We start from the raw sequence: 72,089 nt of genomic DNA on the forward strand, positions 1-72,089 counted from the left end.
CGTTTATAGCGTCCGATCTTAGTGTGCGCTGCGCGCACGTGCACGCTAGCTCAACCCAACTTTGGACACATCTCACCTTCTCGTTTGTCCATGTTTTCTCGAATCTCGACGGATCTGGTTGTCAGAGTGCACGTCGCGCGTGACACACGTTATGCCCACACGAAAACAATCATTAGACTTGATTACCCCTAGCTTAGAGTCATCAGACTGGATTGCCTCGGCCTAATCAGTTATCAGACTAGAATACCCGGGTCTGTTGGCTTACGCACATATCAGTAAAGCCTCAACCCAAACCACACTATTTCGACATATGCAAAAGATAAATCATATAACAACAACAAATAATCATGCAGATCTAACATATCACTACAACATATCAACATCTTATATATTAGGGTATATAACCTAGTGGGTCGACATCGATGCCTTTTGCCCATAAGTACAAATATTAGGGGTGTAAACGAGACGAGACAGCTCACGAGAAACTCGGGTCCAACTCGGAAAATATTCGAAATCGACTCGGCTTTAGTCGAGTCGAGCTCGAGCTCGAGCTACTCGAGTACATTATCGAGCCGAGCTCGAGTATTAAATTACCCGACTCAAAAAGCTCGTGAGCTTAATTGAGTATTTATAAAATTACATTTTTACCCTTTATACATCTAGTAAATTATTAAACAATTTTAATATTTTTAACTATTAGTCTTATACTCTATTAGGCGGTAAAGGAAATAAGACACTAAAGATTTCAAAACGTTTTTACACTTTCTAGCCCTAATTCCTAACAAATTACACGCCTCCCTCCATACTCCATTGACGAATCTTATACCTCAAATCCTCAATTCATTGTCGTTCCAGACTTCCGGTATGACAATACCTGCTATCTTCGAGACTTCGACCACCACTAGTCCTCTACCGTTGAGGCGTCGACAACCGCTAGTCCACTACCGACCAGTCGACCACCTACATTCTACAGTCGACGTCGGTATCAGTACCTGCCGCCGCCAATGAAAAAATCTCCGGCTAGTCGACGTTCACAAGCCTGAGAAAGGTATCACTATCATCAATATTCAAAATTTCCAAATAAATTTTAGTGAATGTTATCTTTGATTTTCTGTAGTGTAATTTATATTGTAAAAAGTTATAAGAAATAATTTCGATTTGTATTTTGCACTTCAGTAGTTGATTGGTATGAGTTCACATGGTTGGGACTTGGGAGTTTCGTTACTCAATATTCATGTTGTGCTTAACGAAGTGTTTTTTTCTTAACTTATCTTCATTTTTCACTCATGTCTCTCACTCACGTCTGTCACTCTATGATGTATGGACTAAGAAATCAGTCAATCACAACAAAATTCTTTTCTATTATAGATTATTGTTAGCATTTAGGTATGAGATTAGATTATGCTAAAAAAATTTGTAATATAGATTTCTTACATAATTATTTTCCCTGCCTACTATTATGATATTGTCTGTTTCCTTTTGGTTTTCATTAAAAGTTGTTGATCTATTTTGTTGAATTATATTTCTTCCATTGATAGTTTCATAATGTCATATAGATTTTTTGCAGATGGAATCATGTAGACCTGAAGTTTCATCAGCTCCAACATTAGAGCAAAATTCTGCTGCAAACCAACAACATGAGAACACTGGTTCTGTAAATGACAGAAATAGCCCTCCTAATAATACTGAAGAAGAAAATGCAGATGAAGAAAGTTCCCATTTTGAAAGGAAGAAAAGGCAAAAGACTTCTCCAGTATGGGGTGATTTTAAAGAAGTTATGATGTCTGATGGGACTAAAAAAGCACAATGTATACATTGTAAAAGTAAACTCTCCATATTAGCAAGCGCTAGTACTAGTCATTTGGGACGACACTTGAAGAAATGTATCCCAAAAAAACTTTATGACCAACAACAACAAAAGATCACTTTGCAAGTAGTTGATTCGGGAAGTAATTCACAACATGTCACCCCCGCCTTTACTGATGGAAAGTTTGATATGATGAAAATGAGAGAGTCAATTGCACATTGGATACTTATGCACGAACATCCTTTCACAATTGTTGAGGAAGAGGGGTTTAACATGATGCAAAAGCGCGGAATGCTTGAGTGGGAAACCGTCTCACGTGTTTCCATTAAGGCAGATTGTAAAAAAGTTTTTGAGATAGAAAAGAAGAAGCTGAAGGATTTATTGAAATCTATTTCAAGGATTAGTGTGACCACAGATATATGAAAGTCTACCAATCAGAAGATCGAATATATGGTTCTTACAGGCCATTTTGTCGATTCTAATTGGCATTTACAGAAGCGTGTTCTTAGCTTTATTCACTTACCTCCTCCTCATCGTGGGCTTGAGATTGCCAACAATCTTTATAAGTGTTTGAAGGATTGGTGCATTGAGAATAAGGTGTTTACTATTTCGGTTGACAATGCCTCAAATAATGACTCGGCTGTTAGGATCTTAAGTGAAACTTTTTCAAGGGTTAAGAAGTTGCCTTGTGGAGGAAAGATGTTTCATGTACGTTGTTGTGCACACATCTTGAATCTTATGGTTCAAGATGGACTTTCTAGAATTGGCCATATCATTGAGGATATAGACGACTCTGTCACATTTATCAATCAAAATGAGTCAAGACTCAACTTGTTTTCTGAGATTGTGCAACAATTACAATTGCCACATAGAAAACTTATTCTTGAATGCAAGACAAGGTGGAACTCAACATATGAAATGTTGTCCGCTGCAATCAAATTTAAAGAGGTATTTCCAATGTACAAAGAAAGAGAGCCACGCTACATTAGTTGTCCCACAAATGAAGATTGGATAAAGGTGGAAAAGGTATGTGAGATTTTAGAAGTTTTTTACTCTGCAACTAATATTATCTCTGGTAGTGAGTATCCAACTTCAAACCTATTTCTTAATGAAGTTTATAGAATCAAAGTTTTGTTGGACAAGAAGCTTCAAGATCCTAACGAATATTATTTTGTTCATGACATGGTTCGGTGCATGAAACAAAAATTTGATAAGTATTGGGGAGAGTGCAACTTGATGATGTTGATTGGTGCTATTTTAGACCCTAGGTGCAAAATGAGGGTTATTGAGTTTTGTTTTCCTAGGATATATCCCGAACAGGAAGCTTGTGAAAATATAGACAAAGTTAAAAAAGCTTTATATGAATTGTATGGAGAATATGTGGATGAATATTGTTCTAGTGGCGGTGAAGGAAATTGTGAAACTGTTGTTGGTTTAAGTGGAAACAATGTGAACATTCAACCCTCATCTTCCGGATGGTCCGAGTTTGCTCAGTTTGTAAGAACAGTTGAAAATATACAACCACAAAAATCAGATTTAGATAATTATCTTGAAGAGGGTTGTTACATTTGTGATGCTGGCCCAACACCGTTTGATGCTTTACAATGGTGGCGATCAAATTCGTTAAAATATCGTATATTATCACGCATGGCTCGAGATATACTTGCTATTCCCATCACCATTGTTGCATCGGAAGCTACTTTTAGTGCGGGTAGTAGAGTTATTGACACATATAGAGCATCATTGGCTCCCGAAACGGTTGAAGTCTTACTTTGTGGAGGAGATTGGTGTCGAAGCCTCCATGGTTTGAAAAGAAAGAACAAGGTATGATTCATTTGTTTCTCATTACTTTTTATTTATATTTTATAATTTAATATATTTATTGTTCTCGTGTTTATGCGTTTCATAAAGAGAAACAACAAATGGAGATCAATCTTCCTATTCCATGACAGATACATGAGAAGTAAGCATATTTAAAATGTTTAAAACTGTAAATTTTAGCTAATTTTTGTTGTTTTCAGGTTAAGTTGTTTTTTTGCTGTTGTTGCTGTTTTTTTGTTGCTGTTGTTGCTGTTTTTTGCCATTGTTGCTGCTTTTTTGGTGCTGCTGTTGCTGTTTTTTTTGCCACTGTTGCTGTTTTTTGGTGCTGATTTTTGATGTTGCTGTTTAGGTTAGTTTGCTGTTTTTTTTGGTTATTTGTGTTGTATTTTTTGGTTATTGTTGTTATTTTGACAGGTACAAGAGATTGTGTTGGTGCTGAATTGGTAAAATGCAAATACATAGATGCTTGATGATATATTGACATTAGATGTTTCTTTTTGGTATTTTGGATATTTTTAAAATGCAAAGACATAGATGTTTCTTTTTGGTATTTTGGATATATGTAAAATGCAAAGACATAGATGGTTTATTGTGCATTTTTGCTATTTTGGACAATGTAAAAGCATATGGAATGTTTTTAATTTTTGATGATTTTCACCTTTTTTTATTTTTTAATTTTAGTCAAGTCGAACCGAGCTCGCGAGCCGAGCTCGATAGTATCGAGTATTTCACGAGTCGAGTTTGAGCTTCAGATTTAAGCTCGAGGCGAGTTCGAGTCAAGTATTTTAAGCGAGTCGAGATTCGAGCTTGGCAATACTCGGTTCGACTCGACTCGTTTACACCCCTAAGTACAATGAGGAAAACTCACCCCACAATCTGAAAAATAGTTGAACAGATCACCGCTCCAAATACTGCCTCTATAGATCACCTATACAAATAACAGGGACCCAATCTCTACTATTTTTGAATTTCCCAAAATTCCCTTAAGTCAAACTTGGTCAAGTCTATGGTTAAAGGTCAAAGTAAAAAAATCAAAGAGTCAACACACGCGGAGTACGCCCTGCATACTCTATTACCACACATGGCGTTGCGAATCCCTTTCTAGATTACGAGGCCCTAGTTATTACACACTGCGTATCACTAGGTACGCCTTGCATACTCAACCAACACCCACTTTCCTCATTAAGTGCTTATTCCTTTAAGTCCTTACATCCAAATCTCAAATCTAACCCTAAATAACCTCTTAAATCATAAACTTTCCAACTTTATAACTTTGCATGACTAGAAAGTGTCCAAATCTAAAAACCTTAACATATCATAAGATTCTAAGCCTCAATACTCATGAATGGATGAAAGGAAAGGATCAATATCACATTTTTTATGACTCCATGCACTTCAAAAACATTTGAAAAGGCTACTCATTAGGTATGGAGTAGCTCATACTCAACTATGCCAAGAATATGGGATCAAAATGCACACAACTTAACTAACAAGATCTAGTGAAACACTCATCAAGTTCAGAATTATATACCTTTTGGAGGTTGCTTGAGAGGTGAAATTCCCAAATCTACAATGCTTGAAGCTTTCCAAGTGCACTCCAATGATCTTCTTCCTTCAAGGTTGGACATAAAACACTCAAATAACTCAAAAACTCTCAAATGAAAATTAGGGTCTGCAAGGGGTCGTTTGGGGGGATGGAGGCTGAAGGTGTTAGGGTTTATGGGAGTTAAGGTTGCTTAAATATGGTTCAAATCCTCAATATTAGGGTTTGCATATCTGCCGAGTACGCCTTGCGTCTCCATTGAGTACGCCATGCATACTCTTAAACATCCGCGTCCTTTTTAAAGCTTACGCCCAACGTACGCCCCGAGTATGCAGGGCGTAAGGACCATTTTTTTTGCAATAATTGGTAATTTGAAACAAGAAAGGAAATTACCTGATTGGTTGGGTGTTACAAAAGAAGTCGAATTATGTGAAAATAGTCTTGTGGGTATCGATTGGATTGTTAACATTTTGATAGGTAAAAGATTTTTTTGGTATTGAGGAGTCGATCTCCATCTACGTGATCAGGGTTTGACTTAGATAACTAGGGCAAACGGGATAGATAGCTTTTTGGGGAGTTCAATCTCATGTATTGGTTTTAATATTGAAGGGCAATTTGGTGAATTTGTTTTATATATATTAATATGATTATAAAATATAAAAATCCATCAAAAAACTTAAAAAATATATTTAAAAAATAATAGGTAAATACGATATTTTAAAAGAAAAAAAAAATATATAATATTTAGATTTTAGGTTTGACAAATACATATTTTAAATTTTAATTAGAAATATATACGAAAGTATAAAAAAAAAAATTCTATAATAACGATGTTTGCTGACTGTTTATTGCATTCAACGTGTAAACTTCACACGGTCTTTTTGCCATTCACCAATGAGAAACATAAATAAAAGTTAGGTTTTCCATTTCTGTCATATAGATGGTCGCATAATTTTCTCAAACTCATTGAGGCTTGTCAAAGTCAAAACACATCCGAGATTCATCTACATTTTCTCCTGCTTCTTCGTTGATTTCTTCCGTTATCCTCCTGCTCTTTAAGGTTCGATTCTTTTGCAACCCTTTTATCAACGTATCATATCTCTATCTTGATTATCCATACTGTACGTCATTCTAGATTTAATTTTCCTGGGACTTATTGCAACAACTCTTAACCCGTTTCAAATTTGGGTTTTATTTTCCAGTTTTTTTGGATCATTGGTTGGAAGCCAATTCATTTACATACGGTTTCCGATATGCCTTTTTATAATTTCACCTGAATCTGTATTGATGGATCTTTCCTGTTTAAAGTATGATGGTTGACCTTATTCCAAATTGCTACTTACATTCCCTATGAAAGCGATCATCGATTTCAGAAAATTATTTCACCATTCTTGACTTAAAAATAAAATAAAAACTAACCCTGTGCATTTAGGTCAGCGCCCTCGAATTTTATTTTGTAACTTATGAACAAATAATGCTCTGATATGAAAACTACATTATGGGGAGTTTGGTTTGCCAGATTCCTTGGGATTTGGCTGGAATTGGTTGCAAATGCTTAAGGAATTGAATTCCATTAGTTAAGGAATTCAACTTTCCCTCCATAAAGTCATGAAATTTATTCCATTCCTCCCTCATTTGTGTAAATGACTGAAATAACTTTCCTAACACCAAAAATTGATAACTAGTTGTCTCCTCTTTAAAGCATGTGGAGCATATAACACAAACAATAATCTACAAAAAAGTCAATGAAGGGTGGTTATGTCATTTCTCATTATTTACATTCTAAACCTGTTGACATATTCATAAACAAATATAAAAAATACAAGGGATATTTTTTGTTTTAATGTGGTAATAATAGACATGAACAAACCTACATGGAAGCATGCATTTGCATTCCATGAAGAACATTATTGTAGTGTAAGAAAACAAAATAAAATAAAAAGTTGTTATGGTAGTGGTTAAAAACTTGGGAAAAATAACAATATAAAAGTAGTTAATTTTTATTACTTTCCGATCATTTTGTGAAGTTACAAGTTGGATGCTAAAATGTTGAATTTGGCATTGTTGCATGCTTTGATGGGTCAACCAGAAGGTAAAAAGCTTGTGATTCTCTAAATGGGCCTAATTGGGCCTGGGCTAGCCAATGTTCCCATATCTTTGGATAAAAAGTACTTCCGGTTTCCATTATGAGAAAGAATATAAGTTTCTCCTCACTAACCCAAAAAAGGAGTCAAAGTCCAAGCGCTAAAATGGTATATTATGTAGTTATTAGGGATCAATGCAAGAAATAGCAATGTACTTTCATTCATTTGTTTATTACAACATTCTACTTTCATTTCTTTCTATTTCTGTGATGTACTTTGAAAAATGTATCCAGTTATAGCAATGTTATGTTGTTATCTAAATACAAAGCAATTTTCAATGCTATAACTGGATAGATATTTTCAAGTGTGTATATATATATATATATATATATATATATATATATATATATATATATATATATATAATGTAGCTAAGTTATGGAATTAAATTGTTTGCAAAGATGGGAGACGAGAGCCGAAGCTACACGGTGGATGATGCACTTGCAAGCGTAGGATTTGGGAAGTTCCAAATGCTTGTGCTTGCGTATGCAGGGATGGGTTGGATTTCAGAAGCCATGGAAATGATGCTTCTTTCGTTTGTGGGACCCGCACTTCAGTCTGCATGGAATCTTTCCTCTCATGAACAAAGCATGATTACTAGTGTTGTCTTTGCTGGCATGTTGGTTGGAGCATATTCATGGGGTGTTGTTGCAGATAAACATGGAAGGAGGTATAGTTTTCCATTTTTTTTAAATGTTTCAAAAAAAAAATGATTTGTAGTTGTAGTTTTATTGTTTTATTGTTTTTTTTTTTTTAAATATTATAGGAAAGGATTTCTTATTACTGCAATGGTTACTTCTGTGGCTGGTATGCTTAGTGCTTTAGCTCCTAACTACGCATGTCTCATCATTCTTCGCTGTCTTGTTGGAATTGGTCTTGGAGGTGGGCCCGTCCTCTCTTCTTGGTTTCTAGAGTTCATCCCTGCTCCAAGCAGAGGCACTTGGATGGTTGTCTTTTCAGCTTTTTGGACTATTGGAACTGTTTTCGAGGCTTCTGTTGCATGGGTATATATATGCTTCCTTTCCTTTCATTATAACTATACCTTTTGACAATGAGGATGACAAAGGGCATTTTTGTCTTTTGCACAGACAAGAGATCCAGAGCCAGTCTTTTTTGGGTGGGACAAAATTTAAATTTTTGTTCACTTGACATCAATCCTAGTCATAGTCCAATGAATGTCAAATGCAGTACAAAATTGTCCTGTTCTGCTTTGTCTTGTCATACAAAATGGGCCATTTTTGGGCCCGTTTTGTTTTTTTATGCAGAACAGGACAGAAACAGTTGTACTGTGTTTGACTTGCAGTTGCATTGGGACTAGGACTGATGTCAAGGGGACAAAAATTAATTTTTTTTTCCCACCCAAAAAAGGTGGGACGGGGACTCGCTCTTGATCTCTCGTTTGTGTAAAAGGCAAAAATGCCCCTCCCATCTCTTGATATATTTTCTATATTTACTTTCGTAATATATTTTTAAATTTTCTTTTTTGTAGTTTGTGATGCCAACATTGGGATGGAGATGATTACTTGCATTCTCATCTCTGCCTTCATCTCTCCTCCTTGTATTCTACCGTGTAGTCCCGGAATCACCGCGATATTTATGCTTAAAAGGAAGAACAAGTGAAGCCCTTCGAATCTTGGAAAAAGTTGCCAAGATAAACGGGAAATCACTTCCCTCCGGAATCCTTGTTTCCGACAATGAAATCGAGTTGAATGTCAAGTCAATGGAATCAGAAGGTGCACGCTTGCTCCCTCAGAGTAATAATAATAAGCACACGGATGATGAAAAACCGGAAGTTATCAATCATAGTAAAAGTAATGTGTCAACATTGGCAATGTTGTTTTCACCGGAATTGATAAAGCCGACTTTGCTTTTATGGGTGGTTTTCTTTGGGAATGCTTTTTCTTATTATGGGCTTGTGCTTCTTACAACCGAGTTGCATAATGGTGCGAATAATTGTGGACCAAATGGATCACGATCTCAAGGCTCGGAGGAGGTTAGCTACAAAGATGTCTTCATCACTAGTTTTGCAGGTATGCTTTGTATATGCATGTGTGGGTCCCGTTTTTGGATAAATAATGTTTGGTAGCATTTTAGAAAGGGATGACATAAAAGCCCTTAAGTTTGGCAGAAATATGCGGATTTACCCTTTTATGGATTTTAGGTTCACTAATACCGGATACTTGCAACTTTTTTTTTTCTTTCCGATTTTACCCTTTTTGCTAATTTACGTGGTAAAACCGAACATTCTTGCCAAACGTAAGTGCTTTAATGAACCTAAAATCCACAAAAGGGAAATTTCGTACATTTCTACCAAACTTAATGACTTTTATGTCATTATCCCTTTGAGAAAATAGAACGAAAAAATAAATGAGGGCAAATATGTAAAAAGTTAGGACTTAATGAGAATGCCTCTTTTTCTCGACTTAATGGAGAAAGACTATGAAAGAAGACTTTCCTCTTAATTGCCTTGATTTTCTCAAATATTTTCTAAACAACGCCTTTGTTTTTCTTTAATATATAAAAAAAAGACATATTTTCATAGTTTAATACATTACATTGTTCATCTGTGGAAGATAATCTGGCTGAGTAGATTTACCTTTAATTTGGTTCAAGAGTTCCCGGGACTTATTATATCAGCTTTTACAATCGATAAATTGGGTCGAAAGCGCTCCATGTCAACAATGTTCTTCCTTTGTTGCATTTTCTTGCTCCCATTGACTTTCCAACAACCTCAAGCTCTCACAACGTTTCTTCTCTTTATGGCTCGAATATGCATCACAACAACCTTCACTGTGGTTTACATTTTTGCCCCTGAGGCAAGTCCTTCAACTTTGCTTTTATTTATCATACAATTCTGCTTTTATTTCTTAATATTATTATATTATTATATATAGATATATCCGACATCAGTGAGAACAACGGGTGTTGGGGTGGGCAGCTCGGTGGGGCAAATTGGCGGCATGATATGTCCGCTGGTGGCGGTGGGTTTGATACATGGCTGCCATCAAACCGCCGCCATCCTCCTCTTTGAATTTGTTATTTTTTCTTCGGGTGTTTGTGTCATGCTTTTCCCCTTTGAGACAAGCGGAAGAGAACTCACTGATTCTACAGTTCCTGAAACTGCAACCACTTTAGAAGTGGGTTGACTCCTCATGATTGTTTGTAGTTTTTACTTTTTAGGAAAACACACACACACATACATACTAGCAACTTGTAATCGATTATATGATAATTGTAATATGTTTTGAAATGGAGTAGATTTGTAATTTATATTCATATCTTGGCACTATGTATAAACAATTCAATTTGTTACATTTTTATTCAAAAATGTTAATAAGTCCTCTATTTTTACTACAAAGTTCGGATATTTCATTAAAGTAAGAATTTTTCCATTTAATCGCATATAAAAGATGTGCCAAAGATTTTCATGCGCAATATACATCCTATCTAAATCACTAAAATCATCCATGTGGAATTCAGCTAAAATCTGTGTATTTTTTGATGGGTTAAAGTCACATTACAAATTGTGCATAGATTTGAACTTTCACATTTTCATATCTACAACCATATTAAAACACTCTAATGTCACACCTAAAATCGTAATTGGGATCTGTTCAAAACTTGCAAAAGAAAAAAACAACAATGATGCAGCAACATGTTCATCTTTTATTTAAACTTTATTGTTTATTACAATATATGTTGGGGATACTACCTTTGGACATCATCCCATAGCCCAATAAATAAGTCTGAAGGGTGAACGAATTAATAACACGACTCAGGCCCAATAGTCGTGTCCACTTCATGACAAATTCTTATTATTGTGGGCTTAGACTCGAACAATGGAATTTAGTCAAATTACCCCGCCAAAATAGTTTTATTCTATTTTTTTATTATAACGGAGGGAATTAAATTTGCAAATTTTAAGTAAACAATAATTAATCTAAAAGAATAAGTACCGAAGAGTGTTGTAAAAACCGGTTTGAACTGACCGGTCGAACCGATTAGACCGAGAACTAGGGATGAGCATAGGCGGGTACCCGCCTCATTTGGCGAGAACCGGAACCGGTGGTTCCTAAAAAGTTAGAACCGGAACCGGAACCGCTCTAGACAGTTCTTAAATGTTTGGAACCAGTCCCGGAACCGGCGGTTCCTAGAAAGTTAGAACCGGAACCGGAACCACTCTAGACAGTTCTTAAATGTTTGGAACCAGTCCCGGAACCGGCGGTTCCTAGAAAGTTAGAACCGGAACCGGAACCGCTCTAGATAGTTCTTAAATGTTTGGAACCAGTCCCGGAACCGGCGGTTCCGGTTCTGGGAGCGGGTAACCCGGTTACATTAATTTTGTTAACTTTTGTCGATAAAACCGCAATTTAGTTCTATTCAAATCAAGTCAATTCGGACCAAAGACGGACAAAACCGGACCAATATATATTCTAAACTGGTTTGAGTAACACACACACACACACACACACTATATATATATATATATATATATATATATATATATATATATATTAACCGGTTCCGGCGGGTACCCAGCGGGTAGCAGTTCCAAAAAAACGAGAATCGGAACCGGAACCGCTTAAGGCAGTTCCGGTTCCAAAAACGGGTACCCGGTTCCGATGCTCATCCCTACCGGGAACCAGGGAAGGGAACGATTCAACTATCACTGGTTTTATACCAATTTTTGAACAGGATTGAACCGACCGGTTTTTTCAAAATACATGGAAATAAATCATTTTCAATAATAAACTTTGGTGGGTTTTTTTTCACATTTATTTAGATTTTTCTCAATAAAAACATATGGTAAATGATATGATGTTTTTTTATGCACTTGTATTAATCTAAAACTATATTTTGTTTCGGTATTATATTTTATTTTCTTTTTGACGTATGCGAATTGATGTAAAACTTATAGTTATGTGTTGTTTTAATATATTTAGATTGATCTACAACTTATTTTTATGCATATTTTTAATGTTTGAACTTGTAGACGTCAAATTCATGTTTTAATGTATGTATATATGTATGTGTAGAAAAATAAGAAAAAATGATAAAAATTATAGAAACCGGTTGACCCGGCGGTCGAATCGGTCGCCATACCGGTTCAACTAAAAAACCGGTTTTTAAAACATTGGTACCGAACATGTTTTTTTAGTATTATAATTTAGGGAAAATGATGCAACGATCCTATTATGTATTTTACATTTGCCCATTTAATTTTTAAACTTATTTGCGTGTTTTTGGAAAGAATAAGCTTAGAGACTGTTTGTTTACCACTTAATACCTCTTAAAAAGAAGCATGTCTTAATCTAACCAATTAAGGGGGTGTTTGATACCCGTCTAACTGGGTCTGAGTCAGACATATGGGCTGACTCGGTCAGACATTTACTGTTTGATGATATGCTTTGTCAGTTAGCCGTCTGGCCCAAATGTCTTACCCGGTCAGCTTTGTAACATATGACTGGGAATAAGGACGCTTCTACCCCTCTGTTATCTTTCTTCCCTCGTTATCCGATACCCATTCTTTCAAACGTAACCTAAAAAAAAAAGCGCAGACACAAAAATCGCCGCCTCCTCCATCGACAGCTAACCGCCATCTCACTCGTCGCTGCCGTCTCGCCACCATCTCGCCGGCTAAAGAGAACTCGCCATCTCCGAGCAATTTCTCTCGCTTTCCCTGTCATTCAAGATCACTGTAATTCATCAAAAACGGGTAAGCTAATCTTCTCCTGTTATGTTAATACTATTTGAAATCAGAATCGCTTATGCTATCATGTTATGCAATCTGATGTATAATGTATAAAATCAGAATCCGATTTGCTCTAATAAATCTGAAATTTTAATTACCTGTATCAAATTGAAGCTTTCCCTTTCTTCTTAATAATTTTTGAAATCGGTTATGCTTGAGAGCTAGACTTTTATTTCTTGTTTGCCATTGTTGTTCACAAAGTTGTAGCTTTCTCTGTATCAAATTCCATAGAAACAACAGGAAGAATAATAATTGGTTTTGAAATAAAAAATTGATTTGATTTGAGTTGTTGCCCTTTTCTTGTGTGTCATATTTGTTTTGATTTGTTTTGAGTTGTTTCCCTGTATCAAATTGCATAGAAGCAAGTCACAACAGGAAGCTTTCCCTTTCTTCCTAATATTTTTTGAGGTTAATGTTTTAGGATTTGATTTGTTTTGAGTTGTTGCCCTTTTTGTGAAATCAGAAATCAAAAATTAGTTTTGAAATAAAAAATTGTTCTTTTCCTAATTTAAGCCCTGTTTTGCACAACAACAGAAACTATAATTATTGGAGAATAATAATTTTCTTATGCAAAGCCCTTCAAATCTTCTTTCTCCATACATGATTTCACCTAACACCCAAAATCTCTTCAATAGGCTATTTGACTAGTTAAGATTCACACTTTCAAACTCAAATTCAAAACAAATATGCTGTATCATTTTATGTGATGACATTAATTTGGATTATGTGAGTTTAAGCAATTAAAACACTAATGATGAGTTACAAATTATGAGATACATAAAGTAAATATTTTATGTAAGAGATCATCTTTGTGAATTGTGACAAAGTAGTTTTTTTTTTTTTTTATATGGATACACGACTACCTTCCTATCCCATTATAATGGAATTTCCTAGGTATGTTGTTGTTTTTTATCAAGTAAATAGTTTTTCTTCCAAAACAGTAATTCTTAAAAATGTATATTTATATTTGTATAGACTAGTATGGATTAGTCGATGATAATTGATAATCCTGGGAAAGAGTATAAATGTGGAAATTTAGAGGGTCATTTTCCATTTAATATTTATATGGTTAGTTGGGACAGTTGGAAGTTTGGATGTACTTGTTTTTATAATTATTCAACAATTTAATCCATCACTATATATAACAGCAGGGTAAAATGGTCATTTTTCATCACTCAGCACATTCAGTCAGATGTACAATCAAACAACAAGATTTCTTACTCAGTCAGGATTTTTTATCCAGACAGACCTTTCCCAGTCAGAACTTTCTCAGTCAGCAACTATCAAACGGGGCCTAAGTGTGTTTGTTTATCTCTTATTTTTGCATCTCGATCAGACTCTAGGCCACATCTGAAACCACATCTGAAAGAAAAAAAAAGACACGTTTCCCTTTATGCCCAACCCTACCCAAGAATTCCGCCTCTATTCATTCTTCCTCCCTCTTCTTTCCTCTACACTCTTTGACGTCTCCATGCCAACCCTCTCGGTCGAACTCGTCGTACACCGCCGACACGAGACCTCCGACGCCACCGTCCTAGACCCCCGGTCTGACAGCAAGGCATCAGGTTTAGCTTTCGTTCTTCTCCAATCCCTGAGGTTGCGTTTAGTTACGGAAAAACAATTTTCATTTTCCGTTTTTTGTTTTCCCTTTTCGATTTTCATTTTCCGTTTTCATTTTTCATTGAAAATTTTTGAAAACGCGTTTAGTTAAACTTATTCATTTTTCATTTTCAGTTTTAGAAAATTAAAAAACGTGTTTAGATGTGTATTTTTCTATCGGTTTTCATTTTTAGAAAACGGTAGCGGTGGTAGGGTGTGGGTGGGGGCGGTGACGGTAGCGGGTCGGTGGCGGTGGTGGTGATGACAGGCGATGGTGGTGGCGGCGGCAATTGTGTCAGTGGTAGTGGTGGTGATGGCGGTGGCAGCGGTGGCGGTGGTGCTAGTGACGGGTTAGTGGTGGTGATGGTGATGGTAGGTCGGTAATTGTGGTGGTGGTGTTGGGTGGGTGGGGGTGGAGTGTGTGAATGAGTGTGTTTGTGGGGGTAGGTGTGTGTTTGTGTGTGTGTGGGTATGTGTGTCTGTGAGGGTGGGGGTAGGTGTGAGTTTGTGTGTGTGTGGGTGTGTGTTTGTGGGGGTGTGGGTATGTATGTGTGTGTGTGTTTGTGGGTGGGGGTGTGTGTGTGGGTATGTATGTGTATGTGTGTGTGTGTTTGTGGGTTGGTGTGTGTGGGTGGGTGGGTGGGTGTGTGTGGGTGGGTATGTATGTGTGTGTGTGTTTGTGGGTTGGTGTGTGTGTGTGTGTGTGTGGTGGTGGGTATGTATGTGTGTGTGGGTGGGGGGTGTTAAGGTGTGGGTAGGTAGAGGTGGATGGGGTGGGAGTGGGTGTGTGTTTATATTTTAGAAAAATTTTGGAATTAGAAAAATGTGGAAAACAATGATTATCAGTTTTCCAAATATTTTCAACCTCTTTGTAATTTTAGAAAACAGAAAATTTTCATTTTCCGTGAAAATTTTAGAAAAATAGACGAACTAAACGCGTTTTCAAAATTCTCATTTTTCTTAGAAATTTTTTCCGGAAACGGCCCATTTTTCCACAACTAAACGCAACTTAAGGGTTTCTGATTATGATCTTGGCGCACATACCGAGGTGGGATCTTGGTGATGGATTTCTTAGCAAGTTCTTGAACACTTGGTACTATCAGTGATCTCCCGAAATTGATCGATTCATCGTTGTGGTTTTCCATTGGTCAAAAGAGAAGAGTGCACATGCTTACTACTTCTTTAATAAATAATGGGGGGAAACTAGACGATTATAAGGGGGTTTTTGAAACGTTTTTTAATTTTTCCAAAAAATTAAAAAAATAGTTAAAAAGATGATTGGGCAATGCTCTAAATCTTTTAAAATAACTTTTTTTTTTTGTGTGCAAGAAGAAATGTTAGGGTGCGTTTAGTTGCGGAAAAATGAGCCGTTTTCCGGAAAAATTTTCCAAGAAAAATGAGAATTTTGAAAACACGTTTAGTTCGTCTATTTTTCTAAATTTTTCATGGAAAATGAAAATTTTCCGTTTTCTAAAATTACAAATAGGTTGGAAATTTTTGGAAAACTGATAATCATTGTTTTCTATATTTTTCTAATTAAAAATTTTTCTAAAATATAAACACACACCCACTCCCACCCCATTCACCTCTACCTACCCCCACCTTAACACCCTTCACCCACCCACACATACATACCCACCCCCACACACACCCACCCACCCGCACACACACACCAACCCACAAACACACACATACATACCCACCCACACACTCACCCACCCGCACACACCAACCCACAAACACACACACACACATACATACCCACCGACACACACACACCCACCCGCGCGCGCACACACACACACACTAACCCACAAACACACACACATACATACCCACCCACCCACACACCCACCCGCGCACACACACACACCAACCCACAAACACACACACACACGTACATACCCACCCACATACTCACCCACCCGCACACACCAACCCACAAACACACACACACACATACATACCCACCCACGCGCACACACACACACACACACCAACCCACAAACACACACACACATGCATACCCACCCATCCACACACACACACACACATATACATACCCACACACACACACCCGCACACACACATACATACCCACCCACACACACACACCCACCCGCACACACACACACCAACCCACAAACACACACACATATATATATACCCACCCACCTACACACATACCCGCACACACACACATACATACCCACCCACACACACACACCCGCACACACACACCAACCCACCTACACACACACACACCCTCCCGTACACACACACATACATACCCACCAACGCAGCCACACACACACACAAACACATTCACACACCCCCACAAACACACACCCACACACACACAAACCCACACCTACCCCCACCCCCACCCCCACCCTCACAGACACACACCCATACACACACAAACCCACACATACCCCCACAAACACACACATACACACATAAAAACACACACTCGCACCCCCAACCACCCAACACCACCACCACAATCACCGACCTACCACCACCACTACTAACCCGTCACTAGCACCACCACCACCGCTGCCGCCACCATCACCACCACTACTGACACAATTGCCGCCGCCACCACCATCGCCTGTCATCACCACCACCGTCGTCGACCCGCTACCGTCACCGCCCCCACCCACACCCTACCAACGCTACCGTTTTCTAAAAATAAAAACCGATGGAAAAATACACATCTAAACATGTTTTCTAATTTTCTAAAATTGAAAATGAAAAACGAATAAGTTTAACTAAACGCGTTTTCTAAATTTTTCAATGAAAAATAAAAACGAAAAATGAAAATCGAAAAGGGAAAACAAAAAACGGAAAATGAAAATTGTTTTTCCGTAACTAAACGCAACCTTAGTGTTTCAAAAGTTATAAAATCCTGACTTTTAGGGCTTTTTAATATGAAAAGATGACTTTTAATACAAACACATTTTAAAAATGACTATATTTTGAAAAAAGTCCCTAACCAAAAAATCATTTTACAAAAAGAATTTTTAACATCAAAAATAATCCCAAACACCCCTAAGATGGACTTTATTCCTATTTCCATTGGTCACAAACTACTACTTCTTGAATTCTTGTCGCCTTGTTCAATGCGTATCAACTATTTATTTCAAAAACTAATATTAAATTCTTGCTCAATTTATGTAACAAAACACTCTAGTTTCCGTAGTATTTAACTACACTAAATGACATGGCATTTTGTTAAGGATGTACATAGGATTTTTTTTAAAGCCATATAGGATAAGATAATGATAGCATCTATATACTATGTTGTAATTTTGTAAGGAGTGGTAGCAAGTAGCAACTAAATATTACTGTTATTTTATTTTGGAATAAAATAAAAAGAAAAAGAACCCATTTCTCTTCTCTTTCATGCCTTCAAGTAGACTTTTCGTATGCCTATGGTAAATGAAAATCCATGTACCAAGCTTCAAATTTACACTACATTTTCCCATGACTCATAATATATTCGAAGTCAACTCTTTTAAAGAAACTATTTTGTTAATACTAAAAATCTAATACATGCAACCCTAACATTCGTTAATGTGCACAAACTAATTCTTTACATTGAGTTAACCACACTATAACCCGGAGGCTTATGAACACCTACTCCAACCATAACATTCCTCAAAAAGGCAGCATGACCCCAATTCTCAACATCAGCATAAAGACTCGATAAAACTATATATTGACCACATTGTTGAGGGTCTACCTCAAGAAGCCTTTTAGCCACCTCATTTCCTAAATCAATATCCCCATGAAGTTTACAAGCTCCCAAAAGAGCACCTAAAACAGAGGCATCAGCCTCAAATGGCATCCTACTTATGAAATCTTTTGCTTCTGCTAAAAACCCTGATCTACCCAATAAATCAACCACACATCCATAATGTTCCATTTTTGGAACAACACCAAATTGAGGCAACATTGAGTAGAATAATTCTAAACCTAAATTTATAAGGTTGCAATTTGAAGAAGCAGCAAGAATCCCAACAAAAGTAACTTCATTTGGATGATACCCTTCAATCTTCATCTTATCAAACATTTCTAAAATCTTTTTGTCTTTTCCATGTGAAGATAGAGCACAAATCATTGCATTCCATGTGCATGTTTCCTTTTTCAACATACTTTCAAACACTTTTGTGGCGTAATCTAAATGACCCGTTTTCCCATATAAATATATCAGTGATGTCCCGATAAAGGGAGTTATTTGATTCTCGTTCTTGATAATATACCCATGTATCTGCTTCCCAAATGTAACAGAATGAGCACAAGCAGAAAGTACACTAACGAATGTAGCTTCATTAGCTTTCACAGAACAATCTCTTAAACACCTTTGAAAAAACCGAATTGCAGTGTCGTAACACCCTCTCTTGCTGTACCCGTTGATGATGGTAGTCCATGAATAAACATCCCTCACAGGCATTGATTCGAAGAAGGAAACAGCAGAACCCATATCCCCATTCTTGCAAAACCCATCAAGCATAGCGTTACAGGAAACAAGGCATGGTTCAGGCATTTCATCGAACACCTTTTGTGCATAGGAAAGACAGTTGCTTTTAGCATACAAATGAATGAATGATGTTTGTACAAAGGGATCTGATAATACTCCGCGCTTGAGGGCTTGAGTGTAAAGGGGTTTAGCGATGAGGGAAGGGGTTGTATAAGCAGCAACGGTGGCTTTGGTTAGTGAAGGGAAAGTATGGGGGTTTGGTGGGATGTTATGGGAAAGCATGTGGGTGAAAAGGAGTAAGGTAGTGTGAGGGAGATGGATATTGAGGTAAGCTCTGATGAGAGTGTTGTAGAGTAAGGTGGGTATCCATTTGAAGGTAGATGAGTTGGGGTTAGGGTTAGGGTTAGGGAGGAGATTACCGCTGATGATGAGGAGGGAATGGATTTGCTTGATTTGGATGGAGTTTTTGATGAAACGTTGAAGGAGTTGCAGTAGAGATTCCGGCGAGAGAAACATCCCGGAGCCAATTCATTGGATGGTCAGCTGAAGTAACGAGACAGTATAAGATACGTATTTAATTATTAATTAAAAATTTTAAAATGCAAGCATAGATTCTGAATTTTAATAAGGAAAATAGAAACGACAAAATTTCACCTATTTTTATATTTTTTTTAAAAAGAATATCCAAAAAAAAAAATTACATATATAGCTATCAAAATTGTAGATGGGCTTTTTGTCATTTTGCAGTGACGAAATCGTAGATAGCAATGATTTCTTCCGACATGTTAACTTTACATTCTATTAATTCAATAAGCATCATGTTAACTTTACATGCTATTAATTCAAAATTATGTACTCAAAGCTGCATGGTTTCATTCTACAGTTCATCCCTCAACTAATACTAACCATAGAAAATATGTGAGTCGATCTTAAACGTAATATGCATCATAGCTTAAAAAAGTTTGGTTTTTAAATGCTACGGCTACCCCCGTAGTCTTACAACACTTTCCATACCATCTGACTGTTAGTGAATGCTATGGCTACCCCCGTAGTCTTACAACACTTTTTATACCATCTGACTGTTAGTGAATGCTACAGCTACCCCCGTAGTCTGGCAACACCTTCCATATTGGGTCGAACACACACTCGACCTAACACACAATCGAACTTGAGTCCTAGCTGGACCTCTAACCTGGTTCCCTAAACCCGTTATCTGGTGCCAAGGAAAACGTGAACCAAATGTTGGAACGTTTTATGAACTCCCAACTCACCCAATCCTCAATCAAGAAGTTTTAGCCTGAGATGTTTACTCTGATAAAAAGAACATGTTTTGAGATGAAACTCTGATTTGATATAACGATTTTGGTTTATGAATGAAATGGTTGATAATTATGGTTTTTATTAATGATTTTAAACGGAATTTTTGGATCGTATTTTTGGGATGTTACATTTTTCCTCTCTCGATAGAGCATTTATGCTAGTAAATATTTGAGCTCAAACTCTATATCATATGAAAGGGAGCTATTGATTAAGCGCCCATAATGTTATGTCTTAGAGCTCGTACTGTAAATAGTCTAGAGTAGGGATGAGCTTTTTAACTGAAAAACCGAAACAGAGTCAGAACCAATTGGACCCAAATAATGGTATTTGGTCCGGTTTTCGGTTTTCAATTTACGGCTTATTTGGTTTTCAGTTCCGGTCCGGTTCCGATTTCGAACACCTTCTTAGATGACACATTTCTTAGTAGAACCAAATCAAAACCGAAACCAAGTATTCAGTTCGGTCTGATTCTAGACCGGTTTACATGCCTAATATAAAATATACATGGTAAAGTGATTATCGTTAACACCGATGATGGAAAAACATCAAGTTGTTCAACTACAAAACTGCAATTAGAGACTTGTGTATAGGCCCAACCTACTCCTCAAATTTTCTTAAATAGTGTTAATTTTTTTTTCATATAAATACAACCATTGAAAAATACTTGGGCTACACTTAAGTTTCTATGTCCAAAGAAACAGTCTAAATTTGAAAGATTGACAACCCAAACAAAAAGAGCTAAATGTAAAAAGATAAAAAAATACAACAAAGGAGTCTAAATTTGAAAGATTTGACAACCCAAACAAAAAGAGTTAAGTGTAAAAAGATAAAAAAAAAAAGAACAACAAAAAGCCCAAGAGGTTAAACACCCTCTTAATCAATTTGAGTCTTGGGATGATACAGATAAGCTGATGAGGGAATGAAAAAGAAACAGGCACATGCCACTGTCCAGCGGCACATAGCGCCTCACCCTCACGACCCTGCTCCACCCACTCCCATCGACTTTTCCGGCAGCCTTCACTGCCACGCCGGCAGTTCCACAGCTTCAGCGACTTCCCTCTGAACATGCAAGAATGCAACAAGTAAGCATTAAGCATTTAAGCAAAGTTCTTAGAGTTATTTCAATTATGTGTCATTTTCTTGAAAACTTGAAATTAGCAATTAGGTTTATTTGATTAAGGTTAGCATGTAGTTATTACTTGTTGAAACTTGAAATTAGTTATCTTCATATCTTGATGTTGAATTATTGATGAAATATTGAAATTGGTTGTAGGTTTGAGTTTCCAAAGTTCACCGGTAGGTTTCTGAAATTAGTAATTGAGTTTTGTTGTCTATCTGTTGCCTAAAGTTCCAATCTCATTGACGACAATTTCACTTGTCTAATTGTCTTGCTTACATGTTGAGTTTTGTTGAAATCTTTTTGCTTAAGTTGTTTAAATATTTAAATTTAAGGTCCCATTGGGTCTTTTTTTGGACAAGAAGCTCCAACTCCAACTCCAAGAATGAAACAAGTAAGTTACTAAAAATCTAAAAGTAGTTGTTCTTTTGCTTTGAGAAGTAGAGATTTATAAGTTGTCTTCATGTCTTGATGAAATATTTGAAAGTAGTTGTAGATTTTGGCTTTCCATTGATGAAATATTGAAATTAGTTGTTCTTTTGCTTGTAGTTATAGACAAATTCTTTATTAGATCCGTCATGATAATACCTTGTTCTAGTTAGTTTTATGCATTTAAAAACCAAACTTTTTTAAGCTATGATGCATATTACGTTTAAGATCGACTCACATATTTTCTATGGTTAGTATTAGTTGAGGGATGAACTGTAGAATGAAACCATGCAGCTTTGAGTACATAATTTTGAATTAATAGCATGTAAAGTTAACATGATGCTTATTGAATTAATAGAATGTAAAGTTAACATGTCGGAAGAAATCATTGCTATCTACGATTTCGTCACTGCAAAATGACAAAAAGCCCATCTACAATTTTGATAGCTATATATGTAATTTTTTTTTTTGGATATTCTTTTTAAAAAAAATATAAAAATAGGTGAAATTTTGTCGTTTCTATTTTCCTTATTAAAATTCAGAATCTATGCTTGCATTTTAAAATTTTTAATTAATAATTAAATACGTATCTTATACTGTCTCGTTACTTCAGCTGACCATCCAATGAATTGGCTCCGGGATGTTTCTCTCGCCGGAATCTCTACTGCAACTCCTTCAACGTTTCATCAAAAACTCCATCCAAATCAAGCAAATCCATTCCCTCCTCATCATCAGCGGTAATCTCCTCCCTAACCCTAACCCTAACCCCAACTCATCTACCTTCAAATGGATACCCACCTTACTCTACAACACTCTCATCAGAGCTTACCTCAATATCCATCTCCCTCACACTACCTTACTCCTTTTCACCCACATGCTTTCCCATAACATCCCACCAAACCCCCATACTTTCCCTTCACTAACCAAAGCCACCGTTGCTGCTTATACAACCCCTTCCCTCATCGCTAAACCCCTTTACACTCAAGCCCTCAAGCGCGGAGTATTATCAGATCCCTTTGTACAAACATCATTCATTCATTTGTATGCTAAAAGCAACTGTCTTTCCTATGCACAAAAGGTGTTCGATGAAATGCCTGAACCATGCCTTGTTTCCTGTAACGCTATGCTTGATGGGTTTTGCAAGAATGGGGATATGGGTTCTGCTGTTTCCTTCTTCGAATCAATGCCTGTGAGGGATGTTTATTCATGGACTACCATCATCAACGGGTACAGCAAGAGAGGGTGTTACGACACTGCAATTCGGTTTTTTCAAAGGTGTTTAAGAGATTGTTCTGTGAAAGCTAATGAAGCTACATTCGTTAGTGTACTTTCTGCTTGTGCTCATTCTGTTACATTTGGGAAGCAGATACATGGGTATATTATCAAGAACGAGAATCAAATAACTCCCTTTATCGGGACATCACTGATATATTTATATGGGAAAACGGGTCATTTAGATTACGCCACAAAAGTGTTTGAAAGTATGTTGAAAAAGGAAACATGCACATGGAATGCAATGATTTGTGCTCTATCTTCACATGGAAAAGACAAAAAGGTTTTAGAAATGTTTGATAAGATGAAGATTGAAGGGTATCATCCAAATGAAGTTACTTTTGTTGGGATTCTTGCTGCTTCTTCAAATTGCAACCTTATAAATTTAGGTTTAGAATTATTCTACTCAATGTTGCCTCAATTTGGTGTTGTTCCAAAAATGGAACATTATGGATGTGTGGTTGATTTATTGGGTAGATCAGGGTTTTTAGCAGAAGCAAAAGATTTCATAAGTAGGATGCCATTTGAGGCTGATGCCTCTGTTTTAGGTGCTCTTTTGGGAGCTTGTAAACTTCATGGGGATATTGATTTAGGAAATGAGGTGGCTAAAAGGCTTCTTGAGGTAGACCCTCAACAATGTGGTCAATATATAGTTTTATCGAGTCTTTATGCTGATGTTGAGAATTGGGGTCATGCTGCCTTTTTGAGGAATGTTATGGTTGGAGTAGGTGTTCATAAGCCTCCGGGTTATAGTGTGGTTAACTCAATGTAAAGAATTAGTTTGTGCACATTAACGAATGTTAGGGTTGCATGTATTAGATTTTTAGTATTAACAAAATAGTTTCTTTAAAAGAGTTGACTTCGAATATATTATGAGTCATGGGAAAATGTAGTGTAAATTTGAAGCTTGGTACATGGATTTTCATTTACCATAGGCATACGAAAAGTCTACTTGAAGGCATGAAAGAGAAGAGAAATGGGTTCTTTTTCTTTTTATTTTATTCCAAAATAAAATAACAGTAATATTTAGTTGCTACTTGCTACCACTCCTTACAAAATTACAACATAGTATATAGATGCTATCATTATCTTATCCTATATGGCTTTAAAAAAAATCCTATGTACATCCTTAACAAAATGCCATGTCATTTAGTGTAGTTAAATACTACGGAAACTAGAGTGTTTTGTTACATAAATTGAGCAAGAATTTAATATTAGTTTTTGAAATAAATAGTTGATACGCATTGAACAAGGCGACAAGAATTCAAGAAGTAGTAGTTTGTGACCAATGGAAATAGGAATAAAGTCCATCTTAGGGGTGTTTGGGATTATTTTTGATGTTAAAAATTCTTTTTGTAAAATGATTTTTTGGTTAGGGACTTTTTTCAAAATATAGTCATTTTTAAAATGTGTTTGTATTAAAAGTCATCTTTTCATATTAAAAAGCCCTAAAAGTCAGGATTTTATAACTTTTGAAACACTAAGGTTGCGTTTAGTTACGGAAAAACAATTTTCATTTTCCGTTTTTTGTTTTCCCTTTTCGATTTTCATTTTTCGTTTTTATTTTTCATTGAAAAATTTAGAAAACGCGTTTAGTTAAACTTATTCGTTTTTCATTTTCAATTTTAGAAAATTAGAAAACATGTTTAGATGTGTATTTTTCCATCGGTTTTTATTTTTAGAAAACGGTAGCGTTGGTAGGGTGTGGGTGGGGGCGGTGACGGTAGCGGGTCGACGACGGTGGTGGTGATGACAGGCGATGGTGGTGGCGGCGGCAATTGTGTCAGTAGTGGTGGTGATGGTGGCGGCAGCGGTGGTGGTGGTGCTAGTGACGGGTTAGTAGTGGTGGTGGTAGGTCGGTGATTGTGGTGGTGGTGTTGGGTGGTTGGGGGTGCGAGTGTGTGTTTTTATGTGTGTATGTGTGTGTTTGTGGGGGTATGTGTGGGTTTGTGTGTGTATGGGTGTGTGTCTGTGAGGGTGGGGGTGGGGGTGGGGGTAGGTGTGGGTTTGTGTGTGTGTGGGTGTGTGTTTGTGGGGGTGTGTGAATGTGTTTGTGTGTGTGTGTGGCTGCGTTGGTGGGTATGTATGTGTGTGTGTACGGGAGGGTGTGTGTGTGTGTAGGTGGGTTGGTGTGTGTGTGCGGGTGTGTGTGTGTGGGTGGGTATGTATGTGTGTGTGTGCGGGTATGTGTGTAGGTGGGTGGGTATATATATATGTGTGTGTGTTTGTGGGTTGGTGTGTGTGTGTGCGGGTGGGTGTGTGTGTGTGGGTGGGTATGTATGTGTGTGTGCGGGTGTGTGTGTGTGGGTATGTATATGTGTGTGTGTGTGTGTGGATGGGTGGGTATGCATGTGTGTGTGTGTTTGTGGGTTGGTGTGTGTGTGTGTGTGTGCGCGTGGGTGGGTATGTATGTGTGTGTGTGTGTTTGTGGGTTGGTGTGTGCGGGTGGGTGAGTATGTGGGTGGGTATGTACGTGTGTGTGTGTGTTTGTGGGTTGGTGTGTGTGTGTGCGCGGGTGGGTGTGTGGGTGGGTGGGTATGTATGTGTGTGTGTTTGTGGGTTAGTGTGTGTGTGTGTGCGCGCGCGGGTGGGTGTGTGTGTGTCGGTGGGTATGTATGTGTGTGTGTGTGTTTGTGGGTTGGTGTGTGCGGGTGGGTGAGTGTGTGGGTGGGTATGTATGTGTGTGTTTGTGGGTTGGTGTGTGTGTGCGGGTGGGTGGGTGTGTGTGGGGGTGGGTATGTATGTGTGGGTGGGTGAAGGGTGTTAAGGTGGGGGTAGGTAGAGGTGAATGGGGTGGGAGTGGGTGTGTGTTTATATTTTAGAAAAATTTTTAATTAGAAAAATATAGAAAACAATGATTATCAGTTTTCCAAAAATTTCCAACCTATTTGTAATTTTAGAAAACGGAAAATTTTCATTTTCCATGAAAAATTTAGAAAAATAGACGAACTAAACGTGTTTTCAAAATTCTCATTTTTCTTGGAAAATTTTTCCGGAAAACGGCTCATTTTTCCGCAACTAAACGCACCCTAACATTTCTTCTTGCACACAAAAAAAAAAAAGTTATTTTAAAAGATTTAGAGCATTGCCCAATCATCTTTTTAACTATTTTTTTAATTTTTTGGAAAAATTAAAAAACGTTTCAAAAACCCCCTTATAATCGTCTAGTTTCCCCCCATTATTTATTAAAGAAGTAGTAAGCATGTGCACTCTTCTCTTTTGACCAATGGAAAACCACAACGATGAATCGATCAATTTCGGGAGATCACTGATAGTACCAAGTGTTCAAGAACTTGCTAAGAAATCCATCACCAAGATCCCACCTCGGTATGTGCGCCAAGATCATAATCAGAAACCCTTAAGTTGCGTTTAGTTGTGGAAAAATGGGCCGTTTCCGGAAAAAATTTCTAAGAAAAATGAGAATTTTGAAAACGCGTTTAGTTCGTCTATTTTTCTAAAATTTTCACGGAAAATGAAAATTTTCTGTTTTCTAAAATTACAAAGAGGTTGAAAATATTTGGAAAACTGATAATCATTGTTTTCCACATTTTTCTAATTCCAAAATTTTTCTAAAATATAAACACACACCCACTCCCACCCCATCCACCTCTACCTACCCACACCTTAACACCCCCCACCCACACACACATACATACCCACCACCACACACACACACACACACACCAACCCACAAACACACACACACATACATACCCACCCACACACACCCACCCACCCACCCACACACACCAACCCACAAACACACACACACATACACATACATACCCACACACACACCCCCACCCACAAACACACACACACATACATACCCACACCCCCACAAACACACACCCACACACACACAAACTCACACCTACCCCCACCCTCACAGACACACATACCCACACACACACAAACACACACCTACCCCCACAAACACACTCATTCACACACTCCACCCCCACCCACCCAACACCACCACCACAATTACCGACCTACCATCACCATCACCACCACTAACCCGTCACTAGCACCACCGCCACCGCTGCCACCGCCATCACCACCACTACCACTGACACAATTGCCGCCGCCACCACCATCGCCTGTCATCACCACCACCGCCACCGACCCGCTACCGTCACCGCCCCCACCCACACCCTACCACCGCTACCGTTTTCTAAAAATGAAAACCGATAGAAAAATACACATCTAAACACGTTTTTTAATTTTCTAAAACTGAAAATGAAAAATGAATAAGTTTAACTAAACGCGTTTTCAAAAATTTTCAATGAAAAATGAAAACGGAAAATGAAAATCGAAAAGGGAAAACAAAAAACGGAAAATGAAAATTGTTTTTCCGTAACTAAACGCAACCTTAATCACTTCATCCGACGACACCTCCAATCTCTCTGTACCTGTCATTGATCTTCACACCTTATTTGCAACCGATTCCGGATCTTCGCCGTATTCTTCTGAGCTCAGTAAGCTTCATACAGCTGCTAAAGAATGGGGTTTCTTCCAGGTCAGTGTTCTTAAAGTCTATTTGATTCTAATCCTTGTAAATTAGAAATTGTATATGTTGTTGGATTGCAAATCACGATGAAATCCAAATCAAGTACTAACATATGCTAAGAATCAAAGTTTTGTTTCCATTATATCGTATTCAGCTCATATAGTCGATAAAAACAGGTTATAAACCATGGAGTAAGTGAGCCCTTATTAGAGGATTTTAAAAGGGAAGTCTTGAACTTCTTCAAGCTTCCAATGGAGGAAAAACAGAAGCTCTGGCAGGAAGAAGACAATCATGAAGGTTTTGGTCAGCTTTTCGTTGTATCAGAGGAGCAGAAGCTTGATTGGTGTGACATGTTTTACATAACTACCCTTCCACACAATCTTAGACAATTTCAACTATTTCAAAAGTTACCTCCGGTTCTAAGGTTCTTTCTTCCTTCTACAAATGAAAAGTCTATAACTTTGAATGTTCTGTTATTGATTATTGTAACTTAAATAAATGAAAGGTTTTCTCCATTAAGTCCTCACTTTTTACAAAATTGCTATATTGTCGTTTTCTTATATATCTTTTAATCATAATCATCGATCCAGACAATATATAATGTGAAGAAAAAAAGAAACACGATCCTAATTGTTTTAACAACTTTGAAGAAATTTGTAGAGATAAGTTGGAAGCTTACTCTATGGAAATAAAAAAGCTAGCAATGGCTATCTTAGGTCAAATGGCTAAAGCTCTAGGGATTGATGGAGAGGAAATGAGTGAATTGTTTGATGATGGGGTTCAGTCGATGAGAATGAATTACTATCCTCCATGTCCGGAACCGGAATCGGCTTTGGGATTCACTCCTCATTCCGATGCCGATGCTTTAACAATTCTCTATCAATTAACCGAAACAGAGGGACTTCAAGTTCGAAAAGATGGAAAATGGGTATCTGTTAAGCCTCTTCCCAATGCTTTGGTAGTCAACATTGGAGACATAATGGAGGTAACAACATAATTCCATTATTGTTTTTATTGCTTGTGTATCTGAAACTTGGGAAAAAAAAAAACAAACAAACGTGTAACCAAACCCCAAAAAACCTCAAATTTGATATTTTGTTTGTAGATCATAACTAATGGCGTGTATAAGAGCATCGAGCATCGAGCAATAGTGCATTCAAACATCGAGAGATTATCGGTTGCCACATTTTATAGCTCGAGTATGGGTACTGAATTGGGGCCCGCAAGAAGTCTTGTTGCACAACATAATATAGCAAACTTCCGCCGAGTCCCTCTTGAGGAATATTTCAAGGGATTTTTTGCTCGAAAGCTAGATGGAAAGTCATTCTTGGATTATATGAAAGTTGAAGAATTGAAGAAAAATGTTACATAGTTGAATTGTAGGTTTTGTTGTGTTTTCTGGTTTTATTTCTTTTTGAAGTATGAAGCTCCATTAAATGAAGCAAAAGGATATGGTTATCATGAATGAAGATTTTAACTTTGCTGATAGCGAACACATACAAAAGATGTTTATTTATACAAAAAAACTCGGTTAACATACCCGACATACAAAAGTTGAGAATGAGGCTAAACTAAAACTACCAACTTTTCTAACAATACTTTAGAACGATTTCGAATTTCACGAAACAAAAGAAACCATCGATATAGTTCAAACTATATAACCTTTTTCATTCAAGTACTCTTAAAGTTTCATAAACTCCAAGTTTGATTTACCATCAAGCTTTCGAGCAAAAAAATCCTTGTAATATTCCTCAAAAGTGACACGTCGAAAGTTTGCTACATTATGTTGTGCAACAAGGCTTCTTGCGGGGCCTACTTCTACACCCATATTGGAGCTATAGAATGTTGCCACTGATAACCTCTCCTCGTTTGACTACACTGTTGCACAATGCTCTATGCTCTTGTATACACCATTACTTACAACCTGTAAACACGTACAAAGTTAGGTTGAGCACAATTCGATTAGGTTCATTTTTTTTCCTAGAACCGAAATCGAACAAAAAAAAATCCTAAAAAGAGAAGTTGTTGGGGTCTTTTGGATTTGGTTTTTTCTTTTTCTTTTTCTTTTTCAGTTTCTAGTTATATAAGCAATTAAAACGGAAATACATGGGGTTGTTGATGAATTCAAATCCGAAAGAGAATGAAGAAGATATTTGTTGAAGTTTGCAATATATAACTGCAAATATATTCTAGAATCTAAATCAAACAACACAACGCATTGCAAATTTGCAATGCAATGGAAACTAGATAGACTGTAAATAAGTAAAATGATATCATAAACACATTCTATTTTTTGTATGAAAACGGATTGAAAATATCAAATCGATTATCCTTTTGTCATCTTGCTGAAATCATGAATTATGTTGTTACCTCCATTATGTCCCCAATGTTGACTACCAAAGCATTTGGCAAAGGCTTAACGGATACCCATTTTCCATTTTTTCGAACTTGGAGGCCAGTGGTTTTGGTTAGTTGATAGAGGATTGTTAATCCAGTTGCATCAGAATGAGGGGAGAATCCCATAGCCAATTCTGGTTCAGGACATTGGGGATAATAATTCATCTGTAGGAACTGGGCCCCATCATCAAATAACTCCCTCATTTCCTCCTTGCTCATCCCTAGAGCCTTACCCATTTCACCCAAGATGCCTACTGCTAGCTTTTTTATTTCCCTAGAGTACGTGTCCACCTTCTCACTGTTTCAAAAATATTTGAGAAAATGGATAGGAAACGAATAAAAATTGAATCATTTGTTAACATATGATATGAAGAAAGCTCATTCTTTCTGGATTAACTCAAATAGGAAACACCCATATATAACTTAACTTATCGGATTAAGGCATGCACTTATTAAGTCAATCAAGTCATAGAATACGAAATAATGAATTATATGAGTAACTTGAAGACAAATTAGGTAATTGTTTTTTTTTTTTTTTTTTTTTTTTTTTTTTTTTTTTTACCTGACGTGCATCATACGTACAACTTGCACGATGTCCGCTAAAGTTTTTTTTATATCGTTTTATGCATTTTTATACTACTAATATTTAGAGTAAATTACACGAATGGTCCCTGTGGTTTGGGGTAATTTGCACGTTTAGTCCCTAACTTATTTTTTTAACTTGAAAGGTCCCTATTGTTTGTTTTTATTACACGTTTGGTCCCTACTGTTTGTTTTTGTTACACGTTTGGTCCCTATCTTACCTAAAAAGACTATTATTTAAATAGGAAAAAATGGTGGGGTAAGTAAGGAAGGTGAAAGATGTGGGATTGGAGGTGTGTTTATTTAAATAAATAAATAAATCAAGGGAAAAATAATATTTTTAGGTAAGTCAGGGACCAAGCGTGTAACAAAGACAAACAGTAGGGACCTTCCGAGTTAAAAAAATAAGTTAGGGACCAAACGCGCAAATTACCCTAAACCATAGGGACTATTCGTGTAATTTACTCCTAATATTATTATTTGTTATCGATAGTAATTAAACCCACTATCTTATCATCTACATTTTTTATGTATATAATATTCCTATATATTAAAAAGTGGTAGAGATAACAAAGCGATACGTAATCTAGTACAGATAACAAAGAAATACGATAAGTATGCTGGATAACGGGTGAAATATATATATATATATATATATATATATATATATATATATATATATATATATATATATATATTTGTCATAGATTCTAAACCTTAGATAACTTTAAAAAGTAAAAATAAAAAGAGAATAAACAAGTATAATAAATATTTAATCAAATTTCAATGTTAATTTATAGCAATGTAACCAAATTTAACTAATTTTAATTTATAAATTCAAAACATGAAAAATACCTCCAATATTCAGTTTTCCATTCAAAACCTATAACTTCTGAACATTAGTCACAACAAAAAAGGATAAACGGTAAACCGGTAAAGGACAAAAGCCCTAAAGTGGTAAATTCAATTTTTTATAATTTTTTCAAAAAACAAATCAAGGAAGGGTATCTACTATCAAAATAGGGATTTTGACAGAGGTGTTTGAGAATACTTTTTAAATGACTTTTATCTTTTAACTTTTCTAAAAAATTATAAAAATGTTTGGAAGATGCAAAAATTCTTTTCAAAATAACTTTTTATAAAGAAGAAAAAAGTGGATTTTTAAAAGTCAAGAAAAAGTGTAATTTTTTGTAACTTTTGGACTTTTAAAGCTAAATCACGTTCAAAAATTAAAAAATACTACCCAAACACTTTTTAAAACAAACTTTTAGCTTTTGTTTCCTAAAAAAAAACTTTTACAAAAAGAACTTTTGAATTTAAAAAGTAACCACAAACACCCCATAATAATTAGAATTAGACAAAAACTCAACAGCCTATTTCATTACAACTTCAAATAACAAACACGTCCAACATTCTCTACTACACCCCATTTTATTATTGCTAACATAATCACTTTTAAAACGCATATATATATATATATATATATATATATATATATATATATATATATATATATATATATATATCCAGTAATTAACAGACATGCATGCAAAATTAAAAATTTAATTAAACTAGTTTCATTTGGAGTAGGAAAAAAAGAACCTGAGGATGGGAGGTAACTTCTGAAATAGTTTGGAATTTCTGATATTATATGGAAGGGTATTTACGTAAAACTTGTCACACCAATCAAGCTTCTGATCCTCGGATGCAACAAACAGTTGACCGAAACCCTCTTGGCAGTCTTCTTTCTGCCAAAGCTTTTCTTTCTCCTCCATTGGAAGCTTGAACAACTTCAAAACTTCACTCTTAAAATCCTCTAATAAAGACTCACTTATTCCATGGTTTATAACCTGTTAATTCATTTAGCATATTAACATCATGATTTCGAAACGTAATTAACCATGGAATTGAAACAACTTGTAATTATAAGAACGACTAAATAATTAATTAGTGAATGCTGACCTGGAAGAAACCCCATTCTTTAGAAGCTGAATGAAGCTTATTGAGCTCAGAGGAACAAGTGGAAGATTCAGAATCTGTTGAAAATAAGGTGTGAAGATCAATCACAGGTATAGATGTTGGAACTTTATATATATAAAGGAATTGCAAGTTGGCAATTTCCTTTGTATCCCACATTGATGGGGAGAAGAAACTTTTGAGGGTTTATAAGCCTATTCCCTTGGTAAGCCTTCAAAGGCTTTAGTGGATCAAAGGAATGGGCCAAGCCCGCGTGCGCCTAGCCTAGCCTATCACTAGCCGACGCCGTGAAATGGTGCGATTTAGGCGCACTTTGCACTTCGCATCGGGAGCTGAGTAGCTTCTATTTTTGGTGAGTTCGGTGCAGTTGCTTCAAGATCAAGTCAGCTATCAACAGGTCGGTTTTATTTTTCTGTCTTGTGTTTAATTCGTCCAATAACAGGACAGTCTTCTTCTACCTTTCTTATAATCAGATCTAATTGAGAAGGATAGATCTGGTTTCGGACGAAACTTGGTAAATTTAATAATAATTGAATTTATTATTGCAACTAATCGACATATAATTCACAATATTATTTGTCGGTTTCCTTGCGTGTCATTTAGTTTGATATACAACAATAGATAGAGTGGAGGTGTCATCGGATGATTTGAATAAGGGTTTCTGATGATCTTGGCGTACATAACGCGGTGGAATCTTTGTGATGGATTTCTTAGCAAGTTCTTGGACACATGGTACTATCAGTGATCTCCCAAAATTGATCCCTACATCTTTGTGGTTTTCCATGGATATTCAGTCTTGAAGAATACTATATATGTCTCAGTAATGAATTAAAGGAATGTAAGATAGTGTATACGTGTATAATGGTACTTATAACATGACAGTGTTAATTGCTGCGTTGCTTGTCAATTCGTTATATTTTAAACAACTCTGAAAATTTGAACTTTTTTATGGTGTCGTTCTCAAAATATTTTCTTAATATTTGTAAAATTTGTAATATATACAGAAAAAGAAGATGAATACCATCGGTATAGGAAACTTAGATATTTTCTATTCATCCTTTATGAAACTTAAAGTTGCAATGAAATAACCACAAAATAATGAACACTTAAAATCTCCTAGAAAAAAGTGAATTAAGGACCGAGAAACTATTTTTGTACGTCTCTGAATTGGGTATTTCTAGATGGTGTGATTTCTTGGCTTGAACATGCTTCCAATACTTACTTAGAGGGTGTTTGAGTAAATTAACTTATAGCTTATCAGCTTATTGTGGTGTGAAAAAACAGCTTTTGCAAAAATGTTTGGATTAGAAATAAGCTATAAGCTATAAACAAGGGGAGGAAAGCTTTTTAAAATTAGCTTATTTAGCTATCCCCACCACAATAAACTGCTTTTTAAAATTTTCTATTTAAACACTTAAACTTATAGTGGTTTGAATAAGCAATAAGATATAAGCTTTTTTTTTTTTTTTTTTTTTTTTTTTTTTTTTTTTTTCTATCCAAACACCCTCTTATTGGTGTCGGTATCCTAACACAAAATCAACCTAACAATAGTCAAATATAATGTAAATAAAGGAAGAAGCTTGACACACAAAAAATAATGTTTTTTTTTTTAAAAAAAATGTCTATAGTGGTCAAATCAGAAAAAATGGTAAAGTTTAATGGTTTTAATGAAAAAAATATAACAATAATTGTTGAACTTATTTGTTTTATGAATTTGCAAAGACCAACTACCTATTAAGGTAAGTTCAGCCACTTGAGCCTTGTACGTGATTTGTTTTTGATGATTTGGAACCAATACCCCTAGCATATTTACTAACTCTAGTAGCCATAATGATCCAATCCAAACTAGAAAATAAAATTTAAATTAATATGATAACAATGCACTCTACCTACGGGTTGTGTGCATGACTAGCTGAAATAATGTACAATTTAAAACCGGACGAATGAACAAGTAGATGAGACAAGTGAATCAACCATATTATATTTAAGTGACTTGATAAAGTAACTCCATAAAAGCCGGCCATGGCAATTGAGTTCCAGCCAAGGGAGTTATATACTTGTATATGATTGGCAAAACAAACAGATAACAATAATATCAAAATTAAAATTAATTGTATGTTTTTGTAAGTTTGGGCATGCCTTCTTCTTTGGCGTCGCATCATGCAGGTAAAATTAAATTTGTGTCGTCCTCTTTAGGGTCACATCATAAAAAAATGACCTAGTCCTAGTACAGATGAAAAGGAGATGAAGTAAATGGATGGGTTTAATGTTAAGATGATGTTGATGCATTTTAACTAGAATAGATCCAACCAAAGTTATTATTTATTAGCAAGACACTTTAACTAGATCCAACTGGATTTATTATGTATTAGCAAGATACTTTGAAAACGGAAACAATATTGTTAAGAACTAGTACGTAATTCGTATACTGAAGGTGCATGAGAAGTGATTTAAAGTCCATACCTAGACACACACACACACACCCTTCTGAGAATCAATTGCTAATTTTAGTTAGGGTGTTGGGTATAGTACGTTGTGAAGAAGCACAAACGTCGACAATATCTTTGAAGTGCATCTCATATCGAAGATTTGAGTATCGAAAGTTTGTTTTGTAGTCTACATCGAAATTTCAAATATTTTGATATATCTTTTTATTTCATGCAACATTCATGTCTATGCCTAAATGCCGAAGTCGACATGTATATTTTGTGCTCAGTTGAGAGCACCATGCATGTTGCCTATAAATAGTGCTGAGGTTAGAGGTTTAAAAAGGCACTCTCGCACACATACGCTTTTCCTGTCGTTCATACTGCTTGTACTCTAACCTCATTCCTGATCAATATTGAGTTGAAATGGAATTATTTACATGTTGTGTTCATACTATTCGTCATGTCTTGATTCGTATTATTGATCTTTCAAAATTTTCGCAGAATTTCCTTCGTTTTCATTTCTAGATCTAAAATTGTTCTTAGATCTAATTTTCACACTTGAAAAACGTTTTTCAGATTTGTTTGTGATTTTTGATTCTACATCTTATTCTTATCAATTAATATAATTCAAACTTCATTTCAAAGGCAAATTTGAATAGAAACACCATCATGAATTCCACCAATCTTCTTGGATCCTCAACAAAAACTCACCAACTTGAATCTCGAGCTCCGAGCGACGCCTATCCGCGTAGCTCTTCTGACGACTCTGAGCTGTCAGTAGTCTCTGCCTGACCTGCTGTATCTGCTCTGTCGTTTGGAGCACTATCTCTATACTGCCCATCACTAGTTGCCCTACTTCTCCCCAGCAGATGGGAGTCCGACACTTCCTCCCATACAACAGCTCAAAAGGTGGCATACCAATGCTCGAATGATGGCTGTTGTTATAGGAAAACTCAGCCAAGGGTAAATACGTGTCCCATCTCCCTCCGAAGTCCAATACATATGCCCGAAGCATGTCCTCGAGCGTCTGAATCGTCCGCTCGCTCTGTCCGTCAGTTTGTGGGTGGTATGCGGTACTAAAATGCAGCCTCATTCCCAACTCCTCATGAAATTTCTTCCAGAACTTGGAAGTGAAACTTACATCTCGATCTGAGACGATCGAGATCGGTACTCCATGTCACGATACCACCTCCCTCATGTATAACTCTGCCAGCCTCTCAGCAGAAGAGCTCTCATTGATAGTAAGAAAGTGAGCGCTCTTCGTCAACCTGTCCATAATCACCCAAATTGCAGCGACACCTCTTGCAGTCCTTGGCAAGTTGGTGATAAAGTCCATGGTAATTTGTTCCCACTTCCACTCGGGAATCTCCAAAGGCTGCAATTTACCATGCGGACGCTGGTGCTCGGCCTTAACCCTGCAACAGGTGAAACACCTCTCTACGAACCATGCGACATCCCTCTTCATACAGGGCCACCAATACTCTCTCTTCAAGTCTAAATACATCTTAGTGGCCCCGGGATGGATCGAAAACCTCGATTGGTGTGCCTCCTCCCTCAGAATGGTACGTGCCCCGCCCACAAATGGCACCCAAATTCGACCCTGGAAGGTCATAAGCCCCCGACTATCGGTGACGAAATCCGATACCTGTCCGATAACCCGCTCCCTCTTACGGTTCTCCGGTCTCACGGCCTCAGCCTGGGCCCCTCGGATGGTGTCTAACACCGGAGTCATCACTATCAATCTCAAACAAACGTCTTGTATCGGGGCGCTCTCTGCCCTACGACTCAGGGCATCAACTACAACGTTAGCCTTGCCCAGGTGGTACAGGATCTCGCAATCGTAATCCTTTACCACATCCAACCACCTTCTCTATCGCATATTCAGGTTAGGCTGATCCATCAAGTACTTCAAACTCTTGTGGTCCGTGTATATAGTACACTGAGCCCCATATAAATAGTGACGCTAGATCTTGAGGGCGAACACTACAGCCCCCAACTCTAGATCGTGGGTGGGATACCTCATCTCATGAGGCTTCAACTGCCTCGATGCGTATGCGATCACATGCCCTCTCTGCATCAGCACCGCACCCAATCCCGATATCGACGCGTCACAATACACCACAAAATCCTCCATCCCCTCCGGAAGGGCTAACACTGGAGCTTCGCATAATCTCTGGCGAAGAGTCTCAAACACGGTCTGTTGCTCCAGACCCCATACAAAAGCAACACCCTTCCGGGTCAACCTGGTGAGAGGCACAACAATCTTGGAGAAATCCCTGATGAATCTCCTATAGTAGCTGGCCAACCCTATGAAACTCCTGATCTTGGTGGGGGATCTCGGCACCTCCCAACTTATCACTGCCTCAATCTCGGCCGGATCGAGCAATATCCCATTCTGGTTAACGAGGTGTCTTGGGAACTGAACCTCTCGTAACCAGAAATCGCACTTGGAGAATTTGGCATAAAGCCTCTCCAATCTCAGAAATCCAAGGATCTCCCTCAAATGCTCCTCATGCTGCCCCCTGGATTTTGAGTACACCAATATGTCATCAATGAACACAATCACCGAACGATCCAACATCGTCCTACACACTCTGTTCATGAGATCCATGAATGCGGCTGGTGCATTGGTGAGCCCGAAAGGCATCACCACGAACTCGTAATGCCTATAACGAGTCCTGAATGTCGTCTTCTGAATATCCTCATCTCGCACTCTCACCTGATGATATCCAGACCTCAAATCAATCTTGGAGAACCAAGATGCTCCCTGTAACTGGTCGAACAAATCGTCGATCCTCGGCAAGGGTAACGGTTCTTGACCGTCAGCTTGTTCAACTCCCGGTAGTCAATACACATCCGGTGTGAAACATCCTTTTTCTTGACAAAAAGGATCGGAGCTCCCCACGGCGAGCTGCTTGGCCGTATAAACCCCTTCCCCAGCAGCTCCTGAAGCTGCGAGGATAACTCCTGCATCTCTGGAGGCGTAAGGCGATAGGGCGCCTTGGCGATAGGTGCTGCCCCCGGAATCAAATCAATGCGGAAGTCTACCTGCCTCTCGGGAGGCACACCCGGTAACTCCTCGGGGAAAACATCCGGGAACTCGCGCACTATCGGTACCTCATTGACTGACCTCGGTCTCTCTGAATCAACTCTCGTATCCATCACGTAAGCCACAAACCCACTACAGCCATGCCGTATGTCACACCCCCAAACCAGAATGGCGGAAACATTCGGGGGTGGATGACTTCACGTAGTATCACAACAATTAAATATTGTAAAGAAAGTAACACAACCATCATATATATAATGAAAACGTATATTGTTGTGTTATACATGTTATCAAAAGAATATTACAATATGATGATAAATGTTCAATAATAAAAACATCCTTAGTGTTCCTTCTCCGAAAAGCTGGTAGTTACCTGTATTACTGATTCCCTGAGAAATACAAGTGGTTTTGAAAAAGTGTCAACAATTAAGTTGGTGAGTTCATGAATTGTTTTTGCATTGAAAAGTGTGTCTTTTTTAGTAGTAAATCGATGAACGAGGTTTTCAGAAAATCCAATATTTTCTATAAATGGTTTGAATAGTTTTCAGAATTAGTATGTTCCATACTAGTATAATAATGATAACTTTGTGCCAAAATGATGTAGAAAACCGAATGCATAATGATTCTCGTAAATCAAACTTGTTTTTATACTTTTATGTGAGTTTTATAACCATACTATTGACATTGATGGCCTGTAACAACATTCTTCCGGTGTTGTAGTGTTATGACATTTGTCACCCCAGACCTGCCGGTCTAACTATAGCTAGTAGTTTAGGTGCGGGGTTGTCAATCCCGTATAGATCTATACACAAGTATCATGCTCTCCCTCCAAGAGATTATGGTATATAATACAGGACTTAAAATGCATACTCGAACATACGTGAAGTTTGAATGTCTCACATTACTTGGTATAAACAGATTTACGGTAATAAAGATTTTACTTCTTTTGAAAGTATTTCGTTTGTCAAGGTGTATATGTATAATGTACAAATAACTTGATAACTATATTCATTATAGTTTCTCAAAAGTATGTTTCATTTTTGTAAGCACAACTTGATGATATAATAGCACTTTAAACATAAATATATTTGTATCAAAGCTCTATAAGAAAGATATTATAACTATGTTTATAAAACGATACTTTGATTTGTAATGTACTTGTATTCCCCCCCTAAAACGTGAAAAGAATTGAAAAGTAGGGGTATGAACTCACTCGTTAAGTTTGGAGAGAGAGGCTAGGGTTGAGCAGAACTTTGACCGCGGATGGTTGCGTTGTCGAGCTCTTCGGGGATCTCTGCAGCGTAAATTTTTCGTCGGGGGCTCGAGTGCGGAAACCGAGGTCGTCGGGACAGCTTCTTGTGCTTGGAAGTGTGTGAGAGTAACTGGAGATTTGAGAAAGTGTGCCTAAACTCGCAGCTGATGCCATCTATTTATAGTGCTGGGAGAGTGAGTACGCGGGGCGTACTCACGTACGCAGCGCGTACCTCGTTACGCTGGGCGTAAGAATGCGTCATGGCTTACGACTCCTGGCTAGCTAAGCGTAGATTGGGCGGGCCGATGGGACTCGACTCTGGGTCTAGTACGCGGGGCGTACTCCCAGAGAACGCGGGGCGTAATCTGGCCTGTCCTCTTCTAAATTCTGTAACTTTCGCGTACGAGCTCCATTTTTCGTGTTCTTTATATCCACGTGTAGGTGAGATTATGCTCTACAACTTTTATTTAGACTCCGTCGGCTAGTTTTGACTTTATTTTTAATGATATAATTTTAAATAGTCCGGGCCTCCTAAAGTTCGTTAAAAATTTATAGGTTCTTTATTCGGCGTCGGTTTTCGTTTGTCTTTTTATCGTTTTATTACTACTGTGGAGATCTTCAACTTCCGTTTAGGTGGCGATAGCTAAATAACACTCAATCTTCAATTTGAGTTTTTAGCCCTCTACTACTGTTACGAAACTTAGGAAATTCGTAACTTCTTCATACGAAGTCCAATTTGGGCGTTCTTTTTATGCACGCTCACCTTTCAACGAGATCTACGACTTTTGTTTAGATACTTAAGGCTAAAATGTATTTCATTGAGATTTTACTTTTTACGTCAATTAATGTTTTAACGGCGTGTCGTAAATATACGAGTGGTTATAATTTCTCCAATATAACCCGGTTTTGAGTGTTCTCTATGTTTTTGGAAATCTTGGCTTGATATCTAATATTTGATGCAACACAACTTAGATAAATAAATGCCTTTATTTTTGAGGTTAATTTCGTTGTATTTGACTTTCGAGCGTTACAATGCTTTTGGAAAGTATAGGGTTGTCACATCATCCCCCTGTTAAGGGAATTTCGTCCCGAAATTTAATCTAAGATAGAGTTTACAGTTTAGGAAAAAGATGCGGGTACTTTTGTTTCATATGATCCTCTCGTTCCCAGGTGTATTCAGGTCCTCGCTTGGCGTTCCAGCGGACCTTTACGATAGGTATGCGGCTTTGTTTAGTCCTTTTGATTTCCCGATCCATGATCTCTACTGGTTCCTCTACAAATTGGAGGTTTTCATTTATTGCAATTTCGTCTAGAGGGACGACAAAGGTCTCATCGGATAAGCACTTCTTTAGGTTTGATACGTGAAAGGTAGGGTGTACGTTGTGGAGTTCCTGAGGTAGTCTAAGTTTGTAAGCCACTGGGCCGATCCTGGTAAGGATCTCGAATGGTCCGATGTATCTAGGGTTCAGTTTCCCACATTTTCCGAAGCGTATTAATCCTTTCCAAGGCGAGACTTTTAGTAGGACACGGTCTCCAACCTGGAATTCCAAGGGTTTTCGTCTCTTATCTGCATAACTCTTTTGTCTATCCCTTGATGCTTTTAGATGTTCTCGGATTTGAACAATCTTCTCCGTAGTTTCCCTTATGATTTCTGGTCCAGTGAGCGTGTTGTCAGTTGCTTGTCCTTTTGCTAGTTGTGTGTCCCCCACCTCGGCCCAGCATAAAGGTGACCTACACTTGCGGCCATAGAGGGCTTCGAACGGGGCAGCTTTGATACTGGTGTGGTAGCTATTGTTGTACGAGAACTTGACCAAGGGTAGATGTGTGTCCCATGCTTTGCCAAAATCGATTACGCAAGCTCTCAGCATGTCTTCTAGGGTTTGTATGGTTCTATCGCTCTGGCCGTCGGTTTGTGGGTGATAAGCGGTACTCATGTCTAGTCTTGTCCCCAAAGCTTTTTGTAGCGACTGCCAGAACCTTGAGGTGAATCTACTATCTCGGTCCGAGATAATGGATACGGGCACACCATGCAGTCGTACAATTTCTCTGAGGTATGTCCTTGTTAACTTCTCCAATTTATCCGTCTCTTTGATCGGTAGGAAATGCGCTGATTTAGTTAACCTGTCGACAATTACCCAAATGGTGTCGAGTCCGCTTGTCGTTTTGGGTAACTTGGTTATGAAATCCATGGTTATCCGCTCCCACTTCCATTCGGGTATTTCTGGTTGTTGTAATAAACCCGAAGGCTTCTGGTATTCCACCTTGACTTTGGCACATGTCAGGCATTTGCTCACGTAGGTAGCAATATCGGCTTTCATGTTCGGCCACCAGTACAACTTCTTGAGGTCGAGATACATCTTGTCGGAGCCGGGATGTATGGGGTATCGTGTTTTATGGGCTTCGTCGATGACGATTTCTCTGAACCCACCAAACTTCGGTGTCCATATTCGATCCATGAAATAACGAACTCCGTCGCTCTTGGTTTCAAGGTTCTTATCCATTCCTCTTAGGGCTTCTCCTGTCACATTTTCGGATTTCAAGGCTTCTATTTGGGCTTCCTTGATTTGCGTGGACAGGTGTGAATGGATCGTCATAGTTAAGGACTTCACCCGACGGCCTGAGTATTCCTTCCGACTGAGTGCATCAACCACTACATTAGCCTTTCCGGGGTGATATCGAATTTCGCATTCGTAATCACTGAGTAGTTCTACCCATCGTCTCTGTCTCATGTTGAGTTCCTTCTGGTTGAGGATATGTTGGAGGCTTTTATGATCGGTGAAGATTGTACATTTTGTGCTGTAGAGGTAGTGTCTCCATATCTTAAGAGCGAAGACGACTGCCCCTAGTTCAAGATCGTGCGTTGTGTAGTTCACTTCGTGCGTCTTTAGTTGCCTTGAGGCGTAGGCGATGACCTTCCCTCTTTGCATTAAGACACACCCAAGTCCTTGGTATGATGCATCACAATAGACCACGAAGTCCTCCGTTCCCTCTGGCAGGGTTAGGATGGGCGCACTACATAAGGCTCGCTTTAGTGCCTGAAATGCGCTATCTTGTTTTTCTCCCCAACCGAAGGTCACATTTTTCTGGGTTAGGGTGGTAAGTGGCTTGGCAATCTTTGAAAAGTTCGGTATGAATCTTCGGTAATACCCGGCGAGTCCCAAAAATTGTCGGATTTCTGTAGGGGTCCTTGGAGTAGTCCAATTATCTATTGCCTTTATCTTGGAAGGGTCCATGTGTATTCCTTCTTTGCTTACAACATGTCCTAGGAAATCCACTTCCCGAATCCAAAATTCGCATTTGGAAAATTTTGCGTAAAGTTTCTCTGCCCTTAATGTTTCCAGTACTTGGCGGAGATGTTGGCTGTGTTCTTCCTGGCTCCTTGAATAGATGAGTATATCATCTATGAACACGATCACAAATTTATCCAGGAAGGGACGACATACTCGGTTCATCAAGTCCATGAACACTGCTGGAGCATTCGTCAATCCGAAGGGCATTACCACAAATTCGTAGTGACCATAACGTGTTCGGAAAGCCATTTTGGGGATGTCTCCTTCCAGTACTCGCAGTTGGTGATAACCAGATCTTAGATCGATCTTTGAGAAGTAGCTTGCTCCCTGTAGTTGGTCGAATAGATCATCTATGCACGGTAAGGGATATCGGTTCTTGATCGTTAGTTTGTTCAGCTCCCGATAATCGATGCACATGCGAAAAGACCCGTCCTTCTTTTTCACGAATAGGACTGGTGCTCCCCATGGTGAGAAGCTCGGTCTGATGAATCCCTTGCTCAACAGCTCGTTCAGTTGACTGGACAGTTCCTGCATCTCGGCTGGAGCTAAACGGTAAGGTGACTTTGCTACTAGAGTAGCTCCGGGGATTAAGTCGATTCTGAATTCGACTTGACGTTCCGGTGGGATTCCTGGAAGATCTTCTGGGAAAATATCTGGGAAGCTACAGACTTCCGAAATGTCTTTAATGCTTTTCGATTCTCGTTTCTTGTCTACTACGTGGGCTAGAAAGGCATGATATTCCTTATGAAGATATTTTTGTGCTTTAATACAGGAAATGATTTGTAAATTTGAACTAGGTTTGTCGCCATAAATGACAAGCGTTTCGCCGTTTGGCAGATTTAGGCGAACGGCCCTTTCGTGACAAAGTATATCGGCATGGTGAAGGCTCAACCAGTCCATACCGATGATTACATCGAAACTTCTTATGGAAATGGGCATAAGATCGACTCGAAACAAGTGTTCGTTTAAGTTTAGTGTGCATCCTACGTACAAGTCACTTGTGTTTTCCGTTTTACCGTTTGCCATTTCTATAGTGAATATTTTATTGAGTGGTTGAGGTTTTCGACTAAGTAGGTGTTTGAATTTATGACTCACAAAACTTCTCTCCGATCTGCAGTCAAAAAGTATGCATGCATAAGTGTTGTCGAGTAGAAAAGTACCTGTAACCACCGTGGGGTCTGCTATTGCTTCATTCTGTCCTATTGCCAGCACTCTCCCCACACCGCCAGCATTCCTTTCCTTGGGACAATTCCTCCTGAAGTGTCCAGTCTCTCCGCACCCATAACATGTCTGGCTTACTCCAGTACCAGAAACTTAAGTTATTGGTCGTGCTGGTGCTCTACAGAATCGGGCTGTGTGCCCTTTCCTGTCACAGTTCTTGCAGTGCATCTCGCGGCAAATACCGTGGTGATGGTAGTTGCACTTGCTGCACTTGGGCAAATTCCCAGCATATTGTTTTGTTGGCGCAGAGGTAGCAGGGTTTGCAGCGGGGGTAGTAGCGGCATGGACCGCCACCATTTGTTTCTTTGAAGGTTCTTGCGAAGTTTGCCCCTTCCTCTTGTTCCAAAATTTCTTCTTGTTGTTGTTGTTGGCATTGATCTCGTTGTTGTTGTTCCCTTTGGTTGGTTCAGCCATGATAGCCATGACTCCTTGACAGACACGATGATCAACGAGAGATTGCGCCAGTTCTTTGGCGCTGTCGAAGGTCATGGGTTTTGAAGCTAACACACTTCCTCTAAGTTGGGGTGATAGTCCCCAGATGTACCTCTCGACCCTTTGGCTTTCCAGGGTCAGTATTCCTGGGCAAAGTGTTATCAAATCACTGAACCTGTTGGTGTAACCTGCTATGTCTGAGCCTACCATCGAAAGGCTCCACAGTTCCTGTTCAAGCTTCTAAATCTCGCCTCTTGGGCAGTATTCCCGAAGGAGCATTCACTTCAAGTTTTCCCAACCCATGGAGTTCGCCACCACTAGGGTTAGTGTCTTGACGTGGCCGTTCCACCATGTCAGGGCGCGTTCAGAGAATGTACAAGCAGCAAACTTCACTTTGCTTTCTTCAGGGCATCCGCAAATTTCGAATACAACTTCTGTTTTCTCTATCCATTGAGATAGAGCCAATACTCTCCCAGTTCCGTGAAAGGAAATAGGTTTTCCGTTTGTGAAGTCCTTGTAAGTGCATACTCCTGAACGGCCTTGACCTTGGCCATTTGTAAAGCTGTTTGTTCCTCCTCCCGATCCGTTGTTGCTCATTTGAGCCATTGCTGCGGTTACAGCAGCGGTTATAGCATTCTGGAACATAATGGCGTCCATAATTGGAGGAGGTGGTGGAGGTGGTGTTGAAGTTGAGTTTCTGCGTGTTGATCTACGAGGAGGCATGTTCTGGTAGAGAAAAATAAGAATGAATACTATAAGTTTCTAATGCTTGGACAATAGTGTGTTAGTTGTATTTTGTAACTTGTTTTGACTTTAGTTTATGGTTTCAGGGTAAGCATAGAATTTTTTTTTGTTAAACTCATAAGTTTACGAGAGGTAAAATAAAGAAGTACTTCATATTAATATATATATTGGTCACACCCGTGGTGTGTTACATATCTTGCTTGGGAAAATTTGACCTACCTAGAGGTCTCTGATTATAGTTACAAAGGAAATAAGCAAAAAGAAAAACTTTTATCCGAAATCCTATTTTATAACAAAATTGTTGGGGCTTGAACAAGCTCTACTTGCGGCGTTTGGAGCTGGATTCGGCATCCGACCGTTTGACTCCCATCAGTCGCCTCTCGAGATCTGCTTGTTGTTCCTTCATCTCTCTTATTTCAGCTAGAGCTGTTACCATTTGGTTCTGAAGTGTCCCCGTGTAGATTTGGGTATTCTCATGTAGTCCTTCCAAACGGCGGATGCCAGCGGAGTTACCTTGGGTAGCAGCATTGATCTCGCGAACTCTGGCTGCTTGTTGGTCCGCCTGGTAGTTCTGGTTAGCTATAGCGTGCACGACGACAGGAAGTGCTCGATCAGCTGAGCCTCCCCCACTGATGTTGTAAAAATCCCAACACATGCCGAATGGAGGGCGTACACCTTGTTGACGGCTCCAGTAGTAGAGGTGACTTCCCCACAGAGGAATGGGTCCCGGTTGATATGGTCTGATTTCAGGAGGATGAGGGATGGGAGGGTCGATTACTTCCGGTTCGGAGTCTGTTCCACTAAAAACTTCCACGATCTCCTCGTCGACTTTGAAATCTTCTCCGACTTCGATTTCGAATTCTTCTTCGACCTCTTCTTCGATTTCCTCTGGGTCTTCTTCCGGGTCTTCTTCTATCCACCCGCCGTTGCCTTGGTTTGGGTAGTAGGGATCTCCTGGTAAATGGAATCCGGCCATTTGTCTGTACTAGGATAGAGGTATGAGCATTTTATAAGAAAAGAAATTTCTATTTAACGACTTCCTATGCCTATCTATATTTTTACAGGGCGCAAATATTTTATTGTTCAATTATTTTTAACAATAGACTTATTGTATTTCAATTTAGCGAATTCTAAAATAATTTGTATTCGGTAAGTTTTTGGCTTGTTGTCCACTATGATCACTCCTCGACGTACGTTGGTCAAATCTAGGATAAATATAGTTGATCAGGCTATATTTATTCTTGATTTGATTACATACCTCGAGGCCCAATCATAGTGTCGCAACTTGCCTTAATACTTTATTTAGAAAACTTGTCATGATACGAGACTGATGCATACGAGTAAAATGCATGTATATTGTTTTTATGAAAATATTTTGTCAGAGTTTTTTTTTTGGTCCCCTTTGCATTTATAGTTTGTATATCTTATGTGGTTTGATATACTTAGTTCACTATAAACAATGCTTTGATACCAATCTGTCACACCCCCAAACCAGACTGGCGGAAACATTCGGGGGTGGATGACTTCACGTAGTATCACAACAATTGAATATTGTAAAGAAAGTAACACAACCATCATATATATAATGAAAACGTATATTGTTGCGTTATACATGTTATCAAAAGAATATTACAATATGATGATAAATGTTCAATAATAAAAACATCCTTAGTGTTCCTTCTCCCAAAAGCTGGTAGTTACCTGTATTACTGATTCCCTGAGAAATACAAGTGGTTTTGAAAAAGTGTCAACAATTAAGTTGGTGAGTTCATGAATTTTTTTGCATTGAAAAGTGTATCCTTTTTAGTAGTAAATCGATGAACGAGGTTTTCAGAAAATCCAATATTTTCTATAAATGGTTTGAATAGTTTTCAGAATTAGTATGTTCCATACTAGTATAATAATGATAACTTTGTGCCAAAATGATGTAGAAAACCGAATGCATAATGATTCTCGTAAATCAAACTTGTTTTTATACTTTTATGTGAGTTTTATAACCATACTATTGACATTGATGGCCTGTAACAACATTCTTCCGGTGTTGTAGTGTTATGACATTTGTCACCCCAGACCTGCCGGTCTAACTATAGCTAGTAGTTTAGATGCGGGGTTGTCAATCCCGTATAGACTCTGCCTCGCTCTAGTAGCTGAACAAAACGCTGAACTAGTACGGGTACCCTCGCCGTACACCATATGAACTCCCCCACTAGGGTCTCGTATGGTCACTAGCTGTCGTTCGCAGTCAATAACCGCTCCGAATCTGCTCAACCAATCCATGCCCACAATAACACAGACGTCCCCCATCGCAATCGGGACCAAATCAATAGGAAACTAAACGCCGAAGATCTCGAGTACGCATCCTCGAATCACCTCAGTGGCATACACTGCTCTCTCGTCAGCTATGGAAACTCTCAGAGGTCAACTTAATGTCTCTCGACTAATACTGATGTGCTGACTAAAGGCTAAATCTACAAAAGTCCGACTCGCACCCGAGTCAAATAACACCAAAGCAGGGACAGAACATACAAGAAATGTACCTACGCATATCATAATATAAGCATATCACCACAAACTCAAAATAAACATGAGAAAGAATACATACCAGCCATAACATCGGGCACAACACGGACCTCCTCCGCGGTTAACTGGAAGGCTCTCCCCCGTGCCTTCAGTGCCTCGGCCTTCACCGGCCGACTCTCTATAGCTCTGATAGCAATAAGGGTAGATCCCAGAGATGCTCCCTGCGCTGACCCTCGTAACTGCGGACACTCTGCCTTTCGGTGTCTGGTCTGGTTGTAGTGGAAACAGACTGCAAACCCCTTGGGGCAATCCTTGGCCATATGCCCCTCTTTGCCACATTTGTAGCAAGACCCTGCTCTGCACACCCCATCATGACTCTTTCCGCACTTGCCATAAGTGCGACCCTTCTGATTCCATCTCCTCGAATCGGCGGGCTTGGCCCGCTTGGCTGCCGGCTGAGACTGTGCCGATCGCCTGTCCCTCCCCTGAGACTCCGCCTCCTCCCTAGCCTTAGTCTCCAACTCTTTCTCCCTCTTCCAAGCATTTTCCTGAAGCTCGGAAAATATTCGGTATGACGAGTTCGCTGTGAACTCTCGTATATCGCTCCCTAAAACGCTCAGATATCGGCTAATACGTGCCTGCTCGGAAGTCACGTGCTCTGGGCAGAACATCGCCCTCTCATGGAACATCCTGGTAATCACTGTAACAGACTTAGTACCCTGCTTGAGGGTCAAAAACTCCTGGGCCAAACGCTCCCTCTCCCCCTGGGGAACATACTCCTCTCGGAACATAGCGGTGAACCTCTCCCAGGTCACTGTAGAAAGCTCAGTAGGCGAATAGTGCGCCGTCACAAACGTCCACCAGTCCTTCGCTCCCAAGCGAAGCTGGTTCAGCGCGAACCGAACCCTCAAATGCTCTGGACATGAGCATGTGAAGAAACGCCCCTCAATGTCCGAAATCCACCTCATCGCCACAATCGGATACTGCGTCCCATCAAACTCTGGTAGTTTTGTGTTGCTGAACTCCCGGAACAACAACGCATCACCACCCTGCGGTCTAGCTGCAGCTATAGCTGTAGTGGCTGCAGCAACAGCAGCATCAGAAAGAGAAGCTAATCTCTCATCAGAAGTCTCTATCATCATGGTCTTGATAGACCCAAACATCTCTGGTATCTCTGCCCTGATGACCGCAACCACCTCCTCGTGAATGATCCTACAAATCTCCTCATCACTAGCACCGCTGCTCTCTGGTGTAAGGCGTGTCCTAACCATGATGTCTTTGAAACACAACATAAGAAATATCAGGGACTCGTTTGAGTATACTCACACTCGATAACTCTACCCTACTTGATCTCTGATGCTCCATGGATTCTTACTTGGACTGTGCATCACTCCAGTGCCTTTAGTAGTACGGGCCCAATACTACTATCCACACTGCATTAGTATACACCCCAAGTCCTCCTCCAAGGATCCCAGATTTCAAGTACTCTACTCTCACTAAGCATGTCTACTCTCCAGTAGATCTCTCATAAGCCTCTCGTTGCTATCTACCTCCTCTCAAGCATCTCCTAGCAGCAACCCCTAGGCTAAGGCATCACAAATCAGGCCACTCTAGTCCTAATAGAATACCTAGCCTGCTTTAGCATGCAAAACATATCACATCGTCTCATAACATATAACATAAGGGTATTTTGGGAAATCACCGTTCGGGCGCTGGCTGATCGTACACACGGCTCTGCTCTGCTCTTTTCAAATTCTTTTACTCTTTTAGAAAACTTTGTTTCACTTTTTGAAAAATATCTCTCAAATCCTCAGTTTGAGTTCAGATACGCCCGAAGGTGTACCCGAATCCCTCAAACCAAGGCTCTGATACCAACTTGTAACGCCGTAAAATTTCAAACAAATTTTCACATTTTAAAAACAATTCAATTCACAATATTATAAAACACATTGTTTCTTATATTGCACATAAGTCAAAATCCCAAGATCATAACATATAAATAAAGCTCTGCGTGTGTGTACTGATCATGCCGGCGCCTTCCCGCGATCCTCACTGGTACCTGAAACATATAACACAAACACTATAAGCACGAAGCTTAGTGAGTTCCCCAAAATACCACACATAACACATACTAGCCACTCCAGGCTATAACTTTGTGGGCCCTTGGGCCCTACCTCTGTGGACCCTCTGGTCCTAGCTTTGTGAACCTTCCGGTTCAAATAAATTTTTCATTTTTAAAACATAATATTTTCCATTAAAACAAGGCATAAATAGTTTAATTATTCGGTCAATACAATTATTCAACTTCCAAGATCCTAAAACAATCTTCAGTGTGTATCGATCATGCCGGCGCCTTCCCACGGTCCTCACTAGTACCTGAAATACATACATACACAACAACTGTAAGCATAAATGCTTAGTGAGTTCCCCAATATACACTTACACACATACGCCTTTCCAGGCCCTGACCTTCTGGTCCTCATTACAACGCTTTCCGGCCCATAACATAATCGCCTTCCGGCCCATAACATATTGCCTTCCGGCCCACATATCATACATAGCATATATAACACTTAACTTACCACATATAGCATACATTTCCATATAACACTTAACTTACCACTTATAGCATACATTTCCATATAACATTTATCTTACCACTTATAGCATACATTTCCTTATAACATACTCGACCTTCCGGTCACACAGTCAAACCCTTCCGGGTGCAGTATAGTGAGAAGACTCACCTCGTAAGTGCTGAAAGCTAGCAACTCCTGAAATCACTCGCGCACAAACCAACGAGCTACAACCCTCCTATAACATTACATAACTCATTAACATTCATATCATCTAAGTGTGACTATCCCTAAGAAGTCAGACTTAGGTCAACTCTGGTCAACGGTCAACTCGACTGGACTCGTCGAGTACCATGGCGACTCGGCGAGTCTAGTCGTCCTCACAGATTCCTGAATATTCCCTTTCTACTCGTCGAGTATACCTCTTGACTCGACGAGGTCCTCGTGGAAGAATCGCGGGGCCACCCCGACTCCACTCGCCGAGTCTGAAGAACAACTCGGCGAGTCCCAGTAAATCTTCAAGCTACTCGCCGAGTCTGAAGAACTACTCGGCGAGTCCATGCCATGCAGACGAGTAACTGCTTCCTGAATCACGTATAGTCCCAAGGTATACAACTATAGGACCCTCTGGACGTCTAAACATCTCATTACTGGGGTAAAACGTTTGGGTAATAACATATTAACCCATCTAATCACTAAATGGGTTTCATAAACCCTAAACTCACATACACATCAAAATAACAGATTTGGGTCCGAGTATTACCTGAAAATGCACTCTCTGTGTCCCCCAAATCTCAGGACTCAATCCTCCTTGATATTCCTTTAGCCAAATCCCTCTTCTTTTGCCTAATCAATTCTTCCAAGTTCCAAAAGCTTTTCTCTCTTGCTCCAGACGTCTACAGCGATTAGGGTTCTTCTCAATTGACCAAAAGACTGAAAATGACGGCCTAAGAGGCGTTAAATACGATCCAAACTGAACGGTTAGGGTTTCTGCTGAACAGCGTCGACTCGCCGAGTCCATATCTGGACTCGTCGAGTCCAGTCGCGGACCCGCGACCAAGTCTGCGATCCTACTCGGCGAGTCTAGGCTCCAACTCGCCGAGTCCCCTCTTAAATCACCCCAAAAACATAAATTTAATAATACCTGAGATTCCGGGCTGTTACAACTCTCCCCCACTTGGATTAGACTTCGCCCTCGAAGTCTCACTCTGCAAATAGTTCCGGATGCTGCTCCCGCATTTCGCGCTCCGGTTCCCAAGTCATTTCTGATCCCTTACGGTGTTGCCATTGAACCAACACCAGGGGTACCTCCTTGTTCCTCAGAACCTTGATCTTCCGATCCCTGATAGCCACTGGTCTCTCCGCGTAATTCAGGCTCGCATCCACCTGAATGTCCTCCAATGGGACCACTGCCGACTCATCGGCTATGCACTTCCTCAACTGCGACACATGAAAAGTGTCATGGATCTGTCCCAACTCCGCTGGCAACTCCAACCGGTAGGCTACCCGACCTATCCTCGCAATCACACGAAATGGCCCAATATACCGGGGCCCCAACTTGCCTCTCTTCCTGAACCGAATCACTCCTTTCCAAGGAGAGACCTTCAGGAGAACGAAGTCGCCGACCTGAAATTCAAGCTCGGATCGGCGCCTGTCTGCATAACTCTTCTGTCGGCTTTGGGCCGTCAATAACCTTTGTCTCACTCGCTGAATCTGTTCTGTCGTCTGGAGCACGATATCCGTGCTGCCCATCACTCTCTGTCCCACCTCTCCCCAGCAAATGGGAGTCCGACACCTCCTACCATACAACAGCTCGAAGGGCGGCATACCAATGCTCGAATGGTGGCTGTTGTTGTAGGAAAACTCTGCCAATGGCAAATACGCATCCCAACTACCCCCGAAGTCTAACACACACGCCCGGAGCATGTCCTCCAGCGTCTGAATTGTCCGCTCGCTCTGACCGTCTGTCTGGGGATGGTATGCGGTACTAAAATGCAATTTAGTACCCAGCTCCTCATGGAATTTCTTCCAGAACCTGGAAGTGAAGCGCACATCGCGGTCTGACACAATCGAGATCGGCACCCCGTGCCTAGATACCACCTCTTTCACGTATATCTCCGCTAACCTTTCCGCTGAAGAACTTTCACTGATGGCAAGGAAATGTGCACTCTTCGTCAACCTATCCACAATCACCCAAATTGCGTCAACTCCCCTAGCAGTCCTTGGCAATTTGGTGATAAAATCCATAGCGATCTGTTCCCACTTCCACTCGGGAATCTCCAATGGCTGTAACTTGCCATGCGGTCTCTGGTGCTCAGCCTTAACCCTACGGCAGGTCAAGCACCTCTCAACGAACCATGCCACGTCCCTCTTCATACAGGGCCACCAATATTCCTTCCTTAAATCCAAATACATCTTTGTAGCACCGGGATGGATCGAGAATTTCGATCTATGTGCCTCTTCCATCAACGTAATACGCGTACCGCCCATGAACGGTACCCAAATCCGACCCTGAAACGTCATAAGGCCTCGACTATCCTTGACAAGCTCTGAGATTAACCCTACAACCCGCTCTTTCTTCTGCATTTCGGGTCGCACAGCCTCTGCCTGGGCCCTACGAATATCATCCAATACAGGAGTCATCACGGTCAGTCTCAAGCATACATCTCGCAATGGAGTGCTCTCCGCCCTGCGGCTCAATGCATCGGCTACCACATTAGCCTTGCCTGGGTGGTACAGGATCTCACAATCATAATCCTTGACCACATCCAACCACCTCCTCTGACGCATATTTAGGTTGGGTTGATCCATCAAATACCTCAAACTCTTATGGTCCGTGTATATCGTACATCGAACCCCATACAAGTAGTGACGCCAAATCTTGAGAGCGAACACTACTGCCCCCAACTCTAAATCATGCGTGGGATATCTCGCCTCGTGAGGCTTCAGCTGCCTCGACGCATAAGCTATCACATGACCCCTCTGCATCAACACTGCACCCAATCCCGAAATTGATGCATCGCAATATACCACGAAATCTTCCATCCCTTCTGGGAGAGCTAATACCGGGGCTTCGCACAATCTCTGGCGAAGTGTCTCAAAGGAGGTCTGCTGCTCGGGCCCCCATGAGAATGTAACACCCTTCCTGGTCAATCTGGTGAGTGGCACTGCGATCTTGGAGAAATCCTTGATAAATCTCCGATAATACCCTGCCAACCCAAGGAAACTTCTGATCTCAGAGGGTGACTTCGGCACCTCCCAACTCATCACCGCCTCAACCTTGGCCGGATCGACCAATATCCCTTTCTGATTAACCACATGTCCTAGAAACTGGACCTCCCGCAACCAGAATTCACATTTGGAGAACTTTGCATAAAGCTTCTCCGACCTCAATACCTCAAGGACCTCCCTCAAATGCTCCTCATGCTGCTCTCTCGATCTCGAATACACCAGAATGTCGTCGATAAATACGATCACTGACCGATCCAACATCGGTCTGCATACCCTGTTCATGAGATCCATGAACACAGCCGGGGCATTGGTGAGTCCAAAAGGCATCACCACAAACTCATAATGCCCATATCGCGTCCTAAACGCTGTCTTCTGGACGTCTTCATCCCGTACTCTCACCTGATGGTAACCTGACCTCAGATCGATCTTGGAAAACCAAGATGCTCCCTGCAACTGATCGAATAAATCATCGATCCTCGGCAACGGGTAACGGTTCTTGACCGTTAGCTTGTTCAACTCCCGGTAATCAATACACATCCGGTGTGAACCATCCTTCTTCTTGACGAACAGAATAGGTGCTCCCCATGGCGAGCTGCTCGGCCGAATGAATCCCTTCCCCAGCAACTCCTGGAGTTGCGAGGACAACTCTTGCATCTATGGAGGTGCAAAACGATAGGGCACTTTAGCAATAGGCGCGGCCCCCGGAACCAGATCGATACCAAACTCTACTTGCCTCACAGGAGGTACTCCCGGCAGCTCCTCGGGAAAGACATCTGAAAACTCGCGCACCACCGGAACTTCCTCAACTGACTTCGGTTTCTCGGAAACCTCCCGCGTATCCACCACATACGCCACAAAACCCTTACAGCCCTGCTGTAGACACTGCCTTGCTCTAGCGGCCGAACAAAAAGCTGATCCTGAACGGGTACCCTCGCCGTACACCGAAAGAACTCCCCCACTAGGGTCTCGTATGGTCACCAACTGGCGCTCACAGTCGATGACAGCGCCGAATCGGCTCAGCCAGTCCATGCCCACGATGACACAGACATCCCCCATCGCGATAGGAATCAGATCAATCGGGAATCCAACCCCGAAAATCTCTAGTACACATCCCCGAAGAACCTCCGTAGCACAAATCACCTTCTCGTCAGCTATGGAAACTCTCAAAGGTCGACTCAACGACCCACGACTAACGCCGATATGCTGACTAAAGGCTAAGGACACAAAGGACCTACTCGCACCCGAGTCAAATAACACTAAAGCAGGCACAGAGTTCACAAGGAAGGTACCTACGAGCATAATAACATAAGCATAACATATCGACATTAAAATAATTACACGAATTACAACATACCTGCCACAACATCGGGCGCAGCGCGGACCTCCTCCGCAGTCAGCTGAAAGGCTCTCCCACGAGCCCTCGGAGCCTCGACTTTCACCGGTCGAGTCTCAGTAGTCCTGGCAACAGGTGCAGATCCCTGACGAAGCTGCGGACACTCGGCCTTCCGATGGCCGGTCTGGTTGCAATGGAAGCAAACCAGAAACCCCTTGGGGCACTCCCTAGCAATGTGCCCCTCCTTGCCGCACTTGTAGCAAGCACCGGCACGACACGCCCCATCATGACCCTTACCGCACTTTACGCAAGTGCGGTTCTTCGATCCTCCCGTCCTCGAATCGGCGGACTTGATCCGCTTGGCTGCCGGCTGAGACTGAGCCGGCCACCGGTCTGCCTGCTGAGACTCGGCCTCCTCCTTGGCCTGAGTCTCTAACTCGATCTCACGCTTCCTGGCATTCGCCTGAAGCTCAGTAAAAGTATGGTAAGTAGAGTTTGACACAAACTCCCGGATCTCCCTCCTCAGAACACCCAAGTACCGGCTCATCCGAGCCTGCTCTGTGGCCACCAGCTCAGGGCAAAACATCGCCCTCTCATGGAACTTCCGCGTGATCGCCGCCACCGAATCAGTACCCTGCTTGAGGGTTAAGAACTCCTGAACCAATCGTTCCCGCTCTACCGGGGGAACGTACTCATCCCTGAACATGGTAGTGAACCCCTCCCATGTCACTGCCGCAGTCTCTGCCAAAGTGAAGTTCGCCGTCACGAACTTCCACCAGTCCTTTGCTCCCAGACGGAGCTGGTTCAAAGCGAACCGTACCCTCAGGTGCTCCGGGCATGAACAAGTGTAGAAGCACCCCTCTATATCTGCGACCCACCTCATCGCAGCAATCGGATCCTGCGTCCCATCGAACTCTGGTGGCTTCGTATTGCTGAACTCTCGGAACAGCAATGAATCACCCCCCTGTGGCCTAGCAGCGGCCACAGCTGCGGTAGCTGCAGCGGTTGCAGCCTCAGTCAATGCGGCGTACCGCTCGTCGAACGTCTCCATCAGGGTGGTCTTGATAGACCCAAACATCTCCGGGATCTCAGCCCGGATCGCCGCCGCCACCTCCTCGTGGATCATCTGACGAATATCCTCATCACTCACACCGCTCGTACCTGCTCCATGACGCGGTCTAACCATGATATCTCTGAAATACAACATAAAACTATCAGAGATTCTATCAAGTGCAATTGCACTCGATAACGCGACCCTACCCCGTCCCCGATATCCAGGGATTCTTACTTGGGTCTCCCACTGACCCGGTGTCCTCGGTAGTACGGGCCCAATACTACCGACCACACCGCATCAGTGTTCATCCCAAGTCCTCCTCCCCAAACTTCGGATAGTGAGTACTCTACTTCTGATATGCACTATCTACCCGCATACTAGCAAAGCATCTCATATAAGCAAACTTCCCTAGACTAAGGCATCACAAATCAGGCCACTCTAGTCCTATCATGGATACCTAGTCTTCTAGCATGCACAACAATTCATATCATATAATATTGTAAGGTATTTTGGGGATCTTTACCGTTCGGGCGCTGACTGATCGTACACACTGCTTCTTTCTTGCTTACCACAAAACCATTTACAAAATTTATGCCTTTATTTGAAAAGTTTCCTCAAATCCTAGGTTTGAGTTCAGTTACCCCTGAAGGTGTACCCGAATCCCTCAAACCAAGGCTCTGATACCAATTGTAACAACTCAAATTTTTCAAATAAATTTTTCATTTTTAAAACATAATATTTTCCATTAAAACAAGGCATAAATAGTTTAATTATTCGGTCAATACAATTATTCAACTTCCAAGATCCTAAAACAATCTTCAGTGTGTATCGATCATGCCGGCGCCTTCCCACGGTCCTCGCTAGTACCTGAAATACATACATACACAACAACTGTAAGCATAAATGCTTAGTGAGTTCCCCAATATACACTTACACACATACGCCTTTCCAGGCCCTGACCTTCTGGTCCTCATTACAACGCCTTCCGGCCCATAACATAATCGCCTTCCGGCCCATAACATATTGCCTTCCGGCCCACATATCATACATAGCATATATAACACTTAACTTACCACATATAGCATACATTTCCATATAACACTTAACTTACCACTTATAGCATACATTTCCATATAACATTTATCTTACCACTTATAGCATACATTTCCTTATAACATACTCGACCTTCCGGTCACACAGTCAAACCCTTCCGGGTGCAGTATAGTGAGAAGACTCACCTCGTAAGTGCTGAAAGCTAGCAACTCCTGAAATCACTCGCGCACAAACCAACGAGCTACAACCCTCCTATAACATTACATAACTCATTAACATTCATATCATCTAAGTGTGACTATCCCTAAGAAGTCAGACTTAGGTCAACTCTGGTCAACGGTCAACTCGACTGGACTCGTCGAGTACCATGGCGACTCGGCGAGTCTAGTCGTCCTCACAGATTCCTGAATATTCCCTTTCTACTCGTCGAGTATACCTCTTGACTCGACGAGGTCCTCGTGGAAGAATCGCGGGGCCACCCCGACTCCACTCGCCGAGTCTGAAGAACAACTCGGCGAGTCCCAGTAAATCTTCAAGCTACTCGCCGAGTCTGAAGAACTACTCGGCGAGTCCATGCCATGCAGACGAGTAACTGCTTCCTGAATCACGTATAGTCCCAAGGTATACAACTATAGGACCCTCTGGACGTCTAAACATCTCATTACTGGGGTAAAACGTTTGGGTAATAACATATTAACCCATCTAATCACTAAATGGGTTTCATAAACCCTAAACTCACATACACATCAAAATAACAGATTTGGGTCCGAGTATTACCTGAAAATGCACTCTCTGTGTCCCCCAAATCTCAGGACTCAATCCTCCTTGATATTCCTTTAGCCAAATCCCTCTTCTTTTGCCTAATCAATTCTTCCAAGTTCCAAAAGCTTTTCTCTCTTGCTCCAGACGTCTACAGCGATTAGGGTTCTTCTCAATTGACCAAAAGACTGAAAATGACGGCCTAAGAGGCATTAAATACGATCCAAACTGAACGGTTAGGGTTTCTGCTGAACAGCGTCGACTCGCCGAGTCCATATCTGGACTCGTCGAGTCCAGTCGCGGACCCGCGACCAAGTCTGCGATCCTACTCGGCGAGTCTAGGCTCCAACTCGCCGAGTCCCCTCTTAAATCACCCCAAAAACATAAATTTAATAATACCTGAGATTCCGGGCTGTTACACATGTTCTGGTAGAGAAAAATAAGAATGAATACTATAAGTTTCTAATGCTTGGACAATAGTGTGTTAGTTGTATTTTGTAACTTGTTTTGACTTTAGTTTATGGTTTCAGGGTAAGCATAGAATTTTTTTTTGTTAAACTCATAAGTTTACGAGAGGTAAAATAAAGAAGTACTTCATATTAATATATATATTGGTCACACCCGTGGTGTGTTACATATCTTGCTTGGGAAAATTTGACCTACCTAGAGGTCTCTGATTATAGTTACAAAGGAAATAAGCAAAAAGAAAAACTTTTATCCGAAATCCTATTTTATAACAAAATTGTTGGGGCTTGAACAAGCTCTACTTGCGGCGTTTGGAGCTGGATTCGGCATCCGACCGTTTGACTCCCATCAGTCGCCTCTCGAGATCTGCTTGTTGTTCCTTCATCTCTCTTATTTCAGCTAGAGCTGTTACCATTTGGTTCTGAAGTGTCCCCGTGTAGATTTGGGTATTCTCATGTAGTCCTTCCAAACGGCGGATGCCAGCGGAGTTACCTTGGGTAGCAGCATTGATCTCGCGAACTCTGGCTGCTTGTTGGTCCGCCTGGTAGTTCTGGTTAGCTATAGCGTGCACGACGACAGGAAGTGCTCGATCAGCTGAGCCTCCCCCACTGATGTTGTAAAAATCCCAACACATGCCGAATGGAGGGCGTACACCTTGTTGACGGCTCCAGTAGTAGAGGTGACTTCCCCACAGAGGAATGGGTCCCGGTTGATATGGTCTGATTTCAGGAGGATGAGGGATGGGAGGGTCGATTACTTCCGGTTCGGAGTCTGTTCCACTAAAAACTTCCACGATCTCCTCGTCGACTTTGAAATCTTCTCCGACTTCGATTTCGAATTCTTCTTCGACCTCTTCTTCGATTTCCTCTGGGTCTTCTTCCGGGTCTTCTTCTATCCACCCGCCGTTGCCTTGGTTTGGGTAGTAGGGATCTCCTGGTAAATGGAATCCGGCCATTTGTCTGTACTAGGATAGAGGTATGAGCATTTTATAAGAAAAGAAATTTCTATTTAACGACTTCCTATGCCTATCTATATTTTTACAGGGCGCAAATATTTTATTGTTCAATTATTTTTAACAATAGACTTATTGTATTTCAATTTAGCGAATTCTAAAATAATTTGTATTCGGTAAGTTTTTGGCTTGTTGTCCACTATGATCACTCCTCGACGTACGTTGGTCAAATCTAGGATAAATATAGTTGATCAGGCTATATTTATTCTTGATTTGATTACATACCTCGAGGCCCAATCATAGTGTCGCAACTTGCCTTAATACTTTATTTAGAAAACTTGTCATGATACGAGACTGATGCATACGAGTAAAATGCATGTATATTGTTTTTATGAAAATATTTTGTCAGAGTTTTTTTTTTGGTCCCCTTTGCATTTATAGTTTGTATATCTTATGTGGTTTGATATACTTAGTTCACTATAAACAATGCTTTGATACCAATCTGTCACACCCCCAAACCAGACTGGCGGAAACATTCGGGGGTGGATGACTTCACGTAGTATCACAACAATTGAATATTGTAAAGAAAGTAACACAACCATCATATATATAATGAAAACGTATATTGTTGCGTTATACATGTTATCAAAAGAATATTACAATATGATGATAAATGTTCAATAATAAAAACATCCTTAGTGTTCCTTCTCCCAAAAGCTGGTAGTTACCTGTATTACTGATTCCCTGAGAAATACAAGTGGTTTTGAAAAAGTGTCAACAATTAAGTTGGTGAGTTCATGAATTTTTTTGCATTGAAAAGTGTATCCTTTTTAGTAGTAAATCGATGAACGAGGTTTTCAGAAAATCCAATATTTTCTATAAATGGTTTGAATAGTTTTCAGAATTAGTATGTTCCATACTAGTATAATAATGATAACTTTGTGCCAAAATGATGTAGAAAACCGAATGCATAATGATTCTCGTAAATCAAACTTGTTTTTATACTTTTATGTGAGTTTTATAACCATACTATTGACATTGATGGCCTGTAACAACATTCTTCCGGTGTTGTAGTGTTATGACATTTGTCACCCCAGACCTGCCGGTCTAACTATAGCTAGTAGTTTAGATGCGGGGTTGTCAATCCCGTATAGACTCTGCCTCGCTCTAGTAGCTGAACAAAACGCTGAACTAGTACGGGTACCCTCGCCGTACACCATATGAACTCCCCCACTAGGGTCTCGTATGGTCACTAGCTGTCGTTCGCAGTCAATAACCGCTCCGAATCTGCTCAACCAATCCATGCCCACAATAACACAGACGTCCCCCATCGCAATCGGGACCAAATCAATAGGAAACTAAACGCCGAAGATCTCGAGTACGCATCCTCGAATCACCTCAGTGGCATACACTGCTCTCTCGTCAGCTATGGAAACTCTCAGAGGTCAACTTAATGTCTCTCGACTAATACTGATGTGCTGACTAAAGGCTAAATCTACAAAAGTCCGACTCGCACCCGAGTCAAATAACACCAAAGCAGGGACAGAACATACAAGAAATGTACCTACGCATATCATAATATAAGCATATCACCACAAACTCAAAATAAACATGAGAAAGAATACATACCAGCCATAACATCGGGCACAACACGGACCTCCTCCGCGGTTAACTGGAAGGCTCTCCCCCGTGCCTTCAGTGCCTCGGCCTTCACCGGCCGACTCTCTATAGCTCTGATAGCAATAAGGGTAGATCCCAGAGATGCTCCCTGCGCTGACCCTCGTAACTGCGGACACTCTGCCTTTCGGTGTCTGGTCTGGTTGTAGTGGAAACAGACTGCAAACCCCTTGGGGCAATCCTTGGCCATATGCCCCTCTTTGCCACATTTGTAGCAAGACCCTGCTCTGCACACCCCATCATGACTCTTTCCGCACTTGCCATAAGTGCGACCCTTCTGATTCCATCTCCTCGAATCGGCGGGCTTGGCCCGCTTGGCTGCCGGCTGAGACTGTGCCGATCGCCTGTCCCTCCCCTGAGACTCCGCCTCCTCCCTAGCCTTAGTCTCCAACTCTTTCTCCCTCTTCCAAGCATTTTCCTGAAGCTCGGAAAATATTCGGTATGACGAGTTCGCTGTGAACTCTCGTATATCGCTCCCTAAAACGCTCAGATATCGGCTAATACGTGCCTGCTCGGAAGTCACGTGCTCTGGGCAGAACATCGCCCTCTCATGGAACATCCTGGTAATCACTGTAACAGACTTAGTACCCTGCTTGAGGGTCAAAAACTCCTGGGCCAAACGCTCCCTCTCCCCCTGGGGAACATACTCCTCTCGGAACATAGCGGTGAACCTCTCCCAGGTCACTGCAGAAAGCTCAGTAGGCGAATAGTGCGCCGTCACAAACGTCCACCAGTCCTTCGCTCCCAAGCGAAGCTGGTTCAGCGCGAACCGAACCCTCAAATGCTCTGGACATGAGCATGTGAAGAAACGCCCCTCAATGTCCGAAATCCACCTCATCGCCACAATCGGATACTGCGTCCCATCAAACTCTGGTAGTTTTGTGTTGCTGAACTCCCGGAACAACAACGCATCACCACCCTGCGGTCTAGCTGCAGCTATAGCTGTAGTGGCTGCAGCAACAGCAGCATCAGAAAGAGAAGCTAATCTCTCATCAGAAGTCTCTATCATCATGGTCTTGATAGACCCAAACATCTCTGGTATCTCTGCCCTGATGACCGCAACCACCTCCTCGTGAATGATCCTACAAATCTCCTCATCACTAGCACCGCTGCTCTCTGGTGTAAGGCGTGTCCTAACCATGATGTCTTTGAAACACAACATAAGAAATATCAGGGACTCGTTTGAGTATACTCACACTCGATAACTCTACCCTACTTGATCTCTGATGCTCCATGGATTCTTACTTGGACTGTGCATCACTCCAGTGCCTTTAGTAGTACGGGCCCAATACTACTATCCACACTGCATTAGTATACACCCCAAGTCCTCCTCCAAGGATCCCAGATTTCAAGTACTCTACTCTCACTAAGCATGTCTACTCTCCAGTAGATCTCTCATAAGCCTCTCGCTGCTATCTACCTCCTCTCAAGCATCTCCTAGCAGCAACCCCTAGGCTAAGGCATCACAAATCAGGCCACTCTAGTCCTAATAGAATACCTAGCCTGCTTTAGCATGCAAAACATATCACATCGTCTCATAACATATAACATAAGGGTATTTTGGGAAATCACCGTTTGGGCGCTGGCTGATCGTACACACGGCTCTGCTCTGCTCTTTTCAAATTCTTTTACTCTTTTAGAAAACTTTGTTTCACTTTTTGAAAAATATCTCTCAAATCCTCAGTTTGAGTTCAGATACGCCCGAAGGTGTACCCGAATCCCTCAAACCAAGGCTCTGATACCAACTTGTAACGCCGTAAAATTTCAAACAAATTTTCACATTTTAAAAACAATTCAATTCACAATATTATAAAACACATTGTTTCTTATATTGCACATAAGTCAAAATCCCAAGATCATAACATATAAATAAAGCTCCGCGTGTGTGTACTGATCATGCCGGCGCCTTCCCGCGATCCTCACTGGTACCTGAAACATATAACACAAACACTATAAGCACGAAGCTTAGTGAGTTCCCCAAAATACCACACATAACACATACTAGCCACTCCAGGCTATAACTTTGTGGGCCCTTGGGCCCTACCTCTGTGGACCCTCTGGTCCTAGCTTTGTGAACCTTCCGGTTCTAACTCTGATATACTCTGATATACACACGACATAAATCACATAGAAATAATGCAGTTCAACACATCACATAAATAACATACAATAACTCTATCACATAACTCTAATTACCACTCAAGGTAAAGTTTAGTGAGAAGTCTCAACTCGGATGTCTCGGTAATATCTCGCTCGCGTAACACTGATCTAGCCTCTGCCTAAACACATAAACAATCATCTCAATTAATAACGGCTCTCCAGGATAGACTAAATCCTCACACGTCCTCTAAGAAGGCTAAAAGGCCATTTTACCCCCTTCAAACAGTTCACAAGTCCAATTGTTGACCATACTCTAAAAGTCAACAAAAGTCAACGGTCAACCCTTTGACTAGACTCGCCAAGTGCATAATTGTGACTCGGCGAGTTCAGTCATGAAATCAAGTCCTCAAAATCCCCAATGACTCACCAGTCACTTCCCCAACTCAACTAGTCACCAACTGTGTGATTCATGGGGGAAAAGTATCCTACTCGCCGAGTTTGTTCTTGGACTCGGCGAGTTCATGCCATGCTCAAACTCAAATGACCTCCTGAGGTCAGATCTGTTCCTCTAATCCATAGATCTGGTCTTACCAACCACTATAATCACGTAAAGGTCTGACCTTTACACTCATGCAATGACCAAAAAGCTTCTTTGGATGAAATAACCCCTAAAATGGCAACCTAGGGCCATATCTCTAATGGAGTAGCAAACAACAATGTGAATGGGACTCTCTGGACCTCTTAAGGTCCAGATCTAAGAAGAACTCTACCTTGGGACCTCACATACTTCGAATCCAATCCAAAGAATGCACAAGAAAACCCTAGATTCAATTAGAACACCAAATACACGAGTTTGAGCACAGATTAGTACCTCTAGTAGCCTCCTCTGATGAAAGGATGATAAATATGAGCTCCTCAACCTTCCTTGTTTGACCTACTTCCTTCTTTCTTGCAAAAACACACTTAGAATAATGAAATAGCCCTCCTCTTGCACTACAAGCCTTCTCTCTGCTCTCTAGGGTTTCTCAGGGGTCTGATAGCCGCAAATGGTGGCTAAAAGGTCCTTAAATAGGGCTCAGGCCCCAGAGAATTAGGGTTTCATTAAACAGCATGGACTCGCCAAGTCCACGCATGGACTCGCCGAGTCCGCCGTTAAATCAGTTCGACGATGCGCGATCCTACTCGGCGAGTCTGAGCGCCTACTCGCCGAGTCCCTCTCCAAAACTCAATATAAATGCATAAAATAAGATACCTGGGAATGCGGATGTTACACTTAGGAATAGATAACAACAAGTTTTCATATGGATTGTAAGGATAAGTTTTTCCGCAAAGATTTTTAAAATAAAAGGAAATTTTTTGATTTTATTTATTCTATGTATCCTTACAATGGCGTTCCTGAAAAAATTGTTGCTTATATGATTCCATTAATAGTAAGAGTGGAAATATGAAATTGATTCTTTCATTTGTGGTAATGTCTAAATTTACCATATAAGGAAAGATCCTCATCACCCAAGTTTCAATTGGACCGAAACTTGGAATCATGCAAGTTTTATAGCATGATGAATGAGAAATTTCAAGCATTGGAAAATTAAGACTAACTACTTGTTCACATGGATGTGTGAGTCTAGTAACGGACTAAGGGATCGAGTACACATTCTTGTGCACTAGTCCAGTCCACCACAAAAGATCGATAAGATTATTCGTCATAATTTACTAAAGCTCAGTAAATATGGTTATACTTACAAGCTTAAGTGTAATTCTGAGACATTGGAAAAAGGTTCCAATGTATGACAGAGCGAATAAGAAGAATCAAATTAGGCAGAAGGATAAAAGTTTCTCAAATCTTAAAAGATGGGAGAGTACTTTAGTATCATGTTATATGATCATCTTAATGATTTAGAGACCTTATCATAATTCATCCTCTAAGTGCATTCTGATAGCTAAGAAGAGGAGCTATGAATTGTTGAAGTGGTTAAATCAAGAAGATGAGTCATACTTCATTCCAATACAAGTCTTAGAGTCATACTCTAAGATTGTAACTTGAGTGACATGTCTTAGAGAAGGTTTAAAACACATGTCAAATGTAAGAGTAAAAGTTTTCTACTCATGTACATTTGAAATTGGTAAGTTGTGATGTTTTGGATAAAACAAAAACCAACTAAGGCCAATTGTGTGAAGTGTTTGTCTTGATTAGAATCCACACTATCTCTTGAATATCTGACAAGAAAGTCTTATATGTCAAGAGGACAGTGGGAGTCTTAATGGTCTTGAAAGTCTCAAGAACTAATCAAGAATAAAACCTGAAGTTCTTCACTAGCACATGACTTGAGGTTCATAACCTATCGTGTTGACATTTCTGTGCCCATTCCAATTAAAGTTGGCTTTGCATATGAGTTCTTAGAGTTCTCAATTGGTTGCACAACAACTTGGAAGCAATGGCAGGCCCTTGAGCTGCCAGATGGCAAGAAATTAAGATTGAGTTCAGTCCATATGAGTTTGGATTTATCATTATCCTTGTCTTGTGACTATGGTTTTGACAATTCACATGGATAAGAACATATACACCATTAAATCTAAGTGTCATAAGGTTTCTCCCCGATTCATGAAAATGATGGTGAGGAAACACTTTCACTAAGTAGATTTTAGCTAGATAGCAATTGGTTTACCGGCACACTAACATGGACTTGTGAGAAGTGGCAAAGGTCTAAACAATCGAGACTATGATTACGACATCCCTTTTCATAATTCTTAAAATTGTTTAGACACACCTGTGAGCTATCTAAGAAACGGTGTATGATTATGATAAAGTTTTATCAAAGCAATCTAGTATCCTAAATCTGAACTTTGGTAAGAAAGTCAATAAATATTGATTTCTAGAAGTCCAGCTGATTTTTGAGTACATGTCAAAGCTAGTGGGAGCATAAGTGTTATGCTAATAATCATCATGTTAGTGGGAGCATGATAATTATGATAAGTATTGCAAGTTAGAAATGTTAATTATAGAAAACAAAAGTTTCAATTGGGAAAGAGTTGTTTTTCTATAATTAAGGGAGAGGAAATTATACTTCATCTCAAATCTAAAAGCTTAGATTGAGGTTTTAATCGTATTTAGTCAAGGATATATATATGAATTTCATGTTGGAATGGCTCAACATAAGGAAATTCTGTATATGGGTCCATTATTTGCGTTCTAAAATTTGATTATGATTACGACATCCATTTTCATAATCTGAATTTTGAGAACTTGGCAAATAGAAATGGAAATGTTATAGCAAAAGACTGGTTTAGTCTTTATGTGAGACATCATGAATCGTGTCCCATATGCTTTGGATATAGGATCGATTACATGTGCTATATTCATCCTTTCTAAAATTTTCCAATTGCCTGGGGCATTAAGAAGGGAAAAGGTCTAGAATTGGATATGACTAAAAGGATTAAACAATTGTCTATGACAATCTAAGGTTTACCAAAGATTGGTTGCTCAAGGACAGTTGAAAGTATAGTGATAATTCTGGAAGGACCATATTGACATAATTTGTATGGAGGCAACTCTTGTTCAGAAGTTATAGTCAAAATGGAATCTGGAAATGTTTCAAAGTTAGAAATTATTCAATGTGTGTAAGATTAGGAAACTTAATGCAAGAAGGATGTTTCCAAGGAGCTGATCTCCTTTGGAATGCTCTGTAATGATTGTTGTCAAGTCTTTCTGACTTTGTGCATAATCATTACAAGAGGATCAATGCATATAAGTTTAGAATATGAAGTTGGAATTCTTGCATTAGCAATAAGGATTTGGGACTGTGAAAAGAGGATCATTGGAGTTATGTTCAATTGATTTAATTCACAAAGTAAAGATCATACACAAACATAGTATGCATACTTGGTGTATGGCATGACTAGTGTTTAGAAAACATAGTGTACATGCTTGGAGCATGGGACAACTATTGTTTTAAATTCAAGAATAAAGTTGATAGCTGAAACAATATACAATGAATAATGTGTAATCATATGGTAATAAATAAAAGGTGTTTTATTTATGTTCATAGGTTTTGATACCATATTGGATTCAATTATTATTGTGTTTCACTTTGCATGTTTTAACTTCCTGAATAACTAGGTCATTGTTCTGGATGACTAAGTTATTTAAACCATCCACAGTCGGACATATGTTGGAAGTAGATATGAATCAAGACTGTCATGTGTTAGCTTGTAGGGGTCTAAGATGTTGGACAAAGGGCTACAAAACTCATGAGTGGTCATAAGTTCTGAGTATTGGATTCAACCCGCGCTCATTGGAATCACTTCATGGATTTTATCATGAGTGATCATGAGACGATAATATCTTATATTCTTCAAACCTAGAGATATGAGTTGTTACTATGAGTTGGTTGTACATTGATTGCACGAAACCGCATTGGTAACTCGATGTTATAAAACGCGCCTTTGTGTATGATTCAACAAGTAGTAGAACAAGCCATATGAGTCGAAGTTTATCCATTCCTTTTACCTTCAGGATAAAAGCGATATCTGTGGGCCCCTCGATGATTTGATGATGACAAATGGAAGTACTCGGCCGGGCCAGGACTGATTTGATTTGTTCAATTAGTCAGTCGTCATAAATCGGAAATCGGGAAACAAAAAATGGACAAAGAGAATGATTATAATCCATGTCTCAGTCCATATGATATCTAGAATGGAGGAATATATGATCCCTTGTCTAATGGACAAGTCATTGACAAAGGTCAGCATTCATCTACAAGGTCAGAGTTCGACAGAAGCTTTTGAGAGCTACGATTGCCAGTTGGTTCTTAAAGTCATACGCAATAATAGTTTTAGACTTATCCAAGTGGGAGACTGTTGGATTAATGTCTAAATCCATAACTATAATTGGTGAGACTTGACCCAACCCGGCATGGTCCATTTGGGTTGCATGGCATCATGCATTTGGATAGACTATAATGAGAAAATAACACTTAAGGTTTGTTAATATATTATAAGTTCTAATATATTAATAAGGTTATTTAATTAGTATTGATCAAGAATTAATTTGGAATTAATTAAGTGATCAAAAGGAGACTAATTAAATATATGAGTTGATTGTGTAAATCATTCATTCTTATATATGTGGGCTTGTGATCCAAGATTCCTTATGTTGGACTAAGTCCATGGGGTGACCCATGGATACTCCATGGAGGTTAAAATCCATAGAGCATAAGGAATGGGTAAAGTTATGAGTTACATGGTGTAACCCTAATAGCCACCATATAAAAGAATCCCATGGCTCAAGAAATCGGCCACTATGTGTGAGAATGAAGGGCTAGCCGATTTCATCAACTGTGTATGTTCTCTCAAGTTATTACAAGTGTATTTGGTGTTGTGTGAACCATTTGAGGCGTCACACTTTGGGCACTAGGCACTCAAGCTTCATAAAGACATTCTACATCAAAGAGGTATGTAATTCTAACTTGATATCTTCATATGAATCAATGTTATTATGCTAGTTAGGATGAATACCTTGGAAAGTTCATATTTGCATGTATAATAGAGAAAACATAGATCCAAGGTATTTAGGGTTTCATGTACACTTAGGAGTGTTAGAATGCTTAAAACCCAACAGAAACAACCATCCCCACCGGTATTCTAGTTTGTTGGATTTCACACCACACCACCACCAAGATGTTGGCTGTGGATTGTCCTTTGAAAAACCTTAGAAGTAGGTTGATTTTTATGGAACATAATGGATTAAGTTATTAGCCAAAACTAATCAAAGTAAGAAAATGTAATACTAATTCTCTAGGCAGGTCCTCCAATCAAAGTTTTCTTGTTGGGTAGAAGAGTATTAGGATCGGCTATGGATGTGACATGGGCAACCGAAGAGATAATGGAATCCAAATGAATGATGTCAGTGTTAGAAGCCTCTTTTTTCCCCCTTCTTAACACAATCAAAGCTCTAAAAATATTAAGTTTGTTCCTCGCCTCTAAATCGATAGGGACGAACCTACTAGACACAACTTGTAACCCGAATAGTTTCTACCAAAAAAGTAAACATGGCATCATCACCTTGAAATTTAGGAGTATTCAAGGAAGAAGGAACCACAATGGAAGTCACAATGGCATCAGGTTGAACATGGAATAACTTGTTCGGTCCTTCAAGGACAACAAGTGGGGGTGCAGAATCGAAAACAACACCAATGGATGATGAGAATGAACAGGACAATCCTGAAGTCAACAGCTCCACCACTGATGTTTTCTAGGATAACACTCATTAACGGAACAAATGTTGCAATAGGGGCTCTTTCACTCACTTTTTCTATTTTAATATTTCCCTTAGTACCAGGAGAAACAAGTGTACATCAATGTTTAGAAGAGGTGATACTGACAAGATCATCATACTGTTCCGACATTGCCTCCATAGGGAAAAGTGGATTTGCTTTGGAATCAACCACTTTTATGACATCAGAAAGAATTAGCCCCTTCCACTTTGGTCGTCTTTATCTTCGTCGGCTTCTTAGAAGAGAAAATGGGAGGTTTTCTAGTCAATTGCTCAGACTTCATACTTTTATTTCCACCCTTCAAAGGAAGAGCAAAACTCCCATATTCCGTGACCAAGGCAGAACTCCCTGATTCAGTGACCATGGAAAAATTGATACTTGATTCCACTTTAGGATTAATCTCTACACCAAAAGCACCAAGAGACCTATTAGTAGGCCCCTCAGATGACCTTGAAGTCCTAAAAAGTTGTCTTCGATGCAACCATTCCAGTAAAGTGGAAGCTTTACCTTGAAGATTAGGAGTAACTTTTTCCTTTTTTTATCCCAAACTCTACATAACCCTGCCATCTTGAGTATCTCTTCAATAGGATCGGACCATCCAAAAAAGTTTGTAGTCAATCTATCGACAATAGTTTGCTACTCAATACTTAATTCTAGGGCGGGATCCGATTCCCGATCTAGAATTTCCCTAAAACACATCGGCCTGGTAAAGTCATAGGTATCAACAAAGAAAAATTATTTCTTCCATTTCTTGATAGAAGCGAGTAACCCATCACAAATGTCATTCAGACCATGAAAAAGAGAGAAGGAAATCCAGTTATTACTAACCATTGTTACATAAAAATGACTAAACAAATGGAGAGTAGGAACGATGTCAAGGAATTTGCAGAGTATAAAAAAACACATGATTTTTTAAAAACCATTGGGGATAATTTGAGCTATGTGAAGACCATATAGTTAAGGATTACTCTTAGAAAGTAGACAAAGGGTAACCTCAGACCGACCCTAAATAATTGTTGATAAACACCTACGAAACCTAAAAGAGGATTGGTGATGGATTGGGACACAAGTGGAAGTTATGATTCAAATCGGGGATCGATTTTGAAAAGGTTATGTTATCATCGAAAATTTTGGGGATAAGGGAAGATAGTATGTTATGGATGCTCATACTATCTTTCACCATTATAGAAACACGATGAAAATAAGAACAACTAAATTCAAAGGCAGACGGAGACAAAAATTATAGATGAAAATGAGTGGAGGGTTTCTATGATAACTTCCACTCCTAAGGATCAATAACCTCTTCGATTAGCTACAAGGATCCTGCTACTATACAAAGATCAATCTAATGTCCGACTCTCATCAACTCAGAGTTCAAGAAGAAGATATTCCAAAGACAACATTCAGGACTAGGTACAGTCACTACGAGTTTCTGGTTATGCCATTCGGACTGAGCAACGCACCAGCCATATTCATGGATCTTATGAATCAAGTGTGTAAACGTTATTTAGATAAATTTGTGATCATGTTCATCGATGACATATTGATATATTCACAAACCAAGGAAGAACATGGCCAATACTTGCAATTAATTCTAGAACACTTAAGGAAGGAGAAACTTTATGCAAAGTTCTCTAAATATGTGTTCCAGATTAATGAAGTGCATTTCCTTGGCCATGTGGTCAGTAGTAAAGAGATTCATTTCAATACGCAAAGATCAAAGCGGTTAGGGATTAGAAGGCGCTAACAATGGCAACATAAGTACGCCAATTCATAGGGCTGGCGGGCCATTACCGAAGATTCATCGAGAACTTCACCAAAATAGCCAAGTCTCTCCCATCTCTAACCCAGAAAGACAAGAAGCTTGATTGGGGAGACAGACACGAGTGTGCCTTCCAAAAATTGAAAAAATTGTTGTGTAGTGCACCAATTTTGTCTCTTCCATAGAGAGCATAAAACTTTGTAGTATTTTGTGACGCCTCTCACCAAGGGTTAGGATGCATACTAATGTAAAGGAATAAATTCATTGCATATGCATCCAGACAACTTAAGCCCAACAAGACCAACTACACTATCCAAGACGTAGAATTGCGAGTTGTAGTGTTTGTGTAACGCCCGCAGATTCGGGCTAGTCAACTTAGAGATAATAAGTGTTAAAATTGACTTTTTCATAGAAGATTATTTAGAATAAATAATCTTAACTATGTTATAGTATATGTCACAAGGGTTCCATACATATACATAATGCTGAAATCCGAGTTATAACAAAGAAGTCATGACTTGTCGATGTTTTACGGCTAAACCGACACGACACCACGTAATGTAAAAAGTGATTTTTTTGATAAATTAATTTTTGGCCTTAGGGATCTAATATAAAGTCATAGTATATATTAGACCGATAACGTACATAAAAAGACGTCCAATCTGACTTTGTATGAGGAAGTTACGATTTTCATAAGATTTAGCATAACAGTGCACTGACCGGAAATAAAATTTTAGATCGATCGATTTTTAGTTGATACAACGTAAATGAGAATTTTAGATCTCATTAATATGAGCTCAACGATATAAAGATAGTAGAAAACAGATGTTGGATGAAAACATTATGAATTTTTAACGGATTTTAACTGTCTAAGTCTGTTAAAATATAACTTTAAAAATAATATCAAAATTAACTAACGGACTCTAAACAAAAGTTATAGATCCTTAATGTAACACCCAAATGAAATATTCCCTGTCCTCATAGCGAGTGACCATCCTGATGTTCCTAATAGAATCATTGAAGTTGACACCATCGAAAATGACTCTCCCACAAAGTTTCATGAGAGAGAAGGAGCCATTAGGGTTTGAGCCAGAAGCATTATTGGAAGACATCTGAAAAAGAAGAAAGACAACGTTTAGATTAGATATAGAATCCTTAA

General features: G+C 39.8%; 2 protein-coding genes and 4 pseudogenes across 11 annotated transcripts; 4 read left to right on the plus strand and 2 right to left on the minus strand.

The window, feature by feature from the left end:
- Positions 1 to 2,230: 2,230 nt before the first annotated feature.
- LOC145049491 (zinc finger BED domain-containing protein RICESLEEPER 2-like) lies at positions 2,231 to 4,075 on the plus strand (the record flags this gene model as incomplete). Its single annotated transcript, XM_078997888.1, has 3 exons — positions 2,231 to 3,631; positions 3,829 to 3,942; positions 4,043 to 4,075. Coding segments are annotated over 3 exons (1,548 nt in total), but the record flags the coding sequence as incomplete, so codon positions are not given.
- Positions 4,076 to 6,081: 2,006 nt separating this feature from the next.
- On the plus strand, positions 6,082 to 10,652 carry LOC145052410 (organic cation/carnitine transporter 7-like; annotated as a pseudogene). The gene is made up of 7 exons (XR_013684061.1): positions 6,082 to 6,231; positions 7,261 to 7,423; positions 7,717 to 7,985; positions 8,082 to 8,319; positions 8,805 to 9,345; positions 9,929 to 10,131; positions 10,210 to 10,652. The product of XR_013684061.1 is annotated as an organic cation/carnitine transporter 7-like (transcript).
- Positions 10,653 to 12,746: 2,094 nt separating this feature from the next.
- LOC145052411 (putative pentatricopeptide repeat-containing protein At1g10330 pseudogene) lies at positions 12,747 to 24,142 on the plus strand (annotated as a pseudogene). Of its 7 annotated transcripts, none has more exons than XR_013684062.1 (5): positions 12,748 to 13,031; positions 14,216 to 14,632; positions 21,376 to 21,554; positions 21,925 to 21,983; positions 22,632 to 24,142. The product of XR_013684062.1 is annotated as a putative pentatricopeptide repeat-containing protein At1g10330 pseudogene, transcript variant X1 (transcript). The 7 variants fall into 7 exon arrangements; XR_013684065.1 differs by having other exon boundaries at positions 14,219 to 14,632; XR_013684067.1 differs by lacking the exon at positions 14,216 to 14,632 and having other exon boundaries at positions 12,747 to 13,031.
- On the minus strand, positions 18,185 to 20,123 carry LOC145052412 (putative pentatricopeptide repeat-containing protein At1g10330 pseudogene; annotated as a pseudogene).
- Positions 24,143 to 26,075: 1,933 nt separating the features above from the next.
- LOC145052413 (protein SRG1-like) lies at positions 26,076 to 29,307 on the plus strand. Its single transcript, XM_079000234.1, has 5 exons — positions 26,076 to 26,631; positions 27,655 to 27,812; positions 27,980 to 28,227; positions 28,464 to 28,788; positions 28,909 to 29,307. Exons 1-5 carry the CDS (start codon positions 26,517 to 26,519, stop codon positions 29,173 to 29,175), a joined length of 1,113 nt encoding a protein of 370 aa, XP_078856360.1. The 5' UTR covers positions 26,076 to 26,516; the 3' UTR covers positions 29,176 to 29,307.
- On the minus strand, positions 29,281 to 32,918 carry LOC145049492 (protein SRG1-like; annotated as a pseudogene). The gene is made up of 4 exons (XR_013683291.1): positions 32,745 to 32,918; positions 32,385 to 32,632; positions 30,174 to 30,498; positions 29,281 to 29,727 (listed from the first exon to the last, which is right to left on the minus strand). The product of XR_013683291.1 is annotated as a protein SRG1-like (transcript).
- Positions 32,919 to 72,089: the final 39,171 nt, after the last annotated feature.

Source organism: Lactuca serriola, chromosome 5 (genome assembly GCF_051521515.1).
Source record: "Lactuca serriola cultivar US96UC23 chromosome 5, Lser_US96UC23_V15, whole genome shotgun sequence".
Lineage (NCBI taxonomy): Eukaryota > Viridiplantae > Streptophyta > Magnoliopsida > Asterales > Asteraceae > Lactuca > Lactuca serriola.

Coding starts and splice junctions, on each gene's coding strand:
- LOC145052413 (XM_079000234.1), top strand. CDS start 26,517: ATGGAAAACCACAACGATGAATCGATCAATTTCGGGAGATCACTGATA. Junction 27,813..27,979: donor AAGAATGGGGTTTCTTCCAG/GTCAGTGTTCTT, acceptor CGATAAAAACAG/GTTATAAACCATGGAGTAAG. Junction 28,228..28,463: donor AAGTTACCTCCGGTTCTAAG/GTTCTTTCTTCC, acceptor AGAAATTTGTAG/AGATAAGTTGGAAGCTTACT.